General features: G+C 43.3%; 1 protein-coding gene across 1 annotated transcript; it reads left to right on the forward strand.

The window, feature by feature from the left end:
• Positions 1-38,988: 38,988 nt before the first annotated feature.
• LOC311130787 (phospholipase A and acyltransferase 4-like) lies at positions 38,989-40,705 on the forward strand. Its single transcript, XM_084163585.1, has 4 exons — positions 38,989-39,051; positions 39,200-39,296; positions 39,726-40,003; positions 40,105-40,705. The coding sequence occupies exons 2-4, from the start codon at positions 39,200-39,202 to the stop codon at positions 40,207-40,209; spliced, it is 480 nt and encodes a 159-aa protein (XP_084019711.1). The 5' UTR covers positions 38,989-39,051; the 3' UTR covers positions 40,210-40,705.
• Positions 40,706-72,089: the final 31,384 nt, after the last annotated feature.

The following is a 72,089-nucleotide window of genomic DNA, read 5'->3' on the forward strand; positions in this document are numbered from 1 at the left end:
GTTTTACAAAGCCATACAGATAGCTGTGTTTACCTTTTCTAGAAATTACTTTCAAATTCTGTTTTCAGGCAAAATGTCTATCACTGTTCATTTTCACAAATCTATACAAGAGGGCAGAATATGGAAGTCTATAAAAATGTCTTATTACCAATAACTTGCATCAATGTTTTCAGTAGCCTCTATCAAAAGCTCCTGCTTGCTTGTTGTGAATTATGCTCAGGTGCACATATTTCCAATTCAACCATGAGGCAAAAAATGTGGTAAAAGCTCTTGTTGATCCTGCAATCTGAACAAATACCAAGATGCTGTATTTTCAGCTGATATTTCATTTGTTTATGGAAATGAATATTGTTTATGCAGTGTTGAGGAATGTGAAAGAACACCCTTGATTATTTTTACTGTGATAGCTTATTTTGATTTTGTAAGCCAACACTTTTGAGATCAGTCAATAAATGCTTCTGGTATTGACTTATATGCTGCCCCTGTCTTCATGTTGTTGCTGGACATATCTTTTTAAAAATGTGTGTAGGTCACCTAAATCATCACAAAAATTGCCCCCCCTGAGAATTTTTTCAGGAGCCGCCACTGCTGCTGAGTATGCACCAAACATACTAGAACAAAACCGTGCTGTGTGCTTCAAGCACTCCACAAAAGAAAGATAAAATACCCGCTGTTTTCTCTTACAAATGGCTGAAATCTACCTTATATTATGACAGTTGGAGGACCTGCAGTATGTGAACACTCTCTCAGGTGCGTTCGTAATATTCGCTCTGGCTATCTACTCCGATTTCAGAGCACTCTCTTCTGAGTGTGCCAGAGCACAGAATAACTGATGAATTATGAACACTCAACACCCGTTGGATATGACCGGTGTCAGTAAACGTAGGCAAAAAAGCGTAATTAAATTGTTGCCAGCAGAACAGTTACAGTCACCAACGCTCTGGATAACATGAAAACAGCCTAACCAGCTCTGCTAGGGCGAGTAAAATGGTCAGAGTGAGGTTGTTCTCTCAATTGTGTCTGGAAGTAGCTAGCCAACGTTAGCCAGTTAGCTTGGGTGCTTGACTGCTGTTGTGAGGTCAGAACACTCCGATCAACCCTACTCCTCAGCCAGAGCGTCCAGTGTGCTCCCTGATCGCTCTGACAGCGAAACACTGAATTTAGGAACGGACAATCTGACAACGCCCCACTCTGAGCATACTCTGGCACTCCAGATTGAATTTTCGAACACACCCTCTGTTGCCTTGACAACCTGACTGTTATGTTTGAGAAAAGTAGGGCTCTGTATGCAACATTGTCAGTGAAATTAGTATTGTATTGAACTGTGTCTGCAGTTAATTTCCAAGCAGTCAGACCACTGTATTATAACAAATCACCAACTAGACTTCTTCTAAATCTATTGTCAATTGTGATTAACTGTATATTTTGTATATATTTTGGAGTTAAACAGGATTTAAATGGTGAAGTATTTACTAATAACACAGGATCAAGAGGAATGAAACACTTTGTATTTGTGATATGAATTCTTCATGTTAAGGAGCCATCTCTCTGAATTTATGCCAGGGTGACGTGCTAGTCGGAACTAGGAAAAGCTGACATTTCCGACTTGCTAACTGGTTGAACGCGGCACGTGAATAACTACAACCAGTTAGCAAGTCGGACATTTCTGAGTTTCCTAGTTCCAATTAGTACGTGAACATTTTATAGTGACACTTTGGTCATTTTGTACTTACTGAAGAGCAAATGAACTGTTGTCCAGGGTGTTTTCTCAGTGGTCATTCACAATGCACTGATGCTATGCACATATTTACCAATGACAGGGGCAGTATTTTATGAACAATATTTGTCTCATCATGTGCTCTTTAAACACCATGGGAAGCATGCATCAATGTGGTATATATGTCAATAATGTCACGACTTCCGCCGAAGTTGGTGCCTCTTCTTTGACGCACGACGTTCGGCAGTCGTCGTCACCGGCTTTCTAGCTACCACCGATCTACGTTTCTTTTTCCATTTGTTTTGTCTTGATTGTACACACCTGGTTCTCATCACGTTATAATTATTTCCCTATTTAACCCTCTGGTTCCCTCATGGTTTTGTGCGTGATAGTTCTTTGTTTTGTGTTAAAGACGTCTGTGAGCTGCTGTATTTCCCTGCGTGGAAATTAGAGTTGTTTCTTTTCGAGTAAAGTTCGTCTGTTACTCAGTTCTGTGTCCTGCGCCTGACTCCGTCCTACCGCTGCACACTGACACCTGACAGAATCACGCACCCCATATGGAGTCAGCAGGTGCACCCAGTCCTCCGTTACCGGTGGAGGAGCGCGTCCAGCAGCACGCAATGATGCTCCACAATCTTGGCACAGCCATGGATTGTGTGTTGCACACCATGGAGCGATGGGAGAGAGAGAGTTTTCCCACAACCCCATCAACTTCACCTCAACCCACACCGCTGTCCACCCCTCCGTCACCTGGACCCAGTGGGATTCGGCTCTCGCTCCTGAAGCCATATGAAGGGACGGCTGCCGTGTGCCAGGGGTTCCTGCTCCAGGTGGAGCTCTACTTGGCGACCGTCCACCCGGCTCCCTTGGTATACGAGAGAGTGTCCGCCCTCATCTCCTGTTTGTCGGGGAAAGCGCTGGAGTGGGCCAACGCCGAATGGGGAGGAATAGACGCAACGTTGGTTCGCTATGAGGATTTCACCCGCTGCTTCCGGGCGGTCTTCGATCATCCGCCTGAGGTTAGACGGCGGGGGAATGCTTGTTCCATCTCAGACAGGGGACGAGGAGCGCATAGGACTTCGCACTGGACTTCAGGACCCTGGCTGCCAGCGCAGGATGGAATGAGAGGGCCCTGATCGACCATTACCGGTGTAGTCTACGTGAGGACGTTTGTCGGGAGCTGGCATGCAGGGACACCACCCTTAACCTCGACGAGCTGGTGGATTTATCCATCCGGCTGGATAACCTGTTGGCCACCCGCGGACGCTCGGATTGGGGTCCGTCCGTTCCATCCCCCAGCACCTCCGAGTCTACACCTATGGAGCTCGGAGGTGCTGCTCTAAGGGTGACCGGAGGGGGGGCACACTGCTGGTCGGTGCTGGGGAGGTTTCCCAGGGAGTCGAGGCAGCAGGCAGGGCACTGGTGGATCATCCCAGGTGAGTAGGCACCCGACTCACACAGACTTCCCTGTTGCGCACGTGTGTATGTATAGAGTTCCCAGCATAAGGCGCTAGTAGATTCAGGCGCAGCTGGGAACTTTATTGACCGTTCATTTGCACTTAGATTAGGGATCCCTATTGTTCCTGTTGATGTGCCCTTTCCTGTACATGCCTTAGATAGTCGTCCTTTAGGGTCGGGCCTGATTAGGGAGGTCACAGCTCCACTATGTATGATAACGCAGGAGGGTCATGAGGAGAGAATTAGTCTCTTCCTGATCGATTCTCCTGCATTTCCTGTGGTGTTGGGGCTTCCCTGGTTGGCCTATCATGACCCCACTATTTCGTGGCAACAGAGGGCTCTGAAGGGATGGTTACGTCAGTGCTCAGGGAGGTGTGTAGGTGTTTCCATAGGTGCAACTTCGGTGGAGAGTCCGAACCAGGTCTCCACCATGCACATCCCGTCCCGAATATGCCGATTTGGCTCTCGCCTTCTGTAAAAAGAAGGCGACTCAATTACCACCCCATCGACGGGGGGATTGTGCGATAAATCTCCAGGTAGACGCAGCACCTCCCAGGAGTCACGTGTATCCTCCGTCACAGGAGGAGACGGTGGCTATGGAAACATATGTCTCAGAATCTCTGGGACAGGGATACATTCGGGCTTCCACCTCACCTGCCTCCTCAAGTTTTTTTTTTGTGAAGAAGAAGGATGGAGGTTTACGCCCGTGCATTGACTATCGAGGTATTAAACAGATCACAGGGAAGTACAGTTACCCGCTGCCTCTCATAGCCAGTGTGACAGAGTCATTGCACGGGCGCGCTTCTTCACCAAATTGGATCTCAGGAGTGCGTACAACCTGGTGCGTATCCAGGAGGGGGATGAGTGGAAGACGGCATTTAGTATCACCTCTGGGCACTATGAGTACCTCGTCATGCCGTACGGGTTGATGAATGCTCCATCAGTCTTCCAATCCTTTGTAGATTAGATTTTCAGGGACCTGCACGGGCATGGTGTAGTGGTGTATATAGATGACATTCTAATATACTCTGCTACACGCGCAGAGCATCTGTCCCTGGTGCGCAAGGTGCTTGGTCGACTGTTGGAGCATGACCTGTATGTCAAGGCTGAGAAATGTCTGTTCTTCCAACAGTCCGTCTCCTTCCTAGGGTACCGCCTGTCCGCGTCAGGGGTGGAGATGGAGAATGACCGCATTTCAGCCGTGCGTAATTGGCCAACTCCAACCACGGTAAAGGAGGTGCAGCGGTTCTTAGGGTTTGCCAACTATTACCAGAGGTTTATCCGGGGCTTTGGTCAGGTAGTGGCTCCCATTACCTCCTTGCTGAAGGGGGGACCGGTGCGACTGCAGTGGTCAGCTAGGGCGGACAGGGCTTTTGGTCACCTGAAGGATCTGTTTACCTCGGCTCCCGTGCTGGCTCATCCTGATCACTCCTTGGCATTCATTGTAGAGGTGGACGCGTCCGAGGCTGGGACAGGAGCTGTGCTGTCTCAGCGCTCGGGTACGCCACCAAAGCTCCGCCCCTGTGCTTTCTTTTCGAAGAAGCTCAGCCCGGCGGAGCGAAACTATGATGTGGGGGACCAGGAGCTGTTAGCTGTTGTTAAGGCTCTGAAGGCGTGGAGACATTGACTTGAGGGGGCTAAACACCCTTTCCTCATTTGGACTGACCACCGCAATCTGGAGTACATCCGGGCGGCGAGGAGACTGAACCCTCGCCAGGCAAGGTGGGCCATGTTTTTCACCCGTTTTGTTTTCCCCCTATCCTACAGACCAGGTTCCCAGAATGCTAAGGCAGACACTCTGTCCCGGATGTATGACACAGAGGAGCGGTCCACGGATCCCACTCCCATACTTCCGGCTTCTTGCCTGGTGGCACCGGTGGTATGGGAGGTTGACGCGGACATCAAGCGGGCGTTACGTACGGAGCCCACTCCCACCCAGTGTCCAGTTGGGCGTCTGTACGTTCCGTCTGATGTCCGCAATCGATTGATCTGTTGGGCCCACACGTCACCCTCCTCTGGTCATCCTGGCATCGGTCGGACAGTGCGCTGTCTTAGTGGGAAGTACTGGTGGCCCACTTTAGCTAAGGACGTGAGGGTTTATGTTTCAAAAAGTTATTTTGTTTAGAAGTAATAAAAACGTATGGGTTATGTTGAATGGGCGCAGATGGCGATGGCTTCCTTACTGCCGCCAAGAGTTGCGCGCATCTGTGCGTGATATCAGTGTGTTGTGTACTGGAAAAGGGTTTATTGGGCAAAGTATTTCATGATTTGGTGCTCAGGACCATGTTTCATCTTCATTGTCCCCCACAATGAAATCGGGGAGGGGACTGTGGGTCTCTCTCTGTCCTTAAGTATGTTCGTACATTCTTTCGTCACACGCGATATCTTAACCCCGTTTGACCTAAAGTCATGAAATTCAGTACATAGCTTCCCCTCTCCTCACCAGGAACAATTTTGCCTCAGGGACCCATAAGGTCCGCAATTATGAATTTTCCACCATTTAGAATTTTGTGAAAAACACTTAAAATGCTACTCCTCTGGCACAGAATGACCGATCTGCACGAAACTTGATATGTGGCATCAATGGACAAAGGCCTATCAACGCACTATTTTTCAGACTAGTACTTTAAACAACATGGCCGCTATTGACCAATAAACATTCACATGGGCGTGGTCTGGCACAAATGCATATAAATCAGGCAAGGATATTCGTATCGTAAACAAAATTTTGCACACATGTTGCAAACACTGTCAAAACTCAAAATATGAAATAACTTTCATATCAACCACACGGTTGCGCTATAACGGGCACATGTTTATATATCTTGATCTGTTTGACTCACCGAGTGATGAAATTTCAAATAAAATGTAATCTAATTTTGTTGGTCACATACATGTGTTTAGCAGATGTTATTGTGGGTGTAGCGAAATGCTTGTGCTTCTAGCTCCAACAGTGCAGTAATATCTAACAAATTCACAACAATACACACAATAAACACAAATCTAAAGTAGAGGAATGAAATTAAGAATGTATTAATATTTGGATGAGCAATGTCAGAGCGGCATAGATAAGATTCAGTAGAACAGAATATAATACAGTATATACATATGAGATGAGTAATGCAAAATATGTAAACATGATTAAAGTGACTGGTGTTCCATTATTAAAGTGGCCAGTGATTTCAGTCTATGTATATAGGGCAGCAGCCTCTAATGTGCTAGTGATGGCTATTTAACAGTCTGATGGCCTTGAGATAAACAGCTTCTTTCAGTCTCTCGGTACCAGCTTTGATGCACCTGTACTGACCTCGCCTTCTGGATGATAGCGGGGTGAACAGTCAGTGGCTCGGGTGGTTGATGTCCTTGATCATCGTTTTGGCCTGCCTGTGACATCGGGTGCTGTAGGTGTCCTGGAGGGCAGGTAGTTTGCCCCCGGTGATGCGTTGGGCAGAATGCACCACCCTCTGGAGAGCCCTGCGGTTGCGGGCGGTGCAGTTGCCGTACCAGGTGGTGATACAGCCCGACAGGATGCTCTCAATTGTGCATCTGTAAAAGTTTGTGAGGGTTTTAGGTGCCAAGCCAAATTTCTTCAGCCTCCTGAGGTTGAAGAGGCGATGTTGCGCCTTCTTCTCCACACTGTCTGTGTGGGTGGACCATTCTAGTTCGTCAGTGATGTGTACGCCGAGGAACTTGAAGCTTTTCACCTTCTCCACTGCAGTCCCATCAATGTTGATAGGGGGTTGCTTCCTCTGCTGTTTCCTGAAGTCCACGATCAGCTCCTTTGTTTTGTTGACGTTGAGTGAGAGGTTATTTTCCTGGCCCCACACTCCAGGGGCCCTCCCCTCCTCCCTGTAGGCTGTCTCGTCATTGTGTCGTCTGCAAACTTGATGATAGAGTTGGAGGTGTGCGTGGCAACGCAGTCATGGGTGAACAGGAGGGGGCTGAGAACGCACCCTTGTGGGGCCCCAGTGTTGAGGATCAGCGAAGTGGAGGTGTTGTTTCCTACCTTCAACACCTGGGGGCGGCCCGTCAGGAAGTCCAGAACCTAGTTGCACAGTTGCGGGGTTCAGACCCAGGGCCTCGAGCTTAATGATGAGCTTGGAGGGTACTATGGTGTTGAATGCTGAGCTATGGTCAATGAACAGCATTCTTAGATAGGTATTCCTCTTGTCCAGATGGGATAGGGCAGTGTGCAGTGCAATGGCGATTGCATCGTCTGTGGATCTATTTGGGCGGTAAGCAAATTGAAGTGGGTCTAGGGTGACAGGTAAGGTAGAGGTGATATGATCCTTGACTAGTCTTTCAAAGCACTTCATGATGACAGAAGTGAGTGCTACGGGGCGATAGTCATTTAGTTCAGTTACCTTTGCTTTCTTGGGTACAGGAACAATGGTGGACATCTTGAATCATGTGGGGACAGCAGACTGGGATAGGGAGAGATTGAATATGTCCGTAAACACTGCAGCCAACTGGTCTGTGCATGCTCTGAGGACGCGGCTAGGGATGTCATCTGGGCCAGCAGCCTTGCGAGGGTTAACATGCTTAAATGTCTTACTCATGTTGGCCACGGAGAAGGAGAGCCCACTGTCCTTGGTAGCGGGCCGTGTCGGTGGCACTGTATTATTGTCAAAGCGGGCGAAGAAGGTGTTTAGCTTGTCCGGAAGCAAAACGTTGGTGTCTGCGACGTGGCTGGTTTTCCCATTGTAGCCCGTGATTGTCTCTAGACCCTGCCACATATGTCTTGTGTCTGAGCCATTGAATTGCGACTCCACTTTGTCTCTATACTGACATTTTGCCTGTTTGATTGCCTTACGGAGGGTATAACTACACTGTTTGTATTCGGCCATATTCCCAGTCACCTTGCCATGGTTAAATGCGGTGGTTCACGCTTTAAGCTTTGCGCGAATGCTGCCATCTATCCACGGTTTCTGGTTAGGTTAGGTTTTAATAGTCACAGTGGGTACAACATCTCCTATACACTTCCTGATAAACTCAAACACCGTATCAGTGTATTCGTCGATTTTATTCTCTGAGGCTACCCGGAACATATCCCAGTCCGCGTGATCAAAACAATCTTGAAGCGTGGATTCCTACTGGTCAGACCAGCGTTGAATAGTCCTTAGCACAGGTATTTCCTGTTTGAGTTTCTGCCTATAGGAAGGGAGGAGCAAAATGGAGTTGTGATCAGATTTGCCGAAGGGAGGGCGGGGGAGGGCCTTGTAGGCATCCCTGAAGTTGGAGTAGCAGTGGTCGAGTGTTTTAGCAGCGCGAGTACAATTGGCACATACAGTGGGGAGAACAAGTATTACAAAATCGACAGTGTATCAAATACTTGTTCTCCCCACTGTATGCTCAGGGATATGGTCTAGCTAACCCACGCGATATCTCAGACACCACTGGCCTGATTTTGATGAAACTTGGGTGAATGAGGGATCTTGCCATAGAGATCCGCCATTTACAAAATTCCACTGATTGGCCCAAGGGTGATGCTATAGTAATAAACTGTACGTATGTTAGTCACACGCAATATCTCAGACACCCCTGGCCTGATTTTGATGAAACTTGGGTGAATAATGTGTCTTTCCATAGAGATCAGTCATTTACACAATTCCACTGATTGGCCCAAAGGGGGCGATGCATCATTAGTGGGGGCGACCTGTTTACCGTTGCCTTGTTTACTGTAGATAAACAGTATATTGTTCTCCTATCTTACTGTATTCATTCAAGGAACAAGTTCAGAACATTAAAGTAAAGGTTTCACAGACCCAGATTAAGCCTAGTCCAGGATGAAAAATCGTTTTCAATTGAGATTATCCATTTGTAATGCTTTTAAATCCAGGAGCAGGTTTAATCTGGGTCCCGCAATCTGTCCCTAAAAGTAAAAACGGGGATAATACATTATAACATAATATATAATTAACATGAACTGTATTGGGAGGATACTCCATAGATACTTTTCCTGCAGTCAATCTAGTGGCCTCATGGGTGGAATGTTATTAATATTTTTCATAATTTAATAATTAATAAACGTCTTTTTTTAAACAACCGAAAATCCAGTGTTTCGATGTCAAACGGTTGTGTTATATTTCAGTCCTCTGTGATGTGATGTATATAAAATATAATTTTGGGATGCAAACTCAAAATGTAATACATTTCAACTCTGTATCTGACATGGTACAGGTGTCTTCTTTTTAAGCCCATAACCATGTGTGGGAAGTTTATACTTTTGTTTCTAAGTAGATTTGTTTAAGACTACCAAGAAACACTCCGTGTGACCCTGATTTAGCCCACTGCAGTAAAATCAAGATCGTGTTGTGATAATAGAAAGGCAAGTATCTTCATTTAATATTCTGTTTGCTTTGAAGGAAAAATGACCACACAACCACATTAGTCTTTGAGATGGTCCTTTATTCATTGGGCCATAAACAACATTTTGCATCACTGACATTCTCCATGGACATGAGACATACAGTACGTTACAAAGGTCATGCTACACATGGTTAATATATACACAGAGTATACAGTCTTATAATGGTAGGATGACTTTAGCTGGTCTATAGTATACTGTCTTGTAATGGTAGGATGACTTTAGCTGGTCTATAGTATACAGTCTTATAATGGTAGGATGACTTTAGCTGGTCTATAGTATACTGTCTTGTAATGGTAGGATGACTTTAGCTGGTCTATAGTATACAGTCTTATAATGGTAGGATGACTTTAGCTGGTCTATAGTATACTGTCTTGTAATGGTAGGATGACTTTAGCTGGTCTATAGTATACAGTCTTGTAATGGTAGGATGACTTTAGCTGGTCTATAGTATACAGTCTTGTAATGGTAGGATGACTTTAGCTGGTCTATAGTATACAGTCTTGTAATGGCAGGATGACTTTAGCTGGTCTATAGTATACAGTCTTGTAATGGTAGGATGACTTTAGCTGGTCTATAGTATACAGTCTTGTAATGGTAGGATGACTTTAGCTGGTCTATAGTATACAGTCTTGTAATGGTAGGATGACTTTAGCTGGTCTATAGTATACAGTCTTGTAATGGTAGGATGACTTTAGCTGGTCTATAGTATACAGTCTTGTAATGGTAGGATGACTTTAGCTGGTCTATAGTATACAGTCTTGTAATGGTAGGATGACTTTAGCTGGTCTATAGTATACAGTCTTGTAATGGTAGGATGACTTTAGCTGGTCTATAGTATACAGTCTTGTAATGGTAGGATGACTTTAGCTGGTCTATAGTATACTGTCTTGTAATGGTAGGATGACTTTAACTGGTCTATAGTATACAGTCTTGTAATGGTAGGATGACTTTAGCTGGTCTATAGTATAATGTCTTGTAATGGTAGGATGACTTTAGCTGGTCTATAGTATACAGTCTTGTAATGGTAGGATGACTTTAGCTGGTCTATAGTATACAGTCTTGTAATGGTAGGATGACTTTAGCTGGTCTATAGTATACAGTCTTGTAATGGTAGGATGACTTTAGCTGGTCTATAGTATACAGTCTTGTAATGGTAGGATGACTTTAGCTGGTCTATAGTATACAGTCTTGTAATGGCAGGATGACTTTAGCTGGTCTATAGTATACAGTCTTGTAATGGTAGGATGACTTTAGCTGGTCTATAGTATACAGTCTTGTAATGGTAGGATGACTATAGCTGGTCTATAGTATACAGTCTTGTAATGGTAGGATGACTTTAGCTGGTCTATAGTATACAGTCTTGTAATGGTAGGATGACTTTAGCTGGTCTATAGTATACAGTCTTGTAATGGTAGGATGACTTTAGCTGGTCTATTTTATCATATCTAAACAATGCTTTCTGCAGTGAGCTACCCTGAAGGAGCAGAGCCTATGTCGTCAAGACTTGCATTATTCATTCCTTAATAAGTGGTTATACACATTTCCTTTCTGAAGTAGTGATTATGTAGAATTTTTTTAAATCGAGAAACAAACATTCTAAGCCAGAGGTAGAGCTAGTTGCAAAAACGCTTGGGCCTCAAAGAGTTACATTGAATAGCAGGATGTAAATTGAATAACAGGATGTTAGTTTTGGACATTGTACTCTTAAGGGTGATGTTTTTTTCTGAATGGTAGCAACTCTGTAGACACAATCAACAGTGAGACATTCACATGCAAACCAGGAGTCCTACCACAGTAAGTGCTGTTGCTGATCTTTGAATAATGCTAATTGTTATTAATCAACAGTATCATCAAATGTGTGTGTGTGGACATGTTTAACTATGCTTGTGTCTGTGTGTGAGTGTGTGTGTGTGTGTGTGTGTGTTACGTAATTAAATGTCTTCGTACCCACCTTATTCTTAGATGGAGATTGGTGACATGATTGAGATAAACAGAGGTACATACAACCACTGGGCTCTGTACATTGGAAATGGAGAGGTCATCCATTTGGTAACTCCAGGTATGATATTTTTCTGGAAATGTATTTGTGGAAGCCTATATTCCAATTCCAGAATTGGAGGAGAGTGTAAACATAATCTGAAGTCAAAAGTTAACAGACCAGTAAAACTGATATCTGAACATGGTTGATAGAGTAATAACTTTTTGAATTTATTTAGTCAGATACAGTATCTGCTGAGTTCTGTCTGCCTCTTTATTTCTCTCATCAAAACACACAATTACACTTACATGTGTACACACACACACACACACACACACTCACACACACTCACTTTTTAATTTCTTCCTGTTTTGTAGATGGCCCTTCAAGAGTAGCTTTCTGCAGTTTTAGCTCATCCAGCGGCAGTCTTTCCAGTAAAGGCACGGTTACAATAGATATGTTAAAGGATGTGGCAGCAGGGAATACTTACAGAGTCAACAACTACTTGGATGACAAGTACAAACCAAGGAGGGCTGACGTCATTCTGAAGGAGGTGGACAAAATGAGAGGTCGCACAATAAAATATGACCTCCTTGGACAAAACTGCGAGCATTTCGTAACTTTCCTCCGTTATGGCGAATCAGAGTCCAAACAGGTAGCCATGACAGTATAATTAAGATAATTTTCTAATGAATGCTTTGCTTGAGGAGATGCACTCCATATTAATTTGCTTTCTGCTTGTCTTTTTCCTTATAGGCAGATGACTTCCTGAAGGATTTGTTAACTGGTTCTGGCCTGTTTGGTGGACTGGCTGCTGTTTCTGCATCTGCTGCTGTAGCATTCAAACTTAGTAAATAATATATTGGGTCTCTCATGAGTCTAAATCAAATCACATTTTATTTTACCCATACATGTGTTTAGCAGATGTTATTGCGGGTGTAGCGAAATGCTTATATTCTAGCTCCGACAGTGCAGTAATATCTATCAAGTAATATCTAACAATTTCACAACATATACCCAATACACACGAATCTAAGTAAGGAATGGAATTCAAGAATATGTACATCTATGTGTAGCTCAGTTGGTAGAGCATGGCGTTTGCAACGCCAGGGTTGTGGGTTCGATTCCCATGGAGGCCAGTATGAAAATGTATGCACTCACTAACTGTAAGTTGCTCTGTCTGCTAAATGACTAAAATGTAAATGTAAAAATATACATATTGCAAAGTTTCCTAAGAGCTAGTTGCGAGGCCGCCATATTCGTCGGTGCCAGGTATGGAGAATGTCAGTGATGCAAAATGTTGTTTATAGCCCAATGAATAAAGGACCATCTCAAAGACCAATGTGGTTGTGTGGTCATTTTTCCTTCAAAGCAAACAGAATATTAAATGAAGATACTTGCCTTTATATTATCAAAACATGATCTTGATTAACCTTTTACTGCAGTGGGCTAAATCAGGGTCACACGGAGTGTTTCTTGGTAGTCTTAAACAAATCTACTTAGAAACAAAAGTATACACTTCACACACATGGTTATGGGCTTAAAAAGAAGACACCTGTACCATGTCAGATACAGAGTTGAAATGTATTCAATTTTGAGTTTGCATCCCAAAATTAGACTTTACATCACATCACAGAACACTGAAATATAACACAACCGTTTGACATCGAAACACTGGATTTTCGGCTGTTAAAATAAAAATAGTATATTATTACATTATGAAAAATATTAATAACATTCCACCCATGAGGCCACTAGAGGGCGATTGACTGTATGAAAAGTCCCCCAATACAGTTCATGTTAATCATATATTCTGTTATAATGTATTAGCCCCATTTTTACTTTTAGAGACAGATTGCGGGACCCAGATTAAACCTACTCCTGAATTTAAAAGCATTGTTAATGGATAATGTAAATTGAAAGTGATTCTTAATCCAAGACTAGACAACGCCCATGTGAATGTTTATTGGTCAATAGCGGTCATGTTGTTTTAAGTACAAGTCTGAAAAATAGTGCATTGAGAGACCTTTGTCAATAGATGCCAAATATCAAGTTTCGTGCAGATCGGTCATTCAGTGCCAGAGGAGTAGCATTTTAAGTGTTTTTCACAAAATTCTAAATGGCAGAACATTCATTATTGTGGACCTTATGAGTGCCAGAGGCAAAATTGTTCCTTGTGAGGAGAGGGACATACAGGGCATTCAGAAAGTATTCAGACCCCTTGACTTTTCCCACATTTTGTTATGTTACAGCCTTATTCTGAAATTGATTACATTGTTTTTTATCCACATCAATCTACACACAATACCCCAAAATGACAATGCAAAACCAGGTTTTTAGAAATGTTTGCTAATGTAAATCAAAACTGAAATATTACATTTACATAAGTATTCAGACCCTTTACTCAGTACTTTGTTGAAGCACCTTTAGCAGCGATTATAGTCTCGAGTCTTCTTGGGTATGACTCTACAAGCTTGGCACACCTGTATTTGGAGGATTTCTCAAATTTTTCTCTGCAGATCCGCTCAAGCTCTGTCAGGTTGGATGGGGAGCATTGCCCACACAGCTATTTTCAGGTCTCTCCAGAGATGTTCGATTTGGTTCAAGTCCGGGCTCTGGCTGGGCCACTCAAAGATATTCAGAGACTGGTCCCGAAGCCACTCCTGTGTTGTCTTGGCTGTGTGCTTAGGGTCGTTGTCCTGTTGGAAGGTGAACCTTCGCCCAAGTATGAAGTGCTGAGCGCTCTGGAGCAGGTTTTCATCAAGGATCTCTCTGTACTTTGCTCTGTTCATCTTTGCCTCGATCCTGATTAGTCTCCCAGTCCCTGCCGCTGAAGAACATCCCCACAGCATGATACTGCCACCACCATGCTTCACCATAGGGGTGGTGCCAGGTTTCCTCCAGACGTGACGCTTGGCATTCAGGCCAAAGACTTCAATCTTGATTTCATCATACCAGAGAATCTTGTTTCTCATGTTCTGAGAGTCTTTAGGTGGCTTTTGGCAAACTCCAAGCGGGCTGTCATGTGCCTTTTACTGAGGAGTGGCTCCGTCTGGCCACTCTACCATAAAGGCCTGATTGGTGGAGTGCTGCAAAGATGGTTGTCCTTCTGGAAGGTTCTCCCATCTCCACAGAGGAACTCTAGAGCTCTGTCAGAGTGACCATCAGGTTCTTGGTCTCCTCCATGACCAAGGCCCTTCTCCCCCGATTGCTCAGTTTGGCCGGGCGGACAGCTCTAGGAAGAGTCTTGGTGGTTCCAATCTTATTCCAATTAAGAATGATGGAGGCCACTGTGTTCTTGGGGAACTTCAATGCTGCAGACATTTTTTGGTACCCTTTTTCAGATCTGTGCCTCGACACAATCCTGTCTCAGATCTCTAAGGACAATTATTTCGACCTCATGGCTTGGTTTTTGCTCTGAAATGCACTTCCAACCATGGGACCTTATATAGACAGGTGTGTGCCTCTACAAATCATGTCCAATCAATTGCATTTACCACAGGTGGACTCCAATCAAGTTGTAGAAACATTTAAAGAATGATCAATGGAAACAGGATACAAAGTTGGTTAGAAACAGGCGACCGTGTCTGAAGAACACTGTCTGATTGTGTTCTCTGCACAGCCCCCTTTATTGGGCAAACATGAGGTAGTCATACACTGTTGAGCTTGATAAAGAACTACATTACTGTAGGGCAGTAGTTCCCAACTTTTTTCGGTTACTGTGCCACCAACTTAATTTTGCTCTTCCCGGAGTAACCCTGAAGTACCCCCTCTTGCATTTTACCAGTAGGCCTGTGATCTCATGAGTCTTCTCAAATACCCCCTGCGATAGGCCAAGTACCCCCAGGGGTCCTTGTACCCCTGGTTGGGAACCACTGTTGTAGGGTACCTGTATTCCTACTAATGAGAGTTGTTAACGTTGTTATTTTTTCATGTCCGGTTCGCTCCGGCTGTTGTTATAATTGTTTAATTATTTTAGCAGCACACATCACCAGCAAAGTTGATACATTATATCATTTCACCTCACCTGTGAGAGTGAAGGAGAAATCAATCAATTTTCAATCAATTTTATTTTATATAGCCCTTCTTACATCAGCTAATATCTCGAAGTGCTGTACAGAAACCCAGCCTAAAACCCCAAACAGCTAGTAATGCAGGTGTAGAAGCACGGTGGCTAGGAAAAACTCCCCAGAAAGGCGAAAACCTAGAAATTCAGCAACTCTTGGAGGACAGTGGAAGTTGATAAAACCAATGCATTTTGAGCCTTTGTCTTCGCCTGGGGTTTACAGGTGAAAAAGTAAGGAGGCTCTTAAACATGATGTGATTGGTAAATGAGTTCTGAAAGTCTGATCAATAGGAGGCCGTTTGAAAAACATCAAAGACTCTTTCAAAAGGAGGCAAAGAGAGGATGGAGAAGAGGTTGCAAGGAGTCGAGCAAAACCAATTGAGATTCTCCCCCGCTGTCCTCCACCTCACCTGTGAGAACCATAAGCACGGGCAAGTCTGATTAGGCAGACTTTACAATGCAGAAAACCATTCAAAAGTTATGATATATTACTGGAGCTAGGCCTACATTTTTCCCCTTCTACTTGCAGGCTGATAGATATTTGTTTGATAACAAACAGCCTAGTCCAGTCATGTTTAGCTGGCTAACAAGCTGGTAACTTGACCAGCATGATGGTTTAAGATGGCAGTTGGAGAAAGGAAAGGAAAGGGCTCCTGGATACTGTATTTGTTACATTAACATTTTTAAAGAATTAGATATGTTTATTTTTTTCATGTCAATTAATACATTTTAGAAATTGCCTTTTTACAAGTGTTCGGTTATAAATATATATAGAGATTTTACAGTAACATGAAAGGAAATAAATTAATATCAAAATAAAGGACGCATAAAGAGGGGGGAGAAAACATTCTGTTCTTCATAGAAAATACAAATGAATAACAAATAATCCAAATAGCTGTAAATCATTTTCTAACTGACATTGAGAAGCATTACCTTGCAGAGGGAGTGTAGCAGAGCAGTGACAACACATAACAATCAACAGGTAATCATTATATCATGGCAGAGAAATCAAATCTAAACCAAGTTGAGCTTATTGACATATTTACCACATTGATGCATGCTTCCCATAGTGTTTAAAGAGCACATGATGAGACAAATATTGTTCATAAAATACTGCCCCGTCATTGGTTAATATGTGCATAGCATCAGTGCATTGTGAATGACCACTGAGAAAACACCCTGGACAACAGTTATTTTGTCACTTCAGTAAGTACAAAATGACCAAAGTGTCACTATAAAATGTTCACATACTAATTGGAACTAGGAAACTCAGAAATGTCCGACTTGCTAACTGGTTGTAGTTATACAGTGGAGGCTCCTCAGAGGAGGAAGGGGAGGACCATCCTCAGTGAATTTCAGAAAAATACAAATAGTGAAACATTAAAAAGTTATCCTTTTTAGATAAAACTATAATAAATATATTCACGACACCAAATAATGTATTAAAATACACTGTTTTGCAATGAAGGTCTACAGTAGCCTCAACAGCACTCTGTAGGGTAGCACCATGGTGTAGCCAGATGACAGCTAGCTTCTGTCCTCCTCTGGGTACTTTGACTTCAATACAAAACCTAGGAGGCTCATGGTTTTTACCCCCTTCCATAGACTTACACAGTAATTATGACTACTTCCGGAGGACATCCTCCAACCTATCAGAGCTCTTGCATTATGAACTGACATGTTGTCCACCAACTTTTTGAAGGCAGATTTGTTAAACAACAGGTTTCATATTTTGACCAGTTGATGTCCCAGGGACAGAAGGTTCAGAACACAAACCATATGTCAAGGCAACAGGTCTAGACGATAAGATTATAAGAAAGGGGCTCTGGGATTGTTTACTTTAGAAGTTGTCTATTTCGCTTAATGGGCCCCTGGATCTCCTGATGGGTCTCCAGTAGGATCATTTATATGCATGGTTTTATCAAGGCTTCCTGCCCAAAAGGTAGTAAGCTCCATTGAAAAAGGGAGGATGGTACATATAGTAGTACTGAATATTGCATTCTTAGGACTGATTCATATAAAAAATGTTTAGGACTGATTAAGATGTAGCATAGTGAAGACAAAGTATTTGTTTATTTTCTCTTTCTGGACAGATGGAATGTCCACTACCAAGTTTTCTGATGAGTTTAACAATGATTCTGTATCTCTCCCTTTGAAATGCTTCCTGAAAAAAACACTTAACCAGTGTAGTGTATGGAGAATTATGACTTTGCTAATGTTTTCAAGTGGAACCTGAGAGGATGTTTATTCAGTTTCAGAGGGAGCCGTTTTAGAGTGACACCTCATAGAACAGAGGGAGTCTGTTTGTTGTAGACAGGGGATTGGTCAGTAGAGGGAGCCACCCATATTTTGGGAAAGATTATAAGTACTGGGATTGAACAAAGAAGATCAGAACAGACTTATTCTTTTGGGACTCTGTTCTCCGGGTGATCATGACATCTGTAAACTTATGCTGAAATCTTGTGATATAAATAAAACTTATGATCAAAGCTCAGTATAAGCGGACTCCTTTGTTTCAGAGCATAATTAGCAACATTAACTCGACACTACACAAGCACTTGCACTTCTAGCTCTGACTCTACTGACAGCTACGTTATTGAGGAAAAATGTACTTTCTATGCCTGAGATATGTGGTTGTCCCACCTAGCTATCGTAAGATGAATGCTCTAACTGTAAGTCGCTCTGGATAAGAGCGTCTGCTAAATGACAAGAATGTCAAATGTAAAAAAAAAAATCTCTACAAATTAATATTTGTTAGTGGTGTTTATACCGTGTCTGATTTATTACAAGTGCTGTAATTTTTATTCAAGGTACTGTTTGAAGAGGGAGGGCTTCAGTTGTTTTCGGAAGATGGGCAGGGACTGCTGTCCTAATAACTACAGGGGGAAGCTGGTTCCACCATTGGAGTGCCAGGAGAGAGAAGAGCTTGGACTGGGCTGAGCGGGAGCTGCCCTCCCGCAAGGGACCTGAGGTGGCAGAATGCAGTGCTCGGGTTGGGGTTTAGGGTTTGAGCATAGCATGAAGGTATGTATGGGCAGTTCCTCTTGCTGTTCCGTATGCAAGCACCATGGTCTTGTAGTGGATGCAAGCTTCGACTGGAAGCCAGCGGAGCATGTGGAGGAGCAAGGAGACATGAGAGAACTTGGGAAGGTTGAAAACCAGGCGGGCTGCAGAGTTCTGGATAAGTTGCAGGGGTTTGATGGCACAAGCGGGGAGCCCAGCCGACAGAGAGTTGCAGTAGTCCAGACGGGAGAGGACAATTGCCTGGATTAGGACCTGCACCGCTTCCTGTGTGAGGTAGGGTCGTACTCTACGGATGTTGTAGAGCAAGAACCTGCAGGAGCGGGTCACTGCTTTGATGTTTGCAGAGAACGACAGGGTGTTGTCAAGGCTCACGCCAAGGTTCTTTGCACTCTGGGAGGACAACACTGGAGTTGTCAGCCGTGATGGAGAGGTCTTTGAGCGGGGCAGGCCTTCCCCAGGAGGAAGAGCAATTCTGTCTTGTCGAGTTTGAGCTTGAGGTGGTGGGCCGACATCCAAGTTGAGATATCTGCCAGGGACGCAGAGATGCGTGTTGCTACCTGGGTGTCAGAAGGAGGGGGGGGGAGTAGTTGAGTGTAATCCGCATAGCAACGATAGGAGAGACCATGTGAGGATATGACGGAGCCGAGTGACTTGGTGTATAGAGAAAAGAGGAGAGGGCCTAGAACCGAGCCCTGGAGGACACCAGTAGTGAGAGTAAGTGGTGCAGACACAGATCCTCGCCATGTCACCTGGTAGGAGCGGCCTGCCAGGTAGGATGCAATCCAAGAGTGTGCAGAGCCTGAGACACCCAGCCCTGAGAGGCTTGAGAGGAGGATCTGATGGTTCACGGTGTTGAAGGCAGCGGATAGATCTAGGAGGATGGCAACAGAGTAGAGAGAGTCAGCTTTGGCAGTGTGGAGAGCCTCGATGACACAGAGAGGAGCAGTCTTGGTTGAGTGACCCGTCTTGAAGCCTGAATGGTTAGGGTCAAGAAGATCGTTCTGAGAGAGATTACGAGAAAGTTGATCAGAGACAAGTGTTTTGGAAAGAAAGGAAAGAAGGGATATAGGTCTATAGTTTTTGACAGATGAGTGTTGGTTTCTTGAGGAGGGGAGCGTCTTGGGCCATTTTGAAGTCCGAGGGGACGCAGCCAGTGGTCAGGGATGAGTTGATGAGGGAAGTGAAGAATGGGAGAAGGTCTCCAGAGATGGTCTGGAGAAGGGAGGAGGGGATGGGTTTCAGCGGGTAGGTTGTCGGGCGACCAGACCTCACTAGTTGCAGGATGTCATCTGGAGAGAGAGCGGAGAAAGAGGTCAAGGCGCAGAGTAGTGAATGAGTAGCGGATGTCGTCAAACTTTTTTTCAAAGTGGTTGACAAAGTTGTCCGCAGAGAGGGAGGAGGGAGGGAGGGGGTGGATAATTAAGGAGGAAGGAGAAGGTGTAAAATAGTTCCTTATGGTTAGAGGCAGAAGCTTGAAATGTAGAGTGGTAGAAAGTGGCTTTAGCAGCGGATACAGAGGAAGAGAAGGTAGAGAGGAGGGAGTGAAAGGATGTTTAGTTTACCTCCATTTTCGCTCAGCTGTAAGCTCACAATGAGTCACTAAGCCACGGAGCAGAATGGGAGGGCCAAGCCGGCCGGGAGGAAAGGGGACATTGTGAGTCATAGATTGCATAAAGGGAGGAGAGTGGGGTCGAAGAGGCAGAATCAGGAGACAGAAGGGAGATATGATAGGATAGAAGAGGATAGAGAAGTGGGAGAGAGAGAGAGAAAAAGCGAAGATTGCGAAGGCACATGATCATCTGGGTAGGGGATGAGTGGTTAGGGTTGGAGGAAAGGGAGACAGAAAAGGAAACAAAGTAGTGATCAGAGACCTGGAGGGGGGTTGCAGTGAGATTAGTAGGTGAACAGCCTCTAGTAAAGATGAGGTCAAGTGTATTACATGCCTTGTGATTGGGAGGGGACTGGGAAAGGGTGAGGTCAAAAAAGGCAAGGAGGGGAAAGAAAGAGTTGGGAAGAAATGAATCTAAGGCAGACTTCGGGAGGTTGAAGTCGCCAAGTACGAAGAGCGGTGAGCCATCGTCAGGAAATGAGCTTATCAAGGTGTCAAGCTCATTTAGGAACTCTCCAATGGCACCTGGTGAGCGAGATGACAATAATGTTAAGCTTGAGTGGATAAGTGACAGTGACAGCATGGAATTCAAATGAGAAGATGGTGAGAGAAAATAGAAAATCTCCACTTAGGAGAAATGAGTAGACCTGTGCCACCATCGCGATGACCAGATGCTTTCGGACTATGAGAGAAAACATAGTCAGATGAAGAAAGAGCAGCTGCAGTAGCATTGTTCTCTGGGGTGACCTATGACTCCGTCAGGGCCAAAAAGTCAAGGGACTGAAGGGCAACATAGGCTGAGATGAACTCGGTGTTCTTGAGTGCAGACCAGCAGTTCCAAACACTGCCAGAGACCCAGAATTTCACATGGGTTGTGCGCACAGGGTACATTAAATTAGAATGGTTACAGCCAAGGGGGGGGGGGGATCGTCTGTAAAGCCTACAGGGAGAGGTGCGAACAGGTATACATAAACACACACATAGTTGACAAAGCTACAATAGAGCAAAAATGAGATAATCTGTAAATAACTAGGTAAGATACTCAAGTGAGAGAGTGGAGCCTTCCTCTCTTTTCTTCTGCAGAACAGTCTTTGTTTCGGCGACGGTCTTAGTATACATATTTTTGTTAGCCGCATGTGTGACATAACTCCTCCAGTCCTATTTATGATATCATTTAAAAAGATTATACCTTTTATAAACATTTTTTCAAAGGGAAACCTGTCTCTAGTCTATTGATGTCACCGATCTTCTAACGAGGGTGATCAGACCTCACCAGAAAGTCAGAACAGAGGTCATCCAACAACATTAAGTGAGTCTGTTCTTTCTATTTTCTTCACACTCATTAATTTAAAAGATTTCAAACATTATCTACTCATCAGGAGAACTTACATGGTGTTCAACCAAATTTCAGACAAGAGATACTTCAGTAAAATTCATTTGTGTGCCCTTTACGGTGCATCATTTTTAACCTGTGAAGAACCTTCTAAAACAAGTGAAAAACCCACACAATAAATCAGACACGGTATTAACACCACTAACAAATATTCATTTGTATAGACGGGTGGGGTTGTGTGTGTATGCAGGTGTGTGTGTGGTAAAACGTAAAAACAAACAAATGGCCAGGCCTTACTTAATTTGGGAGCTCCCTTAACAGCCGGATCTGGGTACCTTTATACTTTATAGTATTACAGCGTCTCACTAACTGTTCTCCCAAGGCACCTGCCTCAGGAAGCATTTCAAAGGGAGAGATACAGAATCATTGTTAAACTCATCAGAAAACTTGGTAGTGGACATTCCATCAGACCTGGAAGAGAAAATCAACATGTACTTACTTTTCACTATGCTACATCTTAATCAGTCCTAAACATTTTTTTATATGAATCAGTCCTAAGAATGCAATATTCAGTACTACTATACAGTGAGGGAAAAAAGTATTTGATCCCCTGCTGATTTTGTACGTTTGCCCACTGACAAAGACATGATCAGTCTATAATTTTAATGGTAGGTTTATTTGAACAGTGAGAGACAGAATAACAATACAACAATCCAGAAAAACGCATGTCAAAAATGTTATAAATTGATTTGCATTTTAATGAGGGAAATAAGTATTTGACCCCTCTGCAAAACATGACTTAGTACTTGGTGGCAAAACTCTTGTTGGCAATCACAGAGGTCAGACGTTTCTTGTCGTTGGCCACCAGGTTTACACACATCTCAGGAGGGATTTTGTCCCACTCCTCTTTGCAGATCTTCTCCAAGTCATTAAGGTTTCGAGGCTGACATTTGACAACTCGTACCTTGAGCTCCCTCCACAGATTTTCTATGGGATTAAGGTCTGGAGACTGGCTAGGCCACTCCAGGACCTTAATGTCCTTCTTCTTGAGCCTCTCCTTTGTTGCCTTGGTCGTGTGTTTTGGGTCATTGTCATGCTGGAATACCCATCCACGACCCATTTTCAATGCCCTGGCTGAGCGAAGGAGGTTCTCACCCAAGATTTGACGGTACATGGCCCCGTCCATCGTCCCTTTGATGCGGTGAAGTTGTCCTGTCCCCTTAGCAGAAAAACACCCCCAAAGCATAATGTTTCCACCTCCATGTTTGACGGTGGGGATGGTGTTCTTGGGGTCATAGGCAGCATTCCTCCTCCTCCAAACACGGCGAGTTGAGTTGATGCCAAAGAGCTCCATTTTGGTCTCATCTGACCACAACACTTTCACCCAGTTCTCCCCTCAATCATTCAGATGTTCATTGGCAAACTTCAGACGGGCCTGTATATGTGCTTTCTTGAGCAGGGGGACCTTGCGGGCGCTGCAGGATTTCAGTCCTTCACAGCGTAGTGTGTTACCAATTGTTTTCTTGGTGACTATGGTCCCAGCTGCCTTGAGATCATTGACAAGATCCTCCCATGTAGTTCTGGGCTGATTCCTCACCATTCTCATGATCATTGCAACTCCACGAGGTGAGATCTTGCATTGAGCCCCAGGCCGAGGAGATTGACAGTTATTTTGTGTTTCTTCCATTTGTGAATAATCGCACCAACTGTTGTCAATTGTCATTTCAATTTTGGAGAATCTCTTATAAAATGGGTCAAAATCATGTATAGTAACCCTAGGTGTAAAATAGTAAATAATGGCTATTTCTCAGAAAGTTTTAAACTGTCAAGAGGAGTGAAACAAGGTTGTCCACTATCGGCATATCTATTTATTGTGGCCATCGAGATGTTAGCTATTAAAATCAGATCCAATAATAATATCAGAGGATTAGAAATACAGGGCTTAAAAACAAAGGTGTCATTGTACGCAGATGATTCATGTTTTCTTTTAGATCCACAACTAGAATCCCTCCACAGCCTCATAGAGGATCTAGATACATTTTCTAACCTCTATGGATTAAAACCAAATTATGACAAATGTACTATATTACGTATTGGATCACTAAAAAATACAATTTTTACATTACCATGTAGTTTACCAATAGAATGGTCTGATGGTGATGTGGATATACTCGGAATACTTATCCCAAAGGAAATAAATGATCTCACTTCAATACATTTTAATAGAAAGTTAGCAAAAATAGATAAGATCTTACTACCATGGAAAGGAAGATACCTGTCAATTTGTGGAAAAATCACCCTGATTAACTCTTTAGTATTATCCCAGTTTACCTATTTGCTTATGGTCTTGCCTACGCCTAGCAAACAGTTTTTTAAATTATATGAGAAAAAAATATTCAATTTGATTTGGAACGGCAAGCCAGACAAAATTAAAAGAGCATATTTATATAATGAATATGAATTCGGAGGACAGAAATTATTAAATATTAAACCATTAGACCTATCACTAACATCTTCAGTCATCCAAAAGTTATACTTAAATCCGAACTGGTTCTCAAGCAAATTAGTAAGATTGTCTCACCCACTGTTCAAGAAAGGCCTTTTTCCCTTTATTCAGATTACAACCTCTCACTTTCAGTTATTTGAAAAGGAAATAATCTCCCAAATGTCACTATTTCTAAAACAAGCCATAGAAAGTTGGTTGCAATTTCAATTTAATCCTCCAGAAACGACAGAACAAATAATGCAACAAATATTGTGGTTAAATTCAAATATACTAATTGACAAAAAACCTTTATTTTTTGACAGAATGTTTAAAAAAGGTATAATCTTCGTAAATGATATCATCGGTAGGACTGGTGGAGTTATGTCGCACATGCAGCTAACAAAAACATATGGAAATGTCTGCTCTACCCAAAATTACAACCAAATAATTGCAGCCTTACCGCAAAAGTGGAAGAGGAAAGTTGAAGGGGGAGAAAGTAAGGAACTTGTCTGTCGGCCTTGCATTAAATAACATAATTGGTTAAGGAAAACTGTGATAAATAAAAAAGTATATCAGTTTCACTTAAGGACCAAAGGATTGACAGCCGTCCCATATAGATTGCAAAATAGTTGGGAAGAGATCTTTGACGTACCGATCCCATGGCATAGTGTTTATGAACTGACACGCAAAACGACACCGGATTCAAAAATTAGAATCTTTCAATTTAAATTATTATATAAAATTCTTGCTACCAATAGAATGTTATTTATATGGGGGATACAATCTTCCCAGCTCTGCAGATTTTGCTGTGAAGAGATAGAATCATTAGATCATTTGTTTTGGTTCTGTTCATTTGTAGCTTGTTTTTGGACACAGGTCCAGGAATGGCTAAAGGATTGCAATATTTACCTGGAACTAACCTTGCAGATAGCATTACTGGGTGATCTGAAAAGTCATAGTCAATCAATCAATAATATAATAATACTTTTAGCAAAAATGTTTATTTTTAATTCACAATCTGTAGAAGCAATGAGAATAGAAAGGTTCAGAACTTTTGTAAAACATCACAGTACGGTTGAAATATATATGGCAAATAGAAATCCTATATGGATGGTGTTAAGAGATAGATGGGAGGTATTGAATAGAGTTGAAGGATGGGACTAATAACAAATAACAACAAATAATAACAAAGATAGCTAATAATGTAAGCATACTGTGTCCATAATAAGTATATAGGTTGTATGTTGGGAGCTTTTGGGAAAGAGCACAGTTAGAAAGATATGGCATTTAGAAGCAAACCGGATGGACATCATGAAAATGATTGGAGAGGTTGAGAGTAGAAGAAGTTCAGGAGCAAAAAAATTAAAAAATAAATTAAATAAATAAATAAATAAGTATATATATATATATATATATATATATATATATATATATATATATATATATATATATATATATATATAAATATATATATAGAATTATTGTAAAATTAACTCTGTCCATAAGGTGTAGATAGTAAGTATATAAGTATAGACCGGAAGTAGAGGCCTGGGCGTTGTTGTTCACTAATTTACTCCAAATAGGGAAAGGATGGTGGGGTTGAAAAGTAATAAAGGGGAATATATATATAAAAAAATTAAAAAAAACATGGGAGATTGGAAGTGATGCAGACAATTACATTGATAGAAGATAAAATCTATCTGCAATATTAAGCTGATCCACCCCCCCCCAAAAAAAAAAAAAAAAAAACTGTTGTCACCTTCTCACTAAGCTGCTTGGCGATGGTCTTCTAGCCCATTCCAGCCTTGTGTAGGTCTACAATCTTGTCTCTGACATCCTTGGAGAGCTCTTTGGTCTTGGCCATGGTGGAGAGTTTGGAATCTGATTGATTGATTGCTTCTGTGGACAGGTGTCTTTTATACAGATAACAAGCTGAGATTAGGAGCACTCCCTTTAAGAATGTGCTCCTAATCACAACCCGTTGCCTGTATAAAAGACACCTGGGAGCCAGAAATCTTTCTGATTGAGAGGGGGTCAAATACTTATTTCCCTCATTAAAATGCAAATCAATTGCGTTTTTCAGGATTTTTTTGTTGTTATTCTGTCTCTCACTGTTCAAATAAACCTACCATTAAAATTATAGACTGATCATTTCTTTGTCAGTGGGCAAACGTACAAAATCAGCAGGGGATCAAATACTTTTTTTCCCTCACTGTATCATAACTTTTGAATGGTTTTCTGCATTGTAAAGTCTGCCTAATCAGACTTGGCCGTGCTCATGGTTCTCACAGGTGAGGTGCAATTAAGCGGTCGCTACCTCGTTCTTCAGTAAAGAGGAAATTCAGCAACTCTTGGAGGACAGCGGGGGAGAATCTCAATTGGTTTTGCTCTACTCCTTGCAACCTCTTCTCCGTCCTCTCCTCGCCTCCTTATTTTTCAAATGGCCTCAATCACATCATGTTTAAGAGCCTCCTTACCTTTTCACCTGTAAACCCCTGGTGAAGAGTGAAGACAATGGCCCAAAATGCATTGGTTTTATCAACTGTTATCAACTTCCACTGTCCTCCAAGAGTTGCTGAATTTCTTCTTCACTCTCACAGGTGAGGTTAAATGATACAATGTATCAACTTTGCTAGTCGATGATTGCTGCTCAAATAATTAAACAATTATAACAACAGCCGGAGCGAACCGGACATGAAACAATAACAACGTTAACAACTCTCATTAGTAGGAATACAGGTACCCTACAACAGTGGTTCCCAACCAGGGGTACAAGGACCCCTGGGGGTACTTGGCCTATCCACTCATGAGACCACAGGCCTACTGGTAAATGCACATGAGTGGGTACTTCAGGGTTACTCCGGGAAGAGCAAAATTAACTTGGTGGCACAGTAACCGAAAAAGGTTTGGAACCACTGCCCTACAGTAATGTAGTTCTTGATAAAGCTCAACAGTGTAGGACTACCTCATGTTTGCCCAATAAAGAGCGCTGTGCAGAGAACACAATCAGACAGTGTTCTTCAGACACGGTTAACCTGTTTCTAGCCAACTTTGCAGTATTACATTTTTTGGGGTGTTATTTTTTACATTATATTCTCAGAAATGTGTGTATAGTTTTTTTGTTTTGATAGGTATTACTGCACTGTTAAAGCTAGAAACAAAAGCATTTCGCTGCACCTGCGATAACATCTGCAAATCTGTGTATGCGACCAATAAACTTTAATTTGAAGTTGATTTTATATCAGCCATAGTCTAATCAAGCCAGTTCTCAAGCATTATCAAGACTTTGAGACATATAATCTTCTACATTTCCATAGATATAACATGCTTACATGCTTTAAAAGCCTTATCTAGGATTTTCAAACATTTTAGGTGTTATTCCCAAACAGTGGCGGCTCCTGAAAAAATTCTCAGGAGGGGCAATTTTTCTGATGATTTAGGTGACCTACACACATTTAAAAAAAGATATGTCCAGCAACAACATGAAGACAGGGGCAGCATATAAGTCAATACCAGAAGCATTTATTGACTGATCTCAAAAGTGTTGGCTTACCAGGGTTGGTGGAGCCCTCAGTTTCATCTTTGCCTCGCAAAGCTAACTCAAACACTCCGCAAAACTTCACACACTGGATTAGCCGGCTGAGGATGTGGCGGTTCTTGCTAATGTCGTAGTAAATATATTTGTTATAGTGAATATGGAATATGATATGTTGAGTAAAATGTTGTGCTAAGATCTATTTAGGTCAGGAGCTGGTTATAAGTTCTGTTCCTATCCAATAACAATGGACAAAAGGGTCCTATCTTGTCAGCCTTGTCAGCAGGTGGCCAAGGACAACACCCACGCCATAGGCCTCTCAGTTCTTCCAACTCACGAGTTCTTGCTCTGAGGACACACACACACACAAACACACACACACACACATCATCACTGTTAAACACACACACACACATCATCACTGTTAAACACACACACACACACACACACACAAAAATCCCCTCTCTTAGGCTGAACATTTGAAGACAGAGAACCCGACTCAGAGCCAATGCAACAGTGACAGTAGCCTGCAGGGGACCTCGCCCAACTCATCAGGACCAATCAGAAGATCAGAACTACTAGATTGAACCTACTTCATTTATTGCATAAAATGTCTGCACACAATGTTTCGGGGCTCTCTTCAGATAATAATAATAATAATAATAATAATAATAATAATAATAATATGCCATTTAGCAGACGCTTTTATCCAAAGCGACTTACAGTCATGCGTGCATACATTTTTGTGTATGGGTGGTCCCGGGGATCGAACCCACTACCTTGGCGTTACAAGCACCATGCTCTACCAGCTGAGCTACAGAAAGTGGATACTCATGGATGCGCATTGCAATTGTAAAATGTCAACACAATTGGAGACACCACGTCATTTTTGGAGACATGTTATTGACAGTAAACTATTGTAGATGCGACTGCTAACTAACTAAAACATTTTAGCTGGCTAGCTAATCATCTTAGCTAAATGTGGGGCAAACAATTCAGTTATTTACCGTTAATTTGAGGGATTGGGGTGAAAGAAATCGAGTTACATAGTGATACTTTACGATATACTGTATTGACAATATCGCAATATTTTAGCGCTAGTTGGCTGTACCTGCACCAAAACACCATTATTGTTCCTTCATAGCTTGTTCTCAATCTTTTCACATTGGGAGCCAATTTGTTTTCAGCACTTTTATTTCCATGACTGATCAAAACTCGTTCTCATGGCTTTCTGATCCCTCTGCAACAGACATATGGTGCGCAATAAAATCACAGTATCGAATCGCAATACGTATAGAATCATGAGACTCGCAATGCTGATGCATATATCTTATCGTGAGGTTCCTGGCAATTTCCAGCCCAAGTTCATTTTTAAGAGTTTGACGAACGGGTCCGTGAACGCGATTCCAGATATATTTACCTCTGAATAAACTGCCTTTATTACACCATATCCACATCCAGTAAACTTGTGATTATCAACACTAACCTCATCGTTGTGGCGGCGGACAGCTAGCCTGTATCCCTCGTCATCCAGTTGAGTGAGTGGCAATGTCTTTTTTCGTTCGTACCAATTTTTGGAAAATCCTCGGGTGTAGGACTTTCCGCCTTTAGTAGAAACCTGTTGAATTATTAAATTTGGTCTGGGAGGTCCTAATTGTTTCGTTGCCAATTTATCTTCATTTGTTCGCCGACAAAAAGGAAATTCTTTCAAAGACACAACCGAGTTGCACTGAAGCCTAGCCATGTTGATAGTAGTAGTGAATTGATTGACGCTGCTACCCTCTCTTTTCTTAGTTACGTTCATGTGACGAAAGCGCGTAAGTGCAAGCCCACAGACACCCATTGAGATTGTATTGAAGGCTCTGAAATTTGAAAAAAATAGATTTTACATGGGAGTCTATGACAGAAGTTCTGGGCGATTTTCAATCTGACTGAAATCGCCCCAAAAGGGGGTGGAGCCATTTGAAGCACGACTTTAGCCTGATTCGACATTTAGTGGCAGTGTGGCACTGTGGCAGATCAGACGTATAGATTACAACACTGATAACTACTGTTGCCGTGATATAATTGATTAGAAAAAAAATCCCTTCCTTTTCCCGTTTGGCAGTGCGTCGCCCATATCGCCCTATTGAACAGGCCGTCCCTGTTCCCAAATGTCTCTCCTGTCTGACAGTTTGCAACAGTCCCATGTTCATGCCCCATACATCGGAAGGTAAACTGTTACTGCCCTCTGTTGGTGGTCTGAAAACCTGTTAATAGTTAATAGCTTTCTGTGTTGGCAAACATTGCGCACGAGGGCGATGCGCACAAGTTGGTGGCAGAACAAGGGGAGTTCTTATAGAACACCAGCAAAAAAAGCCTCTATTTACATGTCGCTTATGAGGGATTTTCACACTACTTTTGGAATATAATTGGATTTTATGGCTCGTATGAATGTCCTGCTTAATATAATGTTTGTGTCATCGCAAATCAACTGCATTATTGTCACGCCCTGACTCTGGGGACTCGTATATGTTGAGTCAGTGTGTGTATGTTCTATATTGTGTATTTCTATGTTGGTGTTCTATTATGTCTAGATCTATGTTGGCCGGTGTGGTTCCCAATCAGAGGCAGCTGTCACTCGTTGTCTCTGATTGGGAACCATACTTAGGCAGCCTATTGGCACTAGTGGGTTGTGGGATCTTGTTCCAGTTAAGGTATGTTGTGTTGTGCTGCCGTGGACTCCTCTAAATAAACATGTATGCATATCACGCTGCGCCTTGGTCTGACCCGTTCATCAACGATTGTGACAATTATACATAAAAAAATACTTCAACTTCAACCAGTAAAATGGCTCTTTGGCTAGCTTTGGCTACAGCCTATATCAATGAGCGTTAACATTCTAGCTAACAACAGCTGCATCCAAAGTAGTTATTTTGCAAAGATCACAACCAAATATGTTCTTAGCAACTGTTCAAGCAAGAATCAAAACATAATTGTAAGTGTATGAGAACCCCAAAACGTTATTTTGTTTAGAAGTAATAACAACGTATGGGCTATGTTGAATGTCGCAGATGGCGAAGGCTTTCTTACTGCCGCCAAGAGTTGCACTCATCTGTGCGTGATGTCAGTGTGTCGTGTACTGGAAAAGGGTCTATTGGGCAAAGTATTTCATGATTTGGTGCTCAGGACCATAATTCATCTTTATTGTCCCCCAAGATGAAATCGGGGAGGGGACTGTAGACCTGTCTCCGTGTCCGTCCTTAAGGATGTTCGTACGTTCTTTTGTCACACGCAATATCTCAGACAGCACTGGCCCGATTTGGTGAATGATGCGTCTTGCCATAGAGATCAGAAACAATTTTTTAAATACTGATTGGCCAGATGGTGGCACTATAACAAGTGATTGAAAATGCAAATTCTGAACGGTCATGCCCCTAATTCCATTTGACCTAATGTCATGAAATTCGGTGCATACAGCAGGGGCGGTGTGTTCATTAGGGCGATATGGGCGACGCACTGCCAAACGGGAAAAGGAAGGGATTTTTTTTCTAATCAATTATATCACGGCAACAGTAGTTATCAGTGTTCTAATCTAGATGTCTGATCTGCCACTAAATGTCCAATCAGGCTAAAGTCGTGCTTCAAATGCCCCCCCCCCCCCCCCCCCCCCTTTTGGGGCGATTTCAGTCAGGTTGAAAATCGCCCAGAATTCTCTCATAGACTCCCATGTAAAATCTATTTTTTTCAAATATCAGAGCTTTCAATACAATCTCTATGGGTTTCTGAGGGCTTGCACTTACGCGCTTTCGTCATACGTAACATAACCATGAACGTAACTAAGAAAAGAGCGGGTAGCAGCGTCAATCAATTCACGTACTACTATCAAGATGGCTATAGCGTTCAGTGCAACTCGATTGTCTCTTTGAAATAAGTTACTTTTTGTCGGCGAACAAATCAAGATAAATTGGCAACGAAACAATTAGGACCTCCCAGACCAAATTTAATAATTCAACAGGTTTCTACTAAAGGCGGAAAGTCCTACACCCGAGGATTTTCCAAAAATTGGTACGAACGAAAAACCTGGCTAGCAGGCTGCGATGTAGCTAATGCAGTCTTCTGCTACCCCCTGCTTACTCTTTCACCCTGAAGGCGGCACGGCAGACAGCACCGCTTGGACAGCGACTGGTGTGTAACGGACATGCACCATCTTTCAGGAAAGATTAAGAAACATGAGATGTCAAAGACCCACATGGATAGCTGTTTGAGATTGTCTGCTTTGGGGAGAGTGAACATTGCCACTCAACTGGATGAGGGATACAGGCTAGCTGTCCGCCGCCACAACGATGAGGTTAGTGTTGATAATCACAAGTTTACTGGAGAACTGAAACTGACAAGGCTGACAAGATAGGACCCTTTTGTCCATTGTTATTGGATAGGAACATAACTTATAACCAGCTCCTGACCTAAATAGATCTTAGCACAACATTTTACTCAACATATCATATTCCATATTCACTATAACAAATATATTTACTACGACATTAGCAAGAACCGCCACATCCTCAGCCGGCTAATCCAGTGTGTGAAGTTTTGCGGAGTGTTTGAGTTAGCTTTGCAAGGCAAAGATGAAACTGAGGGCTCCACCAACCCTGGTAAGCCAACACTTTTGAGATCAGTCAATAAATGCTTCTGGTATTGACTTATATGCTGCCCCTGTCTTCATGTTGTTGCTGGACATATCTTTTTTAAAATGTGTGTAGGTCACCTAAATCATCAGAAAAATTGCCCTCCCTGAGAATTTTTTCAGGAGCCGCCACTGGCATACAGTGCCTTTGGAAAGTATTCAGACCCATTGACTTTTTCCACATTTTGTTATGTTACAGAATTTACAATTCCCCAAAATGACAAAGCGAAAACAGGTTTTTAGAAATGTTTGCAAATGTATTAAAAATAAAAAACAGAAATACCTTACTGACATAAGTATTCAGACCATTTGCAGAAAATTTCTGCAGCATTGAAGTTCCCCAAGAACACAGTGGCCTCCATCATTCTTAAATGGAAGAAGTTTGGGACCACCAAGACTCTTCCTAGAGCTGGCCGACCAGCCAAACTAAGCAATCGGGGGAGAAGGGCCTTGGTCAGGGAGGTGACCAAGAACCCGATGATCATTCTGACAGAGCTCTAGAGTTCCTCTGTGGAGATGGGAGAACCTTCCAGAAGGACAACCATCTTTGCAGCACTCCACCAATCAGGCATTTATGGTAGAGTGGCCAGACGGAGCCACACCTCAGTAAAAGTTACAAGACAGCCCGCTTGGAGTTTGCCAAAAGCAACCTAAAGACTCTCAGACCATGAGAAAGAAGATTATCTGGTCTGAATGACAAGCGTCACGTCTGGAGGAAACCTGGCACCATCCCTACGGTGAAGCATGGTGGTGGCAGCATCATGCTGTGGGGATGATTTTCAGCGGCAGAGACTGGGAGACTAGTCAGGATCGAGGCAAAGATGAACGGAGCAAAGTACAGAGAGATCCTTGATGAAAACCTGCTCCAGAGCGCTCAGGTCCTCAGACTTGGGCGAAGGTTCACCTTCCAACAGGACAAAGACCCTAAGCACACAGCCAAGACAATGCATGAGTGGTTTCGGGACAAGTCTCTGAATGTCCTTGAGTGGCCCAGCCACGGCCCGGACAACCTGACTGTTATGTTTGAGAAAAGTAGGGCTCTGAATGCAACATTGTCAGTGAAATTAGTATTGTATTGAACTGTGTCTGCAGTTAGTTTCCAAGCAGTCAGACCACTGTATTATAACAAATCACCAACTAGACTTCTTCTAAATCTATTGTCAATTGTGATTAACTGTATATTTTGTATATATTTTGGAGTTAAACAGGATTTAAATGGTGAAGTATTTACTAATAACACAGGATCAAGAGGTATAAAACGCTTTGTATTTGTGATATGAATTCTTCATGTTAAGGAGCCGTCTCTGAATTTATGCCATGGTGACGTGCTAGTCGGAACTAGGAAAAGCTGACATTTCCGACTTGCTAACTGGTTGAACAAGATACGTGAATAACTACAACCAGTTAGCAAGTCGGACATTTCTGAGTTTCCTAGTTCCAATTAGTATGTGAACATTTTATAGTGACACTTTGGTCATTTTGTACTTACTGAAGAGACAAATTAACTGTTGTCCAGGGTGTTTTCTCAGTGGTCATTCACAATGCACTGATGCTATGCACATATTAACCAATGACAGGGGCAGTATTTTATGAACAATATTTGTCTCATCATGTGCTCTTTAAACACCATGGGAAGCATGCATCCATGTGGTAAATATGTCAATAATGTCACGACTTCCGCCGAAGTTGGTGCTTCTTCTTTGACGCGCGACGTTCGGCAGTCGTCGTCACCGGCTTTCTAGCTACCACCGATCTACATTTCTTTTTCCATTTGTTTTGTCTTGATTGTACACACCTGGTTCTCATCACGTTATAATTATTTCCCTATTCAACCCTCTGGTTCCCTCATGGTTTTGTGCATGATAGTTCTTTGTTTTGTGTTAAAGACGTCTGTGAGCTGCTGTATTTCCCTGCGTGGAAATTAGAGTTGTTTCTTTTCGAGTAAAGTTTGTCTGTTACTCAGTTCTGTGTCCTGCGCCTGACTCCGTCCTACCGCTGCACACTGACACCTGACAGAATCACGCACCCCATATGGAGTCAGCAGGTGCACCCAGTCCTCCGTTACCGGTGGAGGAGCGCGTCCAGCAGCACGCAACGATGCTCCACAATCTTGGCACAGCCATGGATTGTGTGTTGCACACCATGGAGCGATGGGAGAGAGAGGGTTTTCCCACAACCCCATCAACTTCACCTCAACCCACACCGCTGTCCACCCCTCCGTCACCTGGACCCAGTGGGATTCGGCTCTCGCTCCTGAAGCCATATGAAGGGACGGCTGCCGTGTGCCAGGGGTTCCTGCTCCAGGTGGTCCATCCGGCTCCCTTGGTATACGAGAGAGTGTCCGCCCTCATCTCCTGTTTGTCGGGGAAAGTGCTGGAGTGGGCCAACGCCGAATGGGGAGCAATAGACGCAACGTTGGTTCGCTATGAGGATTTCACCCGCTGCTTCCGGGCGGTCTTCGATCATCCGCCTGAGGGGAGAGGGGTGGGGGAATGCTTGTTCCATCTCAGACAGGGGAAGAGGAGCACACAGGACTTCGCACTGGACTTCAGGACCCTGGCTGCCAGCGCGGGATGGAATGAGAGGGCCCTGATCGACCATTACCGGTGTAGTCTACGTGAGGACGTTTGTCGGGAGCTGGCATGCAGGGACACCACCCTTAACCTCGACGAGCTGGTGGATTTATCCATCCGGCTGGATAACCTGTTGGCCACCCGCGGACGCTCGGATTGGGGTCCGTCCGTTCCATCCCCCAGCACCTCCGAGTCTACACCTATGGAGCTCGGAGGTGCTGCTCTAAGGGTGACCGGAGGGGGGGCACACTGCTGGTCGGTGCTGGGGAGGTTTCCCAGGGAGTTGAGGCAGCAGGCAGGGCACTGGTGGATCATCCCAGGTGAGTAGGCACCCGACTCACACAGAGCTCCCTGTTGCGCACGTGTGTATGTATAGAGTTCCCAGCATAAGGCGCTAGTAGATTCAGGCGCAGCTGGGAACTTTATTGACCGTTCATTTGCACTTAGATTAGGGATCCCTATTGTTCCTGTTGATGTGCCCTTTCCTGTACATGCCTTAGATAGTCGTCCTTTAGGGTCGGGCCTGATTAGGGAGGTCACAGCTCCACTATGTATGATAACGCAGGAGGGTCATGAGGAGAGAATTAGTCTCTTCCTGATCGATTCTCCTGCGTTTCCTGTGGTGTTGGGGCTTCCCTGGTTGGCCTATCATGACCCCACTATTTCGTGGCAACAGAGGGCTCTGAAGGGATGGTCACATCAGTGCTCAGGGAGGTGTGTAGGTGTTTCCATAGGTGCAACTTCGGTGGAGAGTCCGAACCAGGTCTCCACCATGCACATCCCGTCCCGAATATGCCGATTTGGCTCTCGCCTTCTGTAAAAAGAAGGCGACTCAATTACCACCCCATCGACGGGGGGATTGTGCGTTAAATCTCCAGGTAGACGCAGCACTTCCCAGGAGTCACGTGTATCCTCCGTCACAGGAGGAGACGGTGGCTATGGAAACATATGTCTCAGAATCTCTGGGACAGGGATACATTCGGCCTTCCACCTCACCTGCCTCGGAACATATCCCAGTCCGCATGATCAAAACAATCTTGAAGCGTGGATTCCTACTGGTCAGACCAGCGTTGAATAGTCCTTAGCACAGGTATTTCCTGTTTGAGTTTCTGCCTATAGGAAGGGAGGAGCAAAATGGAGTTGTGATCAGATTTGCCGAAGGGAGGGCGAGGGAGGGCCTTGTAGGCATCCCGGAAGTTGGAGTAGCAGTGGTCGAGTGTTTTAGCAGCGCGAGTACAACTGGCACATACAGTGGGGAGAACAAGTATTTGATACACTGCCGATTTTGCAGGTTTTCCTACTTACAAAGCATGTAGAGGTCTTTAATTTTTATCATAGGTACACTTCAACTGTGAAAGACTGAATCTAAAACAAAAATCCAGAAAATCACATTGTATGATTTTTAAGTAATTAATTTGCATTTTATTGCATGACATAAGTATTTGATCACCTACCAACCAGTAAGAATTCCGGCTCTCACAGACCTGTTAGTTTTTCTTTAAGAAGCCCTCCTGTTCTCCACTCATTACCTGTATTAACTGCACCTGTTTGAACTCGTTACCTGTATAAAAGACACCTGTCCACACACTCAATCAAACAGACTCCAACCTCTCCACAATGGCCAAGACCAGAGAGCTGTGTAAGGACATCAGGGATCAAATTGTTGACCTGCACAGGGCTGGGATGGGCTACAGGACAATAGGCAAGCGGCTTGGTGAGAAGGCAACAACTGTTGGCGCAATTATTAGAAAATGGAAGTAGTTCAAGATGACGGTCAATCACCCTCGGTCTGGGGCTCCATGCAAGATCTCAATGATCATGAGGAAGGTGAGGGATCAGCCCAGAACTACACGGCAGGACCTGGTCAATGACCTGAAGAGAGCTGGGACCACAGTCAAAAAAAAAACATTAGTAACACACTACGCCATCATGGATTAAAATCCTGCAGTGCACACAAGGTCCCCCTGCTCAAGCCAGCGCATGTCCAGGCCTGTCTGAAGTTTGCCAATGACCATCTGGATGATCCAGAGGAAGAATGGGAGAAGGTCATGTGGTCTGATGAGACAAAAATAGAGCTTTTTGGTCTAAACTCCACTTGTCGTGTTTGGAGGAAGAAGAAGGATGAGTACAACCCCGAGAACACCATCCCAACCCTGAAGCACGGAGGTGGAAACATCATTCTTTGGGGATGCTTTTCTGCAAAGGGGACAGGACGACTGCACCGTATTGAGGGGAGGATGGATGGGGCCATGTATCGCGAGATCTTGGCCAACAACCTCCTTCCCTCAGTAAGAACATTGAAGATGGGTCGTGGCTGGGTCTTCCAGCAAGACAACGACCCGAAACACACAGCCAGGGCAACTAAGGAGTGGCTCCGTAAGAAGCATCTCAAGGTCCTGGAGTGGCCTAGCCAGTCTCCAGACCTGAACCCAATAGAACATCTTTGGAGGGAGCTGAAAGTCTGCATTGCCCAGCGACAGCCCCGAAACCTGAAGGATCTGGAGAAGGTCTGTATGGAGGAGTGGGCCAAAATCCCTGCTGCAGTGTGTGCAAACCTGGTCAAGACCTACAGGAAACTTATGATCTCTGTAATTGCAAACAAAGGTTTCTGTACCAAATATTAAGTTCTGCTTTTCTGATGTATCAAATACTTATGTCATGCAATAAAATGCAAATGAATTACTTAAAAATCATATAATGTGATTTTCTGGATTTTTGTTTTAGATACCGTCTCTCACAGTTGAAGTGTACCTATGATACAAATTACAGAACTCTACATGCTTTGTAAGTAGGAAAACCTGCTAAATCGACAGTGTATCAAATACTTGTTATCCCCACTGTACGTTCAGGTATATGGTCTAACTAAACCACGCGATATCTCAGACACCACTGGCCTGATTTTGACGAAACTTGGGTGAATAATGTGTCTTTCCATAGAGATCAGTCTTTTACACAATTCCACTGATTGGCCCAAAGGGGGCGATGCATCATTGGTGGGGGCGACCTGTTTACCCATGCCTTGTTTACTGTAGATAAACAGTATATTGTTCTCCTATCTTACTGTATTCATTCAAGGAACAAGTTCAGAACATTAAAGTAAAGGTTTCACAGACCCAGATTAAGCCTAGTCCAGGATGAAAAATCGTTTTCAATTGAGATTATCCATTAACAATGCTTTTAAGTCCAGGAGCAGGTTTAATCTGGGTCCCGCAATCTGTCCCTAAAAGTAAAAACGGGGCTAATACATTATAACATAATATATAATTAACATGAACTGTATGGGAGGATACTCCATAGATACTTTTCCTGCAGTCAATCTAGTGGCCTCATGGGTGGAATGTTATTAATATCTATCATAATTTAATAATTAATAAACATGTCTTTTTTTTAAACAACCGAAGATCCAGTGTTTCGATGTCAAACAGTTTGTTATGTTTCAGTCTTCTGTGATGTATATAAAGTCTAATTTTGGGATGCAAACTCAAAATTGAATACATTCCAACTCTGTATCTGACATGGTACAGGTGTCTTCTTTTTAAGCCCATAACCATGTGTGTGAAGTTTATACTTTTGTTTATAAGTAGATTTGTTTAAGACTACCAAGAGACACTCCGTGTGACCCTGATTTAGCCCACTGCAGTAAAAGGTTAATCAAGATCATGTTTTGATAATATAAAGGCAAGTATCTTCATTTAATATTCTGTTTCCTTTGAAGGAAAAATGACCACACAACCACATTGGTCTTTGAGATGGTCCTTTATTCATTGGGCCATAAACAACATTTTGCATCACTGACATTCTCCATGGACATGAGACATACAGTACGTTACAAAGGTCATGCTACACATGGTTAATATATACACAGAGTATATTTGATCATATCTAAACAACGCTTTCTGCAGTGAGCTAACCTGAAGGAGCAGAGCCTATGTCGCCAAGACTTGCATTATTCATTCCTTAATAAGTGGTTAAACATATTTCCTTTCTGAAGTAGTGATTATGTAGAATTTTTTTAAATCGAGAAACAAACATTCTAAGCCAGAGGTAGAGCTAGTTGCAAAAACGCTTGGGTCTCAAAGAGTTAAATTGAATAACAGGATGTAAATTGAATAAATAACAGGATGTAAGTTGAATAACAGGATGTAGGTTTTGGATCTTGTAATCTAAGGACTAGGTTTTTTTCACAAGGCACAATCAACAGTGAGACATTCACATACAAACCAGGAGTCCTACCACAGTAAGTACTGTTGCTGATCTTTGAATAATGCTAATTATTATTAATCAACAGTACCATAAAAGGTGTGTGTGTGGACATGTTTAACAATGCTTGTGTCTGTGTGTGTGTGTTACGTAATTAAATGTCTTCGTACCCACCTTATTCTTAGATGGAGATTGGTGACATGATTGAGATAAACAGAGGTGCATACAACCACTGGGCTCTGTACATTGGAAATGGAGAGGTCATCCATTTTGTAACTCCAGGTATGATATTTTTCTGGAAATGTATTTGTGGTAGCCTATATTCCAATTCCAGAATTGGAGGAGAGTGTAAACATCATCTGAAGTCAAATGTTAACAGCACAGTAAAACTGATATCTGAACATGGTTGATAGAGTAAGAACTTTTTATAATAATATGCCATTTAGCAGACGCTTTTATCCAAAGCGACTTATAGTCATGCGTGCATAAATTTTTTCGTGTATGGGTGGTCCCGGGGATCGAACCCACTACCTTGGCGTTACAAGCGCCGTGCTCTACCAGCTGAGCTACAGATTTTTGAACTTATTCAGTCAGATACAGTATCTGCTGAGTTCTGTCTGCCTCTTTATTTCTCGCATCAAAACACACAATTACACTTACATGTGTACACACACACACACACTCACTTTTTTATTTCTTCCTGTTTTGTAGATGGCCCTTCAAGACTAGCTTTCTGCAGTGTTAGCTCATCCAGCGGCAGTCTTTCCTGTAAAGGCACGGTTACAATACAGACGTTAAAGGATGTGGCAGCAGGGAATACTTACAGAATCAACAACTACTGGGATGACGAGTACAAACCAAGGAGGGCTGACGTCATTCTGAAGGAGGTGGACAAAATGAGAGGTCGCACAGGAAAATATGACGTCCTTGGACAAAACTGCGAGCATTTTGTAACTTTCCTCCGTTATGGCAAATCAGAGTCTAAACAGGTAGCTAAGACAGTATAATTAAGATAATTTTCTAATTAATGCTTTGCTTGAGGAGATGCACTCCATATTAATTTGCTTTCTGCTTGTCTTTTTCCTTGCAGGCAGATGACTTCATGATGGATTTGTTAACTGGTTCTGGCCTGCTTGGTGGACTGGCTCTATTTGCTATTTCTGCAACTGCTGCAGCAATCAAACTTAGTAAATAATTTATTCGGTCTCATGAGTCTAAATCAAATCACATTTAATTTTTCACATACACGTGTTCAGCAGATGTTATTGCGGGTGTAGCGAAATGCTTGTATTCTAGCTCCTACAGTGCAGTAATATCTAACAAGTAATATCTAACAATTTCACAACATATACCCAATACACACAAATCTAAGTAAGGAATGGAATTTAAGAATATGTACATCTACATATACGTGTAGTTCAGTTGGTAGAGCATGGCGTTTGCAACGCCAGGGTTGTGGGTTCGATTCCCATGGGGGCCAGTATGAAAATGTATGCACTCACTAACTGTAAGTTGCTCTGGATAAGAGCGTCTGCTAAATGACTAAAATGTAAATGTAAAAATATACATATTGCAAAGTTTCCTAAGAGCTAGTCGCGAGGCCGCCACCTTCGTCGGCACCAGGTATGGAGAATGTCAGTGATGCAAAATGTTGTTTATAGCCCAATGAATAAAGGACCATCTCAAAGACCAATGTGGTTGTGGGGTCATTTTTCCTTCAAAGCAAACAGAATATTAAATGAAGATACTTGCCTTTATATTATCAAAACATGATCTTGATTAACCTTTTACTGCAGTGGGCTAAATCAGGGTCACACGGAGTGTTTCTTGGTAGTCTTAAACAAATCTACTTAGAAACAAAAGTATAAACTTCCCACACATGGTTATGGGCTTAAAAAGAAGACACCTGTACCATGTCAGATACAGAGTTGGAATGTATTCAATTTTGAGTTTGCATCCCAAAAGTAGACTTTATATACATCACAGAAGACTGAAACATAACAAACTGTTTGACATCGAAACACTGGATTTTCGGCTGTTAAAATAAAAAGAGTGTATTATTACATTATGAAAAATATTAATAACATTCCACCCATGAGGCCACTAGAGGGCGATTGACTGTATGAAAAGTCCCCCAATACAGTTCATGTTAATCATATATTCTGTTATAACGTATTAGCCCCGTTTTTACTTTTAGAGACAGATTGCGGGACCCAGATTAAACCTACTCCTGAATTTAAAAGCATTGTTAATGGATAATGTAAATTGAAAGTGATTCTAAATCCAAGACTAGACAACGCCCATGTGAATGTTTATTGGTCAATAGCGGTCATGTTGTTTTAAGTACAAGTCTGAAAAATAGTGCATTGAGAGACCTTTGTCCATAGATGCCACATGTCAAGTTTCGTGCAGATCGGTCATTCAGTGTCAGAGGAGTAGCATTTTAAGTGTTTTTCACAAAATTCTAAATGGCAAAACATTCATCATTGTGGACCTTATGGGTGCCTGAGGCAAAATTGTTCCTTGTGAGGAGAGGGACCTACAGGGGATTCAGAAAGTATTCAGACCCCTTGACTTTTCCCACATTTTGTTATGTTACAGCCTTATTCTGAATTAAATTATTTTTATCAATCTACACACAATACCCCAAAATGACAGTGCAAAACCAGGTTTTTAGAAATTTTTGCTAATGTAAAACAAAACGGAAATATTACATTTACATAAGTATTCAGACCCTTTACTCAGTACTTTGTTGAAGCACCTTTAGCAGCAATAACAGCCTCGAGTCTTCTTGGGTATGACGCTACAAGCTTGGCACACCTGTATTTGGAGAATTTCTCCCATTTTTCTCTGAAGATCCTCTCAAGCTCTGTCAGGTTGGATGGGGAGCATTGCTGCACAGCTATTTTCAGGTCTCTGTTCGATCGGGTTCAAGTCCGGGCCGTGGCTGGGCCACTCAAGGACATTCAGAGACGTCCCGAAGCCACTCATGCATTGTCTTGGCTGTGTGATTAGGGTCTTTGTCCTGTTGGAAGGTGAACCTTCGCCCAAGTCTGAGGACCTGAGCGCTCTGGAGCAGGTTTTCATCAAGGATCTCTCTGTACTTTGCTTGTTCATCTTTGCCTCGATCCTGACTAGTCTCCCAGTCCCTGCCGCTGAAAATCATCCCCACATTATGATGCTGCCACCACCATGCTTCACCGTAGGGATGGTGCCAGGTTTCCTCCAGACATGACGCTTGGCATTCAGACCAGATAATCTTCTTTCTCATGGTCTGGGAGTCTTTAGGTTGCTTTTGGCAAACTCCAAGCGGGCTGTCATGTAACTTTTACTGAGGAGTGGCTCCGTCTGGCCACTCTACCAAAAAACTGCCTGATTGGTGGAGTGCTGCAAAGATGGTTGTCCTTCTGGAAGGTTCTCCCATCTCCACAGAGGCACTCTAGAGCTCTGTCAGAATGATCATCGGGTTCTTGGTCACCTCCATGACCAAGGCCCTTCTCCCCCGATTGCTCAGTTTGGCCGGGCGGCCAGCTCTAGGAAGAGTCTTGGTGGTTCCAAACTTCTTCCATTTAAGAATGATGGAGGCCACTGTGTTCTTGGGGAACTTCAATGCTGCAGATATTTCCTGCAAATGGTCTGAATACTTATGTCAGTAAGGTATTTCTGTTTTTTATTTTTAATACATTTGCAAACATTTCTAAAAACCTGTTTTCGCTTAGTCATTTTGGGGAATTGTTTGTAGATTGCTGAGGAAAAAATTGTTTTTTGAAAAAAGCTGTAACATAACAAAATGTGGAAAAGGTCAAGGGGTCTGAATACTTTCCAAAGGCACTGTATGCACCGAATTTCATGACATTAGGTCAAATGGAATTAGGGGCATGACCGTTCAGAATTTGCATTTTCAATCACTTGTTATAGCGCCACCATCTGGCCAATCAGTATTTAAAAAATTGTTTCTGATCTCTATGGCAAGACGCATCAAATCACCAAATCGGGCCAGTGCTGTCTGAGATATTGCGTGTGACAAAAGAACGTACGAACATCCTTAAGGATGGACACGGAGACAGGTCTACAGTCCCCTCCCCAATTTCATCTTGGGGGACAATAAAGATGAGTTATGGTCCTGAGCACCAAATCATGAAATACTTTGCCCAATAGACCCTTTTCCAGTACACGACAAACTGACATCACGCACAGATGAGTGCAACTCTTGGCGGCAGTAAGAAAGCCTTCGCCATCTGCGACATTCAACATAGCTCATACGTTGTTATTACTTCTAAACAAAATCACTTTTTAGGGTTCTCATACACTTACAATGATGTTTTGATTCTTGCTTGAACAGTTGCTAAGAACGTATTTGGCTGTGATCTTTGCAAAATAACTATTTTGGATGCAGCTGTTGTTAGCTAAAATGCTAACGATCATTGATATAGGCTGTAGCAAAAGCTAGCCAAAGAGCAATTTTACTGGTTGAAGTTGAAGTATTTTTTTATGTATAATGCAGTTGATTTGCGATGACACAAACATTATATTAAGCAGGACATTCTTACGAGCCTTAAAATCAAATTATATTCCAAAAGTAGTGTGAAATGCACTCATAAGCAACATGTAAATAGAGGCTTTTTTTGCTGGCATTCTATAAGCACTCCCCTTGTTCTGCCACCAACTTGTGCGACAATGTTTGCAAACATCTATTAACAGGATTTCAGACCACCAACAGAGGGCAGTAACATATTACCTTATGATGTATGGGGCATGAACATGGGACTGTTGCAAACTGTCAGACATTTGGGAATAACACCTAAAATGTTTGAAAATACTAGATAAGGCTTTTAAAGCATGTAAGCATGTTATATCTATGGAAATGTAGAAGATTATATGTCCCAAAGTCCTGAGAAGGCTTGAGAACTGGCTTGATTAGACTATAGCTGATTAAATAACACCTCAAAAAATAATAATATGCAAAGTAGTCTAGAAACAGGCACAGCACAGCACTCTTTATTGGGCAAACATGAGGTAGTCCTACACTGTTGAGCTTTATCAAGAACTACATTACTGTAGGGCAGTAGTTCCAAACCTTTTTCGGTTACTGTGCCACCAACTTAATTTTGCTCTTCCCGGAGTAACCCTGAAGTACCCCCTCATATGCATTTTACCAGTAGGCCTATGGTCTCATGAGTGTTCTCAAGTACCTCCAGTGGATAGGCCAAGTACCCCCAGGGGTCCTTGTACCCCTGGTTGGGAACCACTGTTGTAGGGTACCTGTATTCCTACTAAAGAGAGTTGTTAACGTTGTTATTGTTTCATGTCTGGTTCGCTCCGGCTGTTGTTATAATTGTTTAATTATTTTAGCAGCAATCATCGACTAGCAAAGTTGATACATTGTATGATTTCACCTCACCTGTGAGAGTGAAGGAGAAATTCAGCAACTCTTGGAGGACAGTGGAAGTTGATAACAGTTGATAAAACCAATGCATTTTGGGCCTTTGTCTTCACTCTTCACCAGGGGTTTACAGGTGAAAAAGTAAGGAGGCTCTTAAACATGATGTGATTGGTAAATGGGTTCTGAAAATCTGATCAATAAGAGGCCATTTGAAAAATATAAAAATCTCTTACAAAAGCAGGCGAGGAGAGGACGGAGAAGAGGTTGCAAGGAGTCGAGCAAAACCAATTGAGATTCTCCCCTGCTGTCCTCCAACAGTTGCTGAATTTCCTCTTTATTGAAGAACGAGGTAACACCGCTTAATTGGACCTCACCTGTGAGAACCATGAGCACGGGCAAGTCTGATTAGGCAGACTTTACAATGCAGACAACCATTCAAAAGTTATGATATACTGTATTACCAGAGCTAGGCCTACATTTTTCCCCTTCCACTTGCAGGCTGATAGATATTTGTTTGATAACAAACAGCCTAGTCCAGTCATGTTTAGCTGGCTAACAAGCTGGTAACTTGACCAGCATTATGGTTTAAGATGGCAGTTGGAGAAAGGAAAGGAAAGGGCTCCTGGATACTGTATTTGTTACATTACCGTTTTTGAAGAATTAGATATGTTTATTTTTTTCATGGCAATCAATACGTTTTAGATTTAGGTAAATATGTGCATAGCATCAGTGCATTGTGAATGACCACTGAGAAAACACCCTGGACAACAGTTCATTTGTCTCTTCAGTAAGTACAAAATGACCAAAGTGTCACTATAAAATGTTCACATACTAATTGGAACTAGGAAACTCAGAAATGTCCGACTTGCTAACTGGTTGTAGTTATACAGTGGAGGCTCCTCAGAGGAGGAAGGGGAGGACCATCCTCCTCAGTGAATTTCAGAAAAATACAAATAGTGAAACATTAAAAAGTTTTCCTTTTTAGATAAAACTATAAGAAATATATTCACGACACCAAATAATGTTTTAAAATACACTGTTTTGCAATGAAGGTCTACAGTAGCCTCTACAGGACTCTGTAGGGTAGCACCATGGTGTAGCCAGATGACAGCTAGCTTCTGTCCTCCTCTGGGTACTTTGACTTCAATACAAAACCTAGGAGGCTCATGGTTTTTACCCCCTTCCGTAGACTTACACAGTAATTATGACTACTTCCGGAGGACGTCCTCCAACCTATCAGAGCTCTTGCATTATGAACTGACATGTTGTCCACCAACTTTTTGAAGGCAGATTTGTTAAACAACAGGTTTCATATTTTGGCCAGTTGATGTCCCAGGGACAGAAGGTTCAGAACACAAACCATATGTCAAGGCAACAGGTCTAGACGATAAGATTATAAGAAAGGGGCTCTGGGATTGTTTACTTTAGAAGTTGTCTATTTCGCTTAATGGGCCCCTGGATCTCCTGATGGGTCTCCAGTAGGATCATTTATATGCATGGTTTTATCAAGGCTTCCTGCCCAAAAGGTAGTAAGCTCCATTGAAAAAGGGAGGATGGTACATATAGTAGTACTGAATATTGCATTCTTAGGACTGATTCATATAAAAAAAAATTAGGACTGATTAAGATGTAGCATAGTGAAAACAAAGTATTTGTTTATTTTCTCTTTCTGGACGGATGGAATGTCCACTACCAAGTTTTCTGATGAGTTTAACAATGATTCTGTATCTCTCCCTTTGAAATGCTTCCTGAAAAAAACACTTAACCAGCACTTGCACTTCTAGCTCTGACTCTACTGACAGCTACGTTATTGAGGAAAAATGTACTTTCTATGCCTGTGAAATGTGGTTGTCCCACCTAGCTATCGTAAGATGAATGCACTAACTGTAAGTCGCTCTGGATAAGAGCGTCTGCTAAATGACAAGAATGTCAAATGTAAAAAAAATAATCTCTACAAATTAATATTTGTTAGTGGTGTTTATACCGTGTCTGATTTATTACAAGTGCTGTAATTTTTATTCAAGGTACTGTTTGAAGAGGGAGGGCTTCAGTTGTTTTCGGAAGATGGGCAGGGACTGCTGTCCTAATAACTACAGGGGGAAGCTGGTTCCACCATTGGAGTGCCAGGAGAGAGAAGAGCTTGGACTGGGCTGAGCGGGAGCTGCCCTCCCGCAAGGGACCTGAGGTGGCAGAATGCAGTGCTCGGGTTGGGGTTTAGGGTTTGAGCATAGCATGAAGGTATGTATGGGCAGTTCCTCTTGCTGTTCCGTATGCAAGCACCATGGTCTTGTAGTGGATGCAAGCTTCGACTGGAAGCCAGCGGACCATGTGGAGGGGCAAGGAGACATGAGAGAACTTGGGAAGGTTGAAAACCAGGCGGGCTGCAGAGTTCTGGATAAGTTGCAGGGGTTTGATGGCACAAGCGGGGAGCCCAGCCGACAGAGAGTTGCAGTAGTCCAGACGGGAGAGGACAATTGCCTGGATTAGGACCTGCACCGCTTCCTGTGTGAGGTAGGGTCGTACTCTACGGATGTTGTAGAGCAAGAACCTGCAGGAGCGGGTCACTGCTTTGATGTTTGCAGAGAACGACAGGGTGTTGTCAAGGCTCACGCCAAGGTTCTTTGCACTCTGGGAGGACGACACTGGAGTTGTCAGCCGTGATGGAGAGGTCTTTGAGCGGGGCAGGCCTTCCCCAGGAGGAAGAGCAATTCTGTCTTGTCGAGTTTGAGCTTGAGGTGGTGGGCCGACATCCAAGTTGAGATATCTGCCAGGGACGCAGAGATGCGTGTTGCTACCTGGGTGTCAGAAGGAGGGGGGGGGGGGGGGGGGGGGGGGGGGAGTAGTTGAGTGTAATCCGCATAGCAACGATAGGAGAGACCAGGTGAGGATATGACGGAGCCGAGTGACTTGGTGTATAGAGAAAAGAGGAGAGGGCCTAGAACCGAGCCCTGGAGGACACCAGTAGTGAGAGTAAGTGGGGCAGACACAGATCCTCACCATGTCACCTGGTAGGAGCGGCCTGCCAGGTAGGATGCAATCCAAGAGTGTGCAGAGCCTGAGACACCCAGCCCTGAGAGGCTTGAGAGGAGGATCTGATGGTTCACGGTGTTGAAGGCAGCGGATAGATCTAGGAGGATGGCAACAGAGTAGAGAGAGTCAGCTTTGGCAGTGTGGAGAGCCTCGATGACACAGAGAGGAGCAGTCTTGGTTGAGTGACCCGTCTTGAAGCCTGAATGGTTAGGGTCAAGAAGATCGTTCTGAGAGAGATTACGAGAAAGTTGATCAGAGACAAGTGTTTTGGAAAGAAAGGAAAGAAGGGATATAGGTCTATAGTTTTTTACGTCAGATGAGTCGAGTGTTGGTTTCTTGAGGAGGGGAGCAACTTGGGCCATTTTGAAGTCCGAGGGGACGCAGCCAGTGGTCAGGGATGAGTTGATGAGGGAAGTGAAAAATGGGAGAAGGTCTCCAGAGATGGTCTGGAGAAGGGAGGAGGGGATGGGTTTCAGCGGGTAGGTTGTCGGGCGACCAGACCTCACTAGTCGCAGGATGTCATCTGGAGAGAGAGCGGAGAAAGAGGTCAAGGCGTAGAGTAGTTCTGTGTGAGTGAGACAAGTGGACTGAGTGAATGAGTAGCGGATGTCGTCAAACTTTTTTTCAAAGTGGTTGACAAAGTTGTCCGCAGAGAGGGAGGAGGGAGGGAGGGGGTGGATAATTAAGGAGGGAGGAGAACGTGTAAAATAGTTCCTTATGGTTAGAGGCAGAAGCTTGAAATTTAGAGTGGTAGAAAGTGGCTTTAGCAGCGGATACAGAGGAAGAGAAGGTAGAGAGGAGGGAGTGAAAGGATGTTTAGTTTACCTCCATTTTCGCTCAGCTGTAAGCTCACAATGAGTCACTCAGCCACGGAGCAGGAGGGGAGGGCCGAGCCGGCCGGGAGGAAAGGGGACATTGCGAGTCATAGATTGCATAAAGGGAGGAGAGTAGGGTCGAAGAGGCAGAATCAGGAGACAGAAGGGAGATATGATAGGATAGAAGAGGATAGAGAAGTGGGAGAGAGAGAGAGAGAGAAAGCGAAGATTGCGACGGCGCATGACCATCTGGGTAGGGGATGAGTGGTTAGGGTTGGAGGAAAGGGAGAGAAAAGGAAACAAAGTAGTGATCAGAGACCTGGAGGGGGGCTGCAGTGAGATTAGTAGGCGAACAGCCTCTAGTAAAGATGAGGTCAAGCGTATTACCTGCCTTGTGATTGGGAGGGGACTGGGAAAGGGTGAGGTCAAAAAAGGCAAGGAGGGGAAAGAAAGAGTTGGGAAGAAATGAATCTAAGGCAGACTTCGGGAGGTTGAAGTCGCCAAGTACGAAGAGCGGTGAGCCATCGTCAGGAAATGAGTTTATCAAGGTGTCAAGCTCATTTAGGAACTCTCCAAGGGCACCTGGTGAGCGAGATGACAATAATGTTAAGCTTGGGTGGATAAGTGACAGTGACAGCATGGAATTCAAATGAGAAGATGGTGAGAGAAAATAGAAAATCTCCACTTTGGAGAAATGAGTAAACCTGTGCCACCATCGCGATGACCAGATGCTCTCGGACTATGAGAGAAAACATAGTCAGATGAAGAAAGAGCAGCTGCAGTAGCATTGTTCTCTGGGGTGACATATGACTCCGTCAGGGCCAAAAAGTCAAGGGACTGAAGGGCAACATAGGCTGAGATGAACTCGGTGTTCTTGACTGCAGACCAGCAGTTCCAAACACTGCCAGAGACCCAGAATTCCACATGGGTTGTGCGCACAGGGTACATTAAATTAGAATGGTTACAGCCAAGGGGGGGGGGGGTCGTCTGTAAAGCCTACAGGGAGAGGTGCGAACAGGTATACATAAACACACACATAGTTGACAAAGCTCCAATAGAGCAAAAATGAGATAATCTGTAAATAACTAGGTAAGATACTCAAGTGAGAGAGTGGAGCCTTCCTCTCTTTTCTTCTGCAGAACAGTCTTTGCTTCGGCGACGGTCTTAGTATACATATTTTTGTTAGCCGCATGTGTGACATAACTCCTCCAGTCCTATTTATGATATCATTTAAAAAGATTGTACCTTTTATGAACATTTTTTCAAAGGGAAACCTCTCTAGTCTATTGATGTCACCGATCTTCTAACGAGGGTGATCAGACCTCACCAGAAAGTCAGAACAGAGGTCAGAGGTCAAACAACAACATTAAGTGAGTCTGTTCTTTCTATTTTCTTCACACTCATTAATTTAAAAGATTTCAAACATTCTCTACTCATCAGGAGAACTTACATGGTGTTCAACCAAATTTCAGACAACAGATACTTCAGTAAATTTCATTTGTGTGCCCTTTAAGGTGCATCCTTTTTAGCCTGTGAAGAACCTTCTAAAACAAGTGAAAAACCCACACAATAAATCAGACACGGTATTAACACCACTAACAAATATTCATTTCTATAGACGGGTGGGGTTGTGTGTGTATGCAGGTGTGTGTGTGGTAAAACGTAAAAACAAACAAATGGCCAGGCCTTACTTAATTTGGGAGCTCCCTTAACAGCCGGATCCGGGTACCTTTATACTTTATAGTATTACAGCGTCTCACTAACTGTTCTCCCAAGGCACCTGCCTCAGGAAGCATTTCAAAGGGAGAGATACAGAATCATTGTTAAACTCATCAGAAAACTTGGTAGTGGACATTCCATCAGACCTGGAAGAGAAAATCAACATGTACTTAGTTTTCACTATGCTACATCTTAATCAGTCCTAAAAATGTTTTATATGAATCAGTCCTAAGAATGCAATATTCAGTACTACTATACAGTGAGGGAAAAAAGTATTTGATCCCCTGCTGATTTTGTTCGTTTGCCCACTGACAAAGACATGATCAGTCTATAATTTTAATGGTAGGTTTATTTGAACAGTGAGAGACAGAATAACAATACAAAAATCCAGAAAAACGCATGTCAAAAATGTTATAAATTGATTTGTATTTTAATGAGGGAAATAAGTATTTGACCCCTCCGCAAAACATGACTTAGTACTTGGTGGCAAAACCCTTGTTGGCAATCACAGAGGTCAGACGTTTCTTGTAGTTGGCCACCAGGTTTACACACATCTCAGGAGGGATTTTGTCCCACTCCTCTTTGCAGATCTTCTCCAAATCATTAAGGTTTCGAGGCTGACGTTTGACAACTCGTACCTTGAGCTCCCTCTACAGATTTTCTATGGGATTAAGGTCTGGAGACTGGCTAGGCCACTCCAGGACCTTAATGTGCTTCTTCTTGAGCCACTCCTTTGTTGCCTTGGCCGTGTGTTTTGGGTCATTGTCATGCTGGAATACCCATCCACGACCCATTTTCAATGCCCTGGCTGAGGGAAGGAGGTTCTCACCCAAGATTTTACGGTACATGCCCTGTCCATCGTCCCTTTGATGCGGTGAAGTTGTCCTGTCCCCTTAGCAGAAAAACACCCCCAAAGCATAATGTTTCCACCTCCATGTTTGACGGTGGGGATGGTGTTCTTGGGGTCATAGGCAGCATTCCTCCTCCTCCAAACACGGCGAGTTGAGTTGATGCCAAAGAGCTCCATTTTGGTCTCATCTGACCACAACACTTTCACCCAGTTCTCCTCTGAATCATTCAGATGTTCATTGGCAAACTTCAGACGGGCCTTTATATGTGCTTTCTTGAGCAGGGGTACCTTGCGGGAAGTTACTTCCGAGAGTAACCTTCAGGGTTACTCTCGGAAGAGCAAAATTCACTTGGTGGCACAGTAACCGAAAAAGGTTTGGAACCACTGCCCTACAGCAATGTAGTTCTTGATAAAGCTCAACAGTGTAGGACTACCTCATGTTTTCCCAATGAAGGGGGCTGTGCAGAGAACACAATCAGACAGTGTTCTTCAGACACGGTTGCCCTGTTTCTAGCCAACTTTGCAGTATTTTATTTTTTGGAGTGTTATTTTTTTACATTATATTCTCAGAATGTTTCCATGTGTGTATAGTTTTTTTGTTTTGATAGGTATTACTGCACTGTTAAAGCTAGAAACAAAAACAAAGCATTTCGCTGCACCTGCGATAACATCTGCAAATCTGTGTACGCGACCACTAAACTTTAATTTGATTTTGATTTGATATCAGCTATAGTCTAATAAAGCCAGTTCTCAAGCATTATCAGGACTTTGAGACATATAATCTTCTACATTTCCATAGATATAACATGCTTACATGCTTTAAAAGCCTTATCTAGTATTTTCAAACATTTTAGGTATTATTCCCAAATGTCTCTCCTGTCTGACAGTTTGCAACAGTCCCATGTTCATGGCCCATACATCGGAAGGTAAATTGTTACTGCCCTTTGTTGGTGGTCTGAAAACCTGTTAATAGTTAATAGCTTTCTGTGTTGGCAAACATTGCGCACGAGAGCGATGCGCACAAGTTGGTGGCAGAACAAGGGGAGTTCTTATAGAACGCCAGCAAAAAAAGCCTCTATTTACATGTCGCTTATGAGGGGTTTTCACACTACTTTTGGAATATAACTGGATTTTAAGGCTCGTATGAATGTCCTGCTTAATATAATGTTTGTGTCATCGCAAATCAACTGCATTATACATAAAAAAATACTTCAACTTCAACCAGTAAAATGGCTCTTTGGCTAGCTTTGGCTACAGCCTATATCAATGAGCGTTAGCATTCTAGCTAACAACAGCTGCATCCAAAATAGTTATTTTGCAAAGATCACAACCAAATACGTTCTTAGCAACTGTTCAAGCAAGAATCAAAACATCATTGTAAGTGTATGAGAACCCCAAAAAGTGATTTTGTTTAGAAGTAATAACAACGTATGGGCTATGTTGAATGTCGCAGATGGCGAAGGCTTTCTTACTGCCGCCAAGAGTTGCACTCATCTGTGCGTGATGTCAGTGTGTCGTGTACTGGAAAAGGGTCTATTGGGCAAAGTATTTCATGATTTGGTGCTCAGGACCATATTTCATCTTTATTTACATTTTAGTCATTTAGCAGACGCTCTTATCCAGAGCGACTTACAGTTAGTGAGTGCATACATTATTATAAAAAAAATTTCATACCCCCCGTGGGAATCGAACCCACAACCCTGGCGTTGCAAACACCATGCTCTACCAACTGAGCTACATCCCTGCCAGCCATTCCCTCCCCTACCCTGGATGACATTGGGCCAATTGTGCGCCGCCCCATGGGTCTCCCGGTCGCAGCCGGCTATGACAGAGCCTGGATTCGAACCAGGATCTCTAGTGGCACAGCTAACACTGCAATGCAGTGCCTTAGACCACTGCGCCACTCGGGAGGCCAACTCGGGAGGCCTTTATTGTCCCCCAAGAGGAAATCGGGGAGGGGACTGTAGACCTGTCTCCGTGTCCGTCCTTAAGTATATTCGTACGTTCTTTTGTCACACGCAATATCTCAGACAGCACTGGCCCGATTTGGTGAACGATGCGTCTTGCCATAGAGATTGAAAATGCCAATTCTGAACGGTCACGCCCCTAATTCCATTTGACCTAAAGTCATGAAATTTGGTGCATACAGTGCCTTCGGAAAGTATTCAGACCCCTTGACTTTTTCCACATTTTGTTACGTTACAGCTTTATTCTAAAAGTGATTAAGTAAATGTTTTTCCTCAACAATCTACAAACAATACCCCATAATGACAAAGCGAAAACAGGTTTTTAGAAATGTTTTCAAATTGATTAGAAAAACTGAAATACCTTACTCACATGTATTCAGACCATTTGCTATGAGACTTGAAATTGATCTCAGGTGCATCCTGTTTCCATTGATCATCCTTTAGATGTTTCTACAACTTGATTGGAGTCCACCTGTGGCAAATGCAATTGATTGGACATGATTAGGAAAGGCACACACCTGTCTATATAAGGTTCCACGGTTGACAGTGCATTTCAGAGCAAAAACCAAGCCATGAGGTCGAAGGAATTGTCCTTAGAGGTCCGAGACAAGAATGTGTCGAGGCACAGATCTGGGGAAGGGTACCAAATAATTTCTGCAGCATTGAAGTTCCCCAAGAACACAGTGGCCTCCATCATTCTTAAATGGAAAAAGTTTGGAACCACCAAGACTCTTCCTAGAGCTGGCTGCCCGGCCAAACTGAGTAATCGGGGGAGAAGGGCCTTGGTCAGGGAGGTGACAAAGAACCTGATGGTCATTCTGACAGAGCTCTAGAGTTCCTCTGTGGAGATGGGAGAACCTTCCAGAAGGACAACCATCTTTGCAGCACTCCACCAATCAGGCCTTTATGGTAGAGTGGCCAGACGGAGCCACTCTTCAATAAAAGTTACATGACAGCTCCATTGGAGTTTGGCAAAAGCCACCTAAAGACTCTCAGACCATGAGAAACAAGATTCTCAAACACACCCACAAACACACACACACACACACACACACACACACACACACACACACACACACACACACACACACACACACACACACACACACACACAGACAGACAGACAGACAGACAGACAGACAGACAGAGACACAGACACAAACACAGACACAGACCCACAAACACACACACACAATGAACATTAATGGCTTGGACATGTGATTCCTTCTGCCTCTACTCATTTCAGACCAGTTCTTATTCTCTATGTGGATTGCTTCATAGACACTATCGTACACTGTGGAGTTGAAAGACTATATTCATAACACTTCACACGTAACACATAAACCACCAGCACTGCCATGTTCCTAACTGTGCCTAGGAAGTAGCATTGTGGTACATGCTTGCCTTGAAACACTGCAGCCTATTTGACTGGATGGGTGTGGTTATAAAAGGTTACTTCAATGTCGTTTGACCTGAGGTGGTCTGTGATAAAGGTATCGGGCCTTTGCTGGTTCCTGTTTGCTTTACATAGGGGAGAATTTGCATTGATTTATCTCCACAGATAAGGCAGTATCACTGAGCGTAGAAAAGGGCGAGTCGGACTGTGCACCAAACATACTAGAACATTACCGTGCTGTGTGCTTCAAAACACTCCACAAAAGAAAGCTAAAATACCCGCTGTTTTCTCTTACAAATGGCTGAATTCTACCTTATATTATGACAGTTGGAGGACCTGCAGTATGTGAACACTCTCTCAGGTGCGTTCGTAATATTCGCTCTGGCTATCTACTCTAATTTCAGAGCACTCTCTTCTGAGTGTGCCAGAGCACAGAATAACTGATGAATTATGAACACTCAACACCCGTTGGATATGACCGGTGTCAGTAAACGTAGGCAAAAAAGCGTAATTAAATTGTTGCCAGCAGAACAGTTACAGTCACCAACGCTCTGGATAACATGAAAACAGCCTAACCAGCTCTGCTAGGGCGAGTAAAATGGTCAGAGTGAGGTTGTTCTCTCAATTGTGTCTGGAAGTAGCTAGCTAACGTTAGCCAGGTAGCTTGGACTCTCAGACCATGAGAGTCTGAGAGTCCTGGCATGGGTCCTCAGATCCTCAAAAAATTCTACAGCTGCACCATCGAGAGCATCCTGACTGGTTGCATCACCGCCTGGTATGGCAACTGCTTGGCCTCCGACCGCAAGGCACTACAGAGGGTAGTGCGTACGGCCCAGTACATCACTGGGGCCAAGCTTCCTGCCATCCAGGACCTCTATACCAGGCGGTGTCAGAGGAAGGCCCTCAAAATTGTCAAAGACTCCAGCCACCCTAGTCATAGACTGTTCTCTCTGCTACCGCACGGCAAGCGGTACCGGAGTGCCAAGTCTAGGTCCAAAAGACTTCTCAACAGCTTCTACCCCCAAGCCATAAGACTCCTGAACAGCTAATCATGGCTACACGGACTATTTGCACTGCCCCCCCACCCCATCCTTTTACTTTGCTGCTACTCTGTTAATTATTTATGCATAGTCACTTTAACTCTACCCACATGTACATATTACTTCAACTACCTCAACCAGCCGGTGCCCCCGCACATTGACTCTGCGCCGGTACCCCACTGTATATATAGCCTCCCTACTGTTATTTTATTTTACCTCTGCTCTTTTTTTCTCAACACTTTTTTTGTTGTTGTTTTATTTTTAATAACTGTTGGTTAAGGGCTGTAAGTAAGCATTTCACTGTAATGTCTGCACCTGTTGTATTCGGCGCATGTGGCCAATAAAATTTGATTTGATTTGATTTGATTTGGGTGCTTGACTGCCGTTGTGAGGTCAGAACACTCCGATCAACCCTACTCCTCAGCCAGAGCGTCCGGTGTGCTCCCTGAACGCTCTGAGAGCGAAACACTGAATTTAGGAACGGACAATCTGACAACGCCCCACTCTGAGCATACTCTGGCACTCCAGATTGAATTTTCGAACACACCCTCTGTTGCCTTGACAACCTGACTGTTATGTTTGAGAAAAGTAGGGTTCTGAATGCATGTGAAATTAGTATTGTATTGAACTGTGTCTGCAGTTAGTTTCCAAGCAGTCAGACCACTGTATTATAACAAATCACCAACTAGACTTCTTCTAAATCTATTGTCAATTGTGATTAACTGTATATTTTGTATATATTTAGGAGTTAAACAGGATTTAAATGGTGAAGTATTTACTAATAACACAGGATCAAGAGGAATAAAACACTTTGTATTTGTGATATGAATTCTTCATGTTAAGGAGCCGTCTCTCTGAATTTATGACATGGTGACGTGCTAGTCGGAACTAGGAAAAGCTGACATTTCCGACTTGCTAACTGGTTGAACGTGGCACGTGAATAACTACAACCAGTTAGCAAGTCGGACATTTCTGAGTTTCCTAGTTCCAATTAGTACGTGAACATTTTATAGTGACACTTTGGTCATTTTGTACTTACTGAAGAGACAAATGAACTGTTGTCCAGGGTGTTTTCTCAGTAGTCATTCACAAGGCACTGATGCTATGCACATATTTACCAATGACAGGGGCAGTATTTTATGAACAATATTTGTCTCATCATGTGCTCTTTAAACACCATGGGAAGCATGCATCAATGTGGTAAATATGTCAATAATGTCACGACTTCCGCCGAAGTTGGTGCCTCTTCTTTGACGCGCGATGTTCGGCAGTCGTCGTCACCGGCTTTCTAGCTACCACCGATCTACGTTTCTTTTTCCATTTGTTTTGTCTTGATTGTACACACCTGGTTCTCATCACGTTATAATTATTTCCCTATTTAACCCTCTGGTTCCCTCATGGTTTTGTGCGTGATAGTTCTTTGTTTTGTGTTAAAGACGTCTGTGTGCTGCTGTATTTCCCTGCGTGGAAATTAGAGTTGTTTCTTTTCGAGTAAAGTTTGTCTGTTATTCAGTTCTGTGTCCTGCGCCTGACTCCGTCCTACCGCTGCACACTGACACCTGACAGAATCACGCACCCCATATGGAGTCAGCAGGTGCACCCAGTCCTCCGCTACCGGTGGAGGAGCGCGTCCAGCAGCACGCGACGATGCTCCACAATCTTGGCACAGCCATGGATTGCGTGTTGCACACCATGGAGCGATGGGAGAGAGAGGGTTTTCCCACAACCCCATCAACTTCACCTCAACCCACACCGCTGTCCACCCCTCCGTCACCTGGACCCAGTGGGATTCGGCTCTCGCTCCTGAAGCCATATGAAGGGACGGCTGCCGGGTGCCAGGGGTTCCTGCTCCAGGTGGAGCTCTACCTGGCGACCGTCCACCCGGCTCCCTTGGTATACGAGAGAGTGTCCGCCCTCATATCCTGTTTGTCGGGGAAAGCGCTGGAGTGGGCCAACGCCGAATGGGGAGGAATAGACGCAACGTTGGTTCGCTATGAGGAACGCTTGTTCCATCTCAGACAGGGGAAGAGGAGCGCACAGGACTTCGCACTGGACTTCAGGACCCTGGCTGCCAGCGCGGGATGGAATGAGAGGGCCCTGATCGACCATTACCGGTGTAGTCTACGTGAGGACGTTTGTCGGGAGCTGGCATGCAGGGACACCACCCCTAACCTCGACGAGCTGGTGGACTTATCCATCCGGCTGGATAACCTGTTGGCCACCCGCAGACGCTCGGATTGGGGTCCGTCCGTTCCATCCCCAGCACCTCCGAGTCTACACCTATGGAGCTCGGAGGTGCTGCTCTAAGGGTGACCGGAGGGGGGGCACACTGCTGGTCGGTGCTGGGGAGGTTTCCCAGGGAGTCGAGGCAGCAGGCAGGGCACTGGTGGATCATCCCAGGTGAGTAGGCACCCGACTCACACAGAGCTCCCTGTTGCGCACGTGTGTATGTATAGAGTTTCCTGAGTTTTCCCTGCATTCCCAGCATAAGGCACTAGTAGATTCAGGCGCAGCTGGGAACTTTATTGACCGTTCATTTGCACTTAGATTAGGGATCCCTATTGTTCCTGTTGATGTGCCCTTTCCTGTACATGCCTTAGATAGTCGTCCTTTAGGGTCGGGCCTGATTAGGGAGGTCACAGCTCCACTATGTATGATAACGCAGGTGGGTCATGAGGAGATAATTAGTCTCTTCCTGATCGATTCTCCTGCGTTTCCTGTGGTGTTGGGGCTTCCCTGGTTGGCCTATCATGACCCCACTATTTCGTGGCAACAGAGGGCTCTGAAGGGATGGTCACGTCAGTGCTCAGGGAGGTGTGTAGGTGTTTCCATAGGTGCAACTTCAGTGGAGAGTCCAAACCAGGTCTCCACCATGCACATTCCCCCAGAATATGCCGATTTGGCTCAATTACCACCCCATCGACGGGGGGATTGTGCGATAAATCTCCAGGTATACGCAGCACTTCCCAGGAGTCACGTGTATCCTCCGTCACAGGAGGAGACGGCGGCTATGGAAACATATGTCTCAGAATCTCTGGGACAGGGATACATTCGGCCTTCCACCTCACCTGCCTCCTCAAGTTTTTTTTTGTGAAGAAAAAGGATGGAGGTTTACGCCCGTGCATTGACTATCGAGGTATAAATCAGATCACAGTGCAGTACAGTTACCCGCTGCCTCTCATAGCCAGTGTGACAGAGTCATTGCACGGGGCACGCTTCTTCACCAAATTGGATCTCAGGAGTGCGTACAACCTGGTGCGTATCCAGGAGGGGGATGAGTGGAAGACGGCATTTAGTATCACCTCTGGGCACTATGAGTACCTCGTCATGCCGTACGGGTTGATGAATGCTCCATCAGTCTTCCAATCCTTTGTAGATTTGATTTTCAGGGACCTGCACGGGCATGGTGTAGTGGTATATATAGATGACATTCTAATATACTCTGCTACACGCGCAGAGCATGTGTCCCTGGTGCGCAAGGTGCTTGGTCGACTGTTGGAGCATGACCTGTATGTCAAGGCTGAGAAATGTCTGTTCTTCCAACAGTCCGTCTCCTTCCTAGGGTACCGCCTGTCCGCGTCAGGGGTGGAGATGGAGAATGACCGCATTTCAGCCGTGCGTAATTGGCCAACTCCAACCACAGTAAAGGAGGTGCAGCGGTTCTTAGGGTTTGCCAACTACTACCAGAGGTTTATCCGGGGCTTTGGTCAGGTAGCGGCTCCCATTCCTCCTTGCTGAAGGGGGGACCGGTGCGACTGCAGTGGTCAGCTAGGGCGGACAGGGCTTTTGGTCACCTGAAGGATCTGTTTACCTCGGCTCCCGTGCTGGCTCATCCTGATCCCTCCTTGGCATTCATTGTAGAGGTGGACGCGTCCGAGGCTGGGATAGGAGCTGTGCTGTCTCAGCGCTCGGGTACGCCACCAAAGCTCCGCCCCTGTGCTTTCTTTTCGAAGAAGCTCAGCCCAGCGGAGCGAAACTATGATGTGGGGGACCGGGAGCTGTTAGCTGTTGTCAAGGCTCTGAAGGCGTGGAGACATTGGCTTGAGGGGGCTAAACACCCTTTCCTCATTTGGACTGACCACCGCAATCTGGAGTACATCCGGGCGGCGAGGAGACTGAACCCTCGCCAGGCAAGGTGGGCCATGTTTTTCTCCCATTTTGTTTTCACCCTATCCTACAGACCAGGTTCCCAGAATGCTAAGGCAGACACTCTGTCCCGGATGTATGACACAGAGGAGCGGTCCACGGATCCCACTCCCATACTTCCGGCTTCTTGCCTGGTGGCACCGGTGGTATGGGAGGTTGACGCGGACATCAAGCGGGCGTTACGTACGGAGCCCACTCCCACCCAGTGTCCAGTTGGGCGTCTGTACGTTCCGTCTGATGTCCGCAATCGATTGATCTGTTGGGCCCACACGTCACCCTCCTCTTGTCATCCTGGCATCGGTCGGACAGTGCGCTGTCTTAGTGGGAAGTACTGGTGGCCCACTTTAGCTAAGGACGTGAGGGTTTATGTTTCAAAAAGTTATTTTGTTTAGAAGTAATAAAAACGTATGGGTTATGTTGAATGGGCGCAGATGGCAATGGCTTCCTTACTGCCGCCAAGTGTTGCGCGCATCTGTGCGTGATATCAGTGTGTCGTGTACTGGAAAAGGGTTTATTGGGCAAAGTATTTCATGATTTGGTGCTCAGGACCATGTTTCATCTTCATTGTCCCCCACAATGAAATTGGGGAGGGAACTGTGGGTCTCTCTCTGTCCTTAAGTATGTTCGTACATTCTTTCGTCACACGCGATATCTTAACCCCGTTTGACCTAAAGTCATGAAATTCAGTACATAGATTCCGCTCTCCTCACCAGGAACAATTTTGCCTCAGGGACCCATAAGGTCCGCAATTATGAATTTTCCACCATTTAGAATTTTGTGAAAAACACTTAAAATGCTACTCCTCTGGCACAGAATGACCGATCTGCACGAAACTTGATATGTGGCATCAATGGACAAAGGCCTATCAACGCACTATTTTTAAGACTAGTACTTTAAACAACATGGCCGCTATTGACCAATAAACATTCACATGGGCGTGGTCTGGCACAAATGCATATAAATCAGGCAAGGATATTCGTATCGTAAACAAAATTTTGCACACATGTTGCAAACACTGTCAAGACTCAAAATATGAAAGAACTTTCATATCAACCACACGGTGGCGCTATAACGGGCACATGTTTATATATCTTGATCTGTTTGACTCACCGAGTGATGAAATTTCAAATAAAATGTAATCTAATTTTGTTGGTCACATACATGTGTTTAGCAGATGTTATTGTGGGTGTAGCGTAATGCTTGTGCTTCTAGCTCCAACAGTGCAGTAATATCTAACAAATTCACAACAATACACACAATAAACACAAATCTAAAGTAAAGGAATGGAATTAAGAATGTATTAATATTTGGATGAGCAATGTCAGAGCGGCATAGATAAGATTCAGTAGAACAGAATAGAATACAGTATATACATATGAGATGAGTAATGCAAAATATGTAAACATGATTAAAGTGACTGGTGTTCCATTATTAAAGTGGCCAGTGATTTCAGTCTATGTATATAGGGCAGCAGCCTCTAATGTGCTAGTGATGGCTATTTAACAGTCTGATGGCCTTGAGATAAACAGCTTCTTTCAGTCTCTCGGTACCAGCTTTGATGCACCTGTACTGACCTCGCCTTCTGGATGATAGCGGGGTGAACAGTCAGTGGCTCGGGTGGTTGATGTCCTTGATCATCTTTTTGGCCTGCCTGTGACATCGGGTGCTGTAGGTGTCCTGGAGGGCAGGTAGTTTGCCCCCGGTGATGCGTTGGGCAGAATGCACCACCCTCTGGAGAGCCCTGCGGTTGCGGGCGGTGCAGTTGCCGTACCAGGTGGTGATACAGCCCGACAGGATGCTCTCAATTGTGCATCTGTAAAAGTTTGTGAGGGTTTTAGGTGCCAAGCCAAATTTCTTCAGCGTCCTGAGGTTGAAGAGGCGATGTTGCGCCTTCTTCTCCACACTGTCTGTGTGGGTGGACCATTCTAGTTCGTCAGTGATGTGTACGCCGAGGAACTTGAAGCTTTTCACCTTCTCCACTGCAGTCCCATCAATGTTGATAGGGGGTTGCTTCCTCTGCTGTTTCCTGAAGTCCACGATCAGCTCCTTTGTTTTGTTGACGTTGAGTGAGAGGTTATTTTCCTGGCCCCACACTCCAGGGGCCCTCCCCTCCTCCCTGTAGGCTGTCTCGTCATTGTGTCGTCTGCAAACTTGATGATAGAGTTGGAGGTGTGCGTGGCAACGCAGTCATGGGTGAACAGGAGGGGGCTGAGAACGCACCCTTGTGGGGCCCCAGTGTTGAGGATCAGCGAAGTGGAGGTGTTGTTTCCTACCTTCACCACCTGGGGGCGGCCCGTCAGGAAGTCCAGAACCTAGTTGCACAGTTGCGGGGTTCAGACCCAGGGCCTCGAGCTTAATGATGAGCTTGGAGGGTACTATGGTGTTGAATGCTGAGCTATGGTCAATGAACAGCATTCTTAGATAGGTATTCCTCTTGTCCAGATGGGATAGGGCAGTGTGCAGTGCAATGGCGATTGCATCGTCTGTGGATCTATTTGGGCGGTAAGCAAATTGAAGTGGGTCTAGGGTGACAGGTAAGGTAGAGGTGATATGATCCTTGACTAGTCTTTCAAAGCACTTCATGATGACAGAAGTGAGTGCTACGGGGCGATAGTCATTTAGTTCAGTTACCTTTGCTTTCTTGGGTACAGGAACAATGGTGGACATCTTGAAGCATGTGGGGACAGCAGACTGGGATAGGGAGAGATTGAATATGTCCGTAAACACTGCAGCCAACTGGTCTGTGCATGCTCTGAGGACGCGGCTAGGGATGTCGTCTGGGCCAGCAGCCTTGCGAGGGTTAACATGCTTAAATGTCTTACTCATGTTGGCCACGGAGAAGGAGAGCCCACTGTCCTTGGTAGCGGGCCATGTCGGTGGCACTGTATTATTTTCAAAGCGGGCGAAGAAGGTGTTTAGCTTGTCCGGAAGCAAAACGTTGGTGTCTGCGACGTGGCTGGTTTTCCCATTGTAGCCCGTGATTGTCTCTAGACCCTGCCACATATGTCTTGTGTCTGAGCCATTGAATTGCGACTCCACTTTGTCTCTATACTGACATGTTGCCTGTTTGATTGCCTTACGGAGGGTATAACTACACTGTTTGTATTCGGCCATATTCCCAGTCACCTTGCCATGGTTAAATGCGGTGGTTCACGCTTTAAGCTTTGCGCGAATGCTGCCATCTATCCACGGTTTCTGGTTAGGGTAGGTTTTAATAGTCACAGTGGGTACAACATCTCCTATACACTTCCTGATAAACTCAAACACCGTATCAGTGTATTCGTCGATTTTATTCTCTGAGGCTACCCGGAACATATCCCAGTCCGCGTGATCAAAACAATCTTGAAGCGTGGATTCCTACTGGTCAGACCAGCATTGAATAGTCCTTAGCACAGGTATTTCCTGTTTGAGTTTCTGCCTATGGGAAGGGAGGAGCAAAATGGAGTTGTGATCAGATTTGCCGAAGGGAGGGCGGGGGAGGGCCTTGTAGGCATCCCGGAAGTTGGAGTAGCAGTGGTCGAGTGTTTTAGCAGCGCGAGTACAACTGGCACATACAGTGGGGAGAACAAGTATTACAAAATCGACAGTGTATTAAATACTTGTTCTCCCCACTGTATGCTCAGGGACATGGTCTAGCTAACCCACGCGATATCTCAGACACCACTGGCCTGATTTTGACTAAACTTGGGTGAATAATGTGTCTTTCCATAGAGATCAGTCATTTACACAATTCCACTGATTGGCCCAAAGGGGGCGATGCATCATTAGTGGGGGCGACCTGTTTACCGTTGCCTTGTTTACTGTAGATAAACAGTATATTGTTCTCCTATCTTACTGTATTCATTCAAGGAACAAGTTCAGAACATTAAAGTAAAGGTTTCACAGACCCAGATTAAGCCTAGTCCAGGATGAAAAATCGTTTTCAATTGAGATTATCCATTTGTAATGCTTTTAAATCCAGGAGTAGGTTTAATCTGGGTCCCGCAATCTGTCCCTAAAAGTAAAAATGGGGCTAATACATTATAACATAATATATAATTAACATGAACTGTATGGGAGGATACTCCACAGATACTTTTCCTGCAGTCAATCTAGTGGCCTCATGGATGGAATGTTATTAATATTTTTCATAATTTCATAATTAATAAACGTCTTTTTTTAAACAACCGAAAATCCAGTGTTTCGATGTCAAACGGTTGTGTTATATTTCAGTCCTCTGTGATGTGATGTATATAAAATATAATTTTGGGATGCAAACTCAAAATTGAATATATTTAAACTCTGTATCTGACATGGTACAGGTGTCTTATTTTTTTTAAGCCCATAACCATGTGTGTGAAGTTTATACTTTTGTTTCTAAGTAGATTTGTTTAAGACTACCAAGAAACACTCCGTGTGACCCTGATTTAGCCCACTGCAGTAAAAGGTTAATCAAGATCATGTTTTGATAATATAAAGGCAAGTATCTTCATTTAATATTCTGTTTGCTTTGAAGGAAAAATGACCACACAACCACATTAGTCTTTGAGATGGTCCTTTATATTTATTGGGCCATAAACAACATTTTGCATCACTGACATTCTCCATGGACATGAGACATACAGTACGTTACAAAGGTCTTGCTACACATGGTTAATATTTACACAGAGTATACAGTCTTGTAATGGTAGGATGACTTTAGCTGGTCTATAGTATACTGTCTTGTAATGGTAGGATGACATTAGCTGGTCTATAGTATACTGTCTTGTAATGGTAGGATGACTTTAGCTGGTCTATAGTATACAGTCTTATAATGGTAGGATGACTTTAGCTGGTCTATAGTATACTGTCTTGTAATGGTAGGATGACTTTAGCTGGTCTATAGTATACTGTCTTGTAATGGTAGGATGACTTTAGCTGGTCTATAGTATACAGTCTTGTAATGGTAGGATGACTTTAGCTGGTCTATAGTATACAGTCTTGTAATGGTAGGATGACTTTAGCTGGTCTATAGTATACAGTCTTGTAATGGTAGGATGACTTTAGCTGGTCTATAGTATACAGTCTTGTAATGGTAGGATGACATTAGCTGGTCTATAGTATACTGTCTTGTAATGGTAGGATGACTTTAGCTGGTCTATAGTATACAGTATTGTAATGGTAGGATGACTTTAGCTGGTCTATAGTATACAGTCTTGTAATGGTAGGATGACTTTAGCTGGTCTATAGTATACAGTCTTGTAATGGTAGGATGACTTTAGCTGGTCTATAGTATACAGTCTTGTAATGGTAGGATGACTTTAGCTGGTCTATTTGATCATATCTAAACAACGCTTTCTGCAGTGAGCTACCCTGAAGGAGCAGAGCCTATGTCGCCAAGACTTGCATTATTCATTCCTTAATAAGTGGTTAAACATATTTCCTTTCTGAAGTAGTGATTATGTAGAATTTTTTTAAATCGAGAAACAAACATTCTAAGCCAGAGGTAGAGCTAGTTGCAAAAACGCTTGGGTCTCAAAGAGTTAAATTGAATAACAGGATGTTGGTTTTGGACATTGTACTCTTAAGGGTGAGGTTTTTTTCACAAGGCACAATCAACAGTGAGACATTCACATGCAAACCAGGAGTCCTACCACAGTAAGTACTGTTGCTGATCTTCGAATAATGCTAATTACTATTAATCAACAGTATCATCAAATGTGTGTGTGTGGACATGTTTAACTATGCTTGTGTCTGTGTGTGTGTGTGTGTGTGTGTGTGTTACGTAATTAAATGTCTTCGTACCCACCTTATTCTTAGATGGAGATTGGTGACATGATTGAGATAAACAGAGGTACATACAAACACTGGGCTCTGTACATTGGAAATGGAGAGGTCATCCATTTGGTAACTCCAGGTATGATATTTTTCTGGAAATGTATTTGTGGAAGCCTATATTCCAATTCCAGAATTGGGGGAGAGTGTAAAGATCATCTGAAGTCAAATGTTAACAGCACAGTAAAACTGATATCTGAACATGGTTGGTAGAGTAAGAACTTTTTATAATAATATGCCATTTAGCAGACGCTTTTATCCAAAGCGACTTACAGTCATGCGTGCATACATTTTTTCGTGTATGGGTGGTCCCGGGGATCGAACCCACTACCTTGGCGTTACAAGCGCCGTGCTCTACCAGCTGAGCTACAGATTTTTGAACTTATTCAGTCAGATACAGTATCTGCTGAGTTCTGTCTGCCTCTTTATTTCTCTCATCAAAACACACAATTACATTTACATGTGTACACACACACACACTCACTTTTTTATTTCTTCCTGTTTTGTAGATGGCCCTTCAAAAGTAGCTTTCTGCAGTGTTAGCTCATCCAGCGGCAGTCTTTCCTGTAAAGGCACGGTTACAATAGATACGTTAAAGGATGTGGCAGCAGGGAATACTTACGGAATCAACAACTACTTGGATGACAAGTACAAACCAAGGAGGGATGACGTCATTATGAAGGAGGTGGACAAAATGAGAGGTCGCACAATAAAATATGACCTCCTTGGACACAACTGCGAGCATTTTGTAACTTTCCTCCGTTATGGCGAATCAGAGTCCAAACAGGTAGCCATGACAGTATAATTAAGAAAATTTTCTAATTGATGCTTTGCTTGAGGAGATGCACTCCATATTAATTTGCTTTCTGCTTGTCTTTTTCCTTATAGGCAAATGACTTCATGAAGGATTTGTTAATTGGTTCTGCAAGCCTGTTTGGTGTATCGGTTGCTGTTGGTGTTTGTGCAACTGCTGCTGCTGTAGCAATGAAACTTAGTAAATAATTTATTGGGTCTCATGAGTCTAAATCAAATCACATTTAATTTTTCACATACACGTGTTTAGCAGATGTTATTGCAGGTGTAGCGAAATGCTTGTATTCTAGCTCCGACAGTGCAGTAATATCTAACAAGTAATATCTAACAATTTCACATCATATACCCAATACACACAAATCTAAGTTATGAATGGAATTTAAGAAAATGAACATCTACATATACGATATACGTGTAGCTCAGTTGGTAGAGCATGGCGTTTGCAATGCCAGGGTTGTGGGTTCGATTCCCACGGGGGGCCAGTATAAAAATGTATGCACTCACTAACTGTAAGTTGCTCTGGATAAGAGCGTCTGCTAAATGACTAAAATTTAAAAATATACATATTGCAAAGTTTCCTAAGAGCTAGTTGCGAGGCCGCCATATTCGTCGGCGCCAGGTATGGAGAATGTCAGTGATGCAAAATTTTGTTTATAGCCCAATGAATAAAGAACCATCTCAAAGACCAATGTGGTTGTGTGGTCATTTTTCCTTCAAAGCAAACAGAATTTTAAATGAAGATACTTGCCTTTATATTATCAAAACATGATCTTGATTAACCTTTTACTGCAGTGGGCTAAATCAGGGTCACACGGAGTGTTTCTTGGTAGTCTTAAACAAATCTACTTAGAAACAAAAGTATAAACTTCACACACATGGTTATGGGCTTAAAAAAAGAAGACACCTGTACCATGTCAGATACAGAGTTGAAATGTATTCAATTTTGAGTTTGCATCACAAAAATAGACTTTACATCACATCACAGAACACTGAAATATAACAAAACCGTTTGACATCGAAACACTGGATTTTCTGCTGTTAAAAAAAAAAGAGTGTATTATTAAATTATGAAAAATATGAATAACATTCCACCCATGAGGCCACTAGAGGGCGATTGACTGTATGAAAAGTCCCCCAATACAGTTCATGTTTAATCATATATTCTGTTATAATGTATTAGCCCTGTTTTTGCTTTTAGAGACAGATTGCGGGACCCAGATTAAACCTACTCCTGGATTTAAAAGCATTGTTAATGGATAATCTCAATTGAAAGTGATTCTTAATCCAGGACTAGACAACGCCCACGTGAATATTTATTGGCCATGTTGTTTTAAGTACTAGTCTGAAAAATAGTGTGTTGAGAGACCTTTGTCAATAGATGCCAAATATCAAGTTTCGTGCAGATCGGTCATTCAGTGCCAGAGGAGCAGCATTTTGATTGTTTTTCACAAAATTCTAAATGGCAGAAAATTCATCATTGTGGACCTTATGGGTGCCTGAGGCAAAATTGTTCCTTGTGAGGAGAGGGACCTACAATGCATTCAGAAAGTATTCAGACCCCTTGACTTTTCCCACATTTTGTTGTGTTACAGCCTTATTTTGAAATTGATTAAATTGTTTTTCTTCCACATCAATCTACACACAATACCCCAAAATGACAATGCAAAAACAGGTTTTTAGAAATTGTCACTAATGCAAAACAAAATGGAAATATAACATTTACATAAGTATTCAGACCCTTTACTCAGTACTTTGTTGAAGTACCTTTGGCAGCAATAACAGCCTCGAGTCTTCTTGGGTATGACGCTACAAGCTTGGCACACCTGTATTTGGAGAATTTCTCCCATTCTTCACTGCAGATCCTCTCAAGCTCTGTCAGGTTGGATGGGGAGCATTGCTGCACAGCTATTTTCAGGTCTGTTCGATCGGGTTCAAGTCCGGGCTGTGGCTGGGCCACTCAAGGACATTCAGAGACTTGTCCCGAAGCCACTCATGCATTGTCTTGGCTGTGTGCTTAGGGTCTTTGTCCTGTTGGAAGGTGAACCTTCGCCCAAGTCTGAGGACCTGAGCGCTCTGGAGCAGGTTTTCATCAAGGATCTCTCTGTACTTTGCTCCGTTCATCTTTGCCTCGATCCTGACTAGTCTCCCAGTCCCTGCCGCTGAAAATCATCCCCACAGCATGATGCTGCCACCACCATGCTTCACCGTAGGGATGGTGCCAGGTTTCCTCCAGACGTGACGCTTTTCATTCAGACCAGATAATCTTCTTTCTCATGGTCTGAGAGTCTTTAGGTTGCTTTTGGCAAACTCCAAGCGGGCTGTCTTGTAACTTTTACTGAGGTGTGGCTCCGTCTGGCCACTCTACCAAAAAACTGCCTGATTGGTGGAGTGCTGCAAAGATGGTTGTCCTTCTGGGGATAGCAAGGTGTCCTGTGTGAATTTAAGTATGCTCTCTCTAATTCTCTCGTTCTCTCTTTCTCTCTGAGAACCTGAGCCCTAGGACCATACGTCAGGACTACCGGGCATGATGACACCTTGCTATCCCCAGTCCGCCTGGCCTTGCTGCTATTCCAGTTTCAACTGTTCTGCCTGCGGCTACGAAACCCCTACCTGTCCCAGACCTGCTGTTTTCAACTCTAAATGATCGGCTATGTAAAGCCAACTGAGAGACCTGAGCCCTAGGACCATACGTCGGGACTACCGGCCGTGGTGACTCCTTGCTGTCCCCAGTCCGCCTGGCCTTGCTGCTATTCCAGTTTAAACTGTTCTGCCTGCGGTTATGGAACCCCTACCTGTCCCAGACCTGCTGTTTTAAACTCTAATGATCGGCTATGAAAAGCCAACTGAGATTTATTCCTGATTATTATTTGACCATGCTTGTCACTTATGAACATTTTTGAACATCTTGGCATGGTTCTGTTATAATCTCCACCCGGCACAGCCAGAAGAGGACTGGCCACCCCTCATAGCCTGGTTCCTCTCTAGGTTTCTTCCTAGGTTTTGCCTTTCTAGGGAGTTTTTCCTAGCCACCGTGCTTCTACACCTGCATTACTAGCTGTTTGGGGTTTTAGGCTGGGTTTCTGTACAGCACTTCGAGATATTAGCTGATGTAAGAAGGGCTATATAAAATAAAATTGATTGATTGATTGATTCTCCCATCTCCACAGAGGAACTCTAGAGCTCTGTCAGAATGATCATCGGGTTCTGTTGTAGAAACATTTAACTAGATAATCAACTCAAAAATATCTCTCAAGACATCAGAGCCTGTGAATTTAAGAATTTAGACTTTATTTAAAAAACAAAGCCGAGCCTTTTTCCAAAGAGACAAAGACTGTCCCTTTTTCGCCAAGAGCTCAATTTTATAGCCACATGTACAAACATTCCTAACTTTTTTTTAGTTCGTACCACCCTCTCATTCGATCATTCTATTGGCTGCGTGCCTAGGCCCCTTCTCAAAAGCCCCTTCTTAAAAAACTAATGTAAATGCAAACCAGATGTCTAGAACAACCCCATGGCCTCAGTTTAAAAACCCCTGTAAAATAACACATCATATCCTTAATGTCTATATTCATTATTTAAACATATATCTGGATTATAAAATATCAAACATGTTCATTCTGTTTCACCATTATCATTTCATAATACATTATAAAACATTTATCATTCATCATCCTCTCAGCCCCTGAGATTATGTGCATGTGGCCATGTGTCAGGTCATAAGGTCATAAACATAAAGAAACGCAAACACTAGCTCCATTGTTACTTCTATCTCCACAGCCATCACGTCATTGACATTCCTAAACCAGCTGCAGGAGTTTTCATGAAAAACACATAATTATCTCTGCTCTGAATTCAACTGGCTCTCAATCCATAAACACTCCAAGGCATATAGATTTTCAATTTTACAACATATCCATGCTTAATACTAATATTATTATTTTACCTTTGACCTTTCCCTACACTTGCCTTCATGATACATAAAATAATACCACATATCCCCCCTTTGGGACATTATAATATTGTCCCATCAATACAAAGATTAATCACTCATATCACAAGTATTATAACAATCAAAATAATCAATATCCATATCTAATCAATTAATTGCCATGTCAACATCACTAAGCATTAATATTATAAGTTCCTTCAGATCAGTCAGTCCACTTATAATTTATAATCATAATCAAATGAATTACCAAAACACTTTAAAATGACAATTCTTAATTAGTCACCTTTGTTCCATCATTCAAGTTAAAACTCTCACCTTGGCACATATCGATACTGGCTGAATGTACATTTATATTATACTAATTCTAGCATTAACTTCCTCATAACAAGAATTACATCAGATCAGTACCCTAATGCATTGTCCAAATTACTATAAATTTAGTAGTGTATAATACCTCCTTAATCAACATACTACCTCAACTAACACTCCTTCCTCTACCGGCACTCAATCTTCTGGCGTCTTCATTATTCTTCATTATGTTGTTCATAGTTCATCTTGAATTACCCATAACAATGTCCCAATTCCAATGTCACACCTGAACCACCACACCTCCACCATCATCCTGTTTTGTCCATGTGCAACCCAGTATATTGCTTTGATTTGATGCAGAAGTGGGTCGGACAGGAACATCTTCAACGCCTTTGTTGTTTCCTCTTCAGCCAAGTAGAGGATTTTTGGTTTTTATTGAGGTTTACACCGTTCTGAGCCAATTGATCTCTGCAATGCATTACGACACCATCCGTTGTAACCTCAGGAAAGGACAGATCATAACAGTTCAGTTGAGTTAATTTCCAATCCAAAACATCCCTAGTAACATCATCTACATGACAAATCATTATGTTTCACATTCTCCCTTGAATTCTTCCCAAATTATATAACCCAATTGTTTTATTGTAACATTCCTATATTTTTCTCATACTCTATTTGACATTAAGTTTCCCTTTCCTTGTTCCTATTCTAACAATTGCTTATACTTCTCTCTTCTAATAACACTTTCCCCTGGAAATCTAACACTAAATACTACATCAAATTGTTTATCTAAGTCTTGGACTGTTCTCCTTATGTCTATGATTCACCTGTCTCTTTCTTTCATTATCTTAAGGTCACCCTACCCCATGTGACTTCCCCATACTCTTTGTGCTGGTTTCTCACACACCAATAATATTTTAACCCTTGTATTCTAATAGTGATCCCTTCTGTGTCTTTTCCTTCTGCTCTTTATTATTATCAGTACTCCATTCCCCTTATTCTCAGGTAACTAGTCAAGTACATAGAAATCAATGATAAGGATATCTGGTACGTCTTGGAGATCTGGAATCTCTCAATCATCAGTTCCCTCACTCTGGTACAATGGTTAAGATGATACCCAATACTCCCCTCTATCCGTACCATCATCGGTATAACCTGGACAACGATATGTAGGTCACTTCTGTTGTTAACCTTCCCCCATCACTAGGATCTCCGGATCAGCCAAAGTCCCTCTCAATCTATCGACATCGGTCTGTGAAAAGTGTCCTTCTATCAGCCTTCTCATAGAGAAGCTCAGAGTTTCTGCTGCAAAGACACAAGCACAGACACACACAAAAAACAACAATACTACCCAATGGCTGAGGTTGGAACACTCCTATAGTGGAAAACATTAATCTTAGTATCTGTCTCCACCAGTTTTACCATCATTAAGGCATCCAACAACACCTGGTACAAGCCCCTCCACATAGGGTCTTTCCAGCTCTTTCTTCTGTAGTCTTTTGCCATCACATAGTCTCCAGGGCACAGAAAATACTCAGATTATCCTACTCAGTTGGGCATAGCTATCTTCACCCATGAAAAGAAAATCTTAAGAACATTGTTATGTTAGGTGAGACACAATATGCTACTCATGTCCTCTCATCCGTCAAAAGAAGCCTTGAGATTATGAAGCACACCTGCTTCCAGCTTGTTGTAGTCCACTTATCTCATAGACAGACCACCTCTACACCATGCCTCCTATCACAAAAACAAAAATGATTTAACCTAACACAAAAACAAAAATGATTTAACCTAACCCATAACACATTATTACTACTGCTCACATCCTTAATACACCTTGCATATTTCCCCACAAAACCATAATA

The sequence above is a fragment of the Coregonus lavaretus genome (genome assembly GCF_964263955.1).
Source record: "Coregonus lavaretus genome assembly, chromosome: 6".
NCBI lineage: Eukaryota > Metazoa > Chordata > Actinopteri > Salmoniformes > Salmonidae > Coregonus > Coregonus lavaretus.

Bases quoted from the DNA above. Each gene is read 5' to 3' on its own strand.
- LOC311130787 (XM_084163585.1), top strand. From the start codon at position 39,200: ATGGAGATTGGTGACATGATTGAGATAAACAGAGGTGCATACAACCAC. The intron at 39,297-39,725 runs GTATGATATTTT...CCTGTTTTGTAG, and splicing joins CATCCATTTTGTAACTCCAG to ATGGCCCTTCAAGACTAGCT. The intron at 40,004-40,104 runs GTAGCTAAGACA...TTTTCCTTGCAG, and splicing joins GCAAATCAGAGTCTAAACAG to GCAGATGACTTCATGATGGA.